The 72,089-nt window shown below is 38.9% G+C and overlaps 4 protein-coding genes across 4 annotated transcripts; 3 read left to right on the top strand and 1 right to left on the bottom strand.

Annotated features, from left to right (window-relative positions):
* Window positions 1-22,454: 22,454 nt before the first annotated feature.
* Window positions 22,455-26,716, top strand: LOC107763704 (dnaJ protein homolog). The gene is given in 8 exon segments (NM_001324811.1): window positions 22,455-22,647; window positions 24,364-24,529; window positions 24,654-24,795; window positions 25,346-25,622; window positions 25,714-25,761; window positions 25,763-25,771; window positions 25,774-25,912; window positions 26,079-26,716. Coding segments are annotated over 8 exon segments (1,254 nt in total). The 5' UTR covers window positions 22,455-22,497; the 3' UTR covers window positions 26,402-26,716.
* A 77-nt stretch (window positions 26,717-26,793) lies between these two features.
* On the bottom strand, window positions 26,794-31,858 carry LOC107763705 (putative receptor-like protein kinase At1g49730). The gene is made up of 7 exons (XM_016582197.2): window positions 31,676-31,858; window positions 30,779-31,037; window positions 29,308-29,360; window positions 29,131-29,198; window positions 27,728-27,817; window positions 27,519-27,585; window positions 26,794-27,440 (listed from the first exon to the last, which is right to left on the bottom strand). The coding sequence occupies exons 1-7, from the start codon at window positions 31,740-31,742 to the stop codon at window positions 27,124-27,126; spliced, it is 921 nt and encodes a 306-aa protein (XP_016437683.1). The 5' UTR covers window positions 31,743-31,858; the 3' UTR covers window positions 26,794-27,123.
* Window positions 31,859-36,384: 4,526 nt separating this feature from the next.
* Window positions 36,385-39,219, top strand: LOC142164042 (uncharacterized). The gene is made up of 4 exons (XM_075221207.1): window positions 36,385-36,556; window positions 36,922-37,364; window positions 37,434-38,137; window positions 39,081-39,219. The coding sequence occupies exons 1-4, from the start codon at window positions 36,385-36,387 to the stop codon at window positions 39,217-39,219; spliced, it is 1,458 nt and encodes a 485-aa protein (XP_075077308.1).
* Window positions 39,220-39,330: 111 nt separating this feature from the next.
* Window positions 39,331-39,954, top strand: LOC107763708 (uncharacterized). The gene is made up of 2 exons (XM_075221206.1): window positions 39,331-39,636; window positions 39,679-39,954. Exons 1-2 carry the CDS (start codon window positions 39,331-39,333, stop codon window positions 39,952-39,954), a joined length of 582 nt encoding a protein of 193 aa, XP_075077307.1.
* The last annotated feature ends 32,135 nt before the right edge of the window (window positions 39,955-72,089 follow it).

Raw genomic sequence — 72,089 nt, 5'->3', positions numbered from 1 at the left:
CTATGACATATACATCCCCTCTCCATTTCCTTTATCTTGTTTAAGGCTTCTATATCATGTATCTCCCACCCTATCCCTCCCTATTTGCTTCATTTAATTACGTTCTCGTACATTTTTATCAGTTAAACCGACTTCTTTCTTTTGTCATTCCTTTTTCTTTTCTTTCTCTTGTTCATATTATTTACTGTTTTACGCACTTTCATCGTGTAAATATCTGGTAACGTGTTACTCTTTTTTCATAAAGCATGCTTTCAGTATCATACTCCACTCGTGCTTATTATCAATATAGCAGCGCTTGATGGGTGTCCGCGCTTTCCTAAAAATACCATTTTAAATCGGAAAGGCTTATTAGCGGTAGACTAGTCGATCAGCGGTGCAGTCGACGGTCCCTTGCCTTTCTCTCTCAAGTTGCCCACTTGAGAGTACCAGTCTAGACCCTTCTAGAAACCACACTTTGATTTGAAATGTACATGCATCATGCTAAACCTAGTACGAATTGAGACGTCATTGACACATCAACCCGCTTAGATGAACCTTGTCCAAAGTCTAACGGGATTTCCATAATCCCAAAGGACACCATCATATTAAGTGCATTACTTGGAGAAAACGTGCCAACATATTGATTCATTATTGCGTAAATAGTTGAATATGGAGGGGGAAAGGTCTAACTTTTATTTGTTTCAGAAAATGAAGCAAGAAATCCCCATGATTGGTATGGTCCAGAATATCCTGCCTCTGCTAATTGACTGGTGGAACAACCTTTCACCCTGTGATAGAAACCATGTAAGAAGAATACTGGGTAACCTGTTATCTTTGCTGAATATTCAACCCAACAGGGGACTAATTGAGGCAGCCACCATGTTCTGGGATGAAAAGAGAGTTGTTTTCTGATTTAGAAATATAGAAATGACTCTTCTCCCGGAAAAAGTAGGGGGCTTCGCTAAGTTACCATGGGATAGTCCGGGTCTATTAGTGTTAGAAAATCGCACCCCACGCGATTTTCTGAAGATGTTGGGTTTTAAGAAGAATGACGAACTGGTCTGCCTGAAAAAATATACATCCCCTTTGAATTTCTATATAAGCAATATGGCCATAGAATATCATATCGCCTGCATCATGAGGAGCTAGTCATTACCTCTTTTGGATGGGTGCACCGCCAGGTCTATGTCTTCATAGTCAATTTCTTAGGTTTGTTGATCTTTTCAATGCAAGGGGGAAGAATTCACACTCGCTTAGCCATGGTCGCTAGGACCTTGATGGAGGGTATCGAGGGGAAGAAATACACTATCATCCCAATAATCTTAGCTGAGATGTACCGTTCTCTGTATCGGTGCAAGCATGGGTTCGGACACTTTGAGGCTTGTAATCTCTTACTACAAGTTTAGCTGCTAGAACACTTTCAGATGGGTGATTATCGCCAAGAGCTTCTACACAAGCCACTGAACGACTACATAGCCAGTCATCATCCAAAGAAGATGACATTCATTCCAGACAGGTTTGCAAATCTTGGAAATGTTATAAGCTGGGTGCATTTTTTCAGTAATCTGACAGACGAGCAAGTGCATTAGATATTTGAGTGGTTTCCTAATAGCGAGTTCATCATTATGTCCAAAGGAACCACTCACTTGGTACTGATCGGGCTGCGAGGCATCTACCTTTACACTCCTATAAGGGAAATGAGGCAAGCTGGGAGGAAACAAGTGATATCTCGAGTTTCCAACATAGTTCAATATAAAGCAGATTTCAAAGGAGATGTCATCATATTCAAGTTTGAAGCCCAACACATGTGGAACCAAAAGATCATCGTGGAGGAAGAGACTATTGATCCAAACAGGTATCACGTCAGTCATATGTACTAATATCTCTCATGGTTGGAAGACGACATAGCCGGGGAAATCAAATCAGGGGTCAATCTTAAAGATAGGATCATAGATGAGGTGGATGAGGCATATGTGAAGTACAAGAGGCTATGCAAAATAGTATTCAAACATGAAGCTAAGTATCTAGAACAATATAAGGTGGATATGGAGGTGATCAGAGAATGGAAGGAGATCGAAAATAAGTCGACAGAGAGGTTAGAACATCTAGAGAAAGGACTAATGGAGCTAGAGGGGAAGATGAGAAAGTGGCTTTGGGATTGTCAAGGCATGGATCCTGATGAATAAGGGAAGCTGGCAATGGCTTACTTGCTACTCGACATGCGTGATTTGGGAAATGTGATTGATGGAGTCAAGAGAGCCAAACATGGAGAAGGTCCTCCGGGGACCAAGTAGACTAGGAGATAATGTTCTTTACTGCTTTCTAGATTAGATTTCGATGTAATAAGTCCTAATGCCATTAGCCACTTTATAATTATTATTTTGATTTAGTGAAAGATTGATTTGGCTTATTTTCGCATTAATGGAATAAGGCAACGCTGGCATGAATTTTCTCCAAGTCTATGTGTCACTTTGGCCTACCTCAGGCACAATAAGGTCCCCAAATTAGGACGCGAATTATTGCATGCCCTCACGTGATACCTGCTTAAATATTGCAAACACTCTTTTACTTTGTCTCGCTGACTTGGTTACCTTTTCTTTTTCATTTTTTGATTACTCCCATTATCAAAGGTTGGTTCGTGCATTTTAGCATCATTAGCATACCACACCAGATCCAGATGTCCTCCAACTCCTCCTCCACCTAGCGACCCGAAAAGCAAAGGCAAAGAGAAGATGGACGATCTAAGTGGCAATAAAAAATACAATGCTACCATGGCAGAAAACGTTGAAACCTCAGATGGAAGAAGTACGCTGGGAAAAAATGAGTTGGTCTTACGTCTGGAACAGAAAATCTTAGAGTTGCAGGGTGAGCTTGATCAGGTCCAAAATCTCGCAAACCTCTACCTTACCCTAAATGTTCCTGACATCAACCAGCAAAACTCAACCACTCAGAACCAAACACCACCGCGAAGTACCCAAACCTAAAATCCACCACCTATAGCTCCATACATTCCACCCGCAACGTACCATTATCACAATCCCGCACCTCCTCAAAACCTTAACCCGCCACCAATGCAAACCCTTTAACACCACCACCATTATCCAACCCAGTATCTGCAAACCACCACTTATCACACCCCTCAAAATGCACCACAACTCATCCCTGATCTCTGTCAAACTTCGATCAATGATCACCCATATACCCAAGGTCCAGGAACTCACCAAGGCAACCTGGTATACGTGGAAACCGTACCTCATACCCCATACCCCACAACAACCCCTATACATACCTGAACGACCGAAAAAGACTTGCTCATCCGAAACATGGTAGAGGAACTCAAGAAACTGAGAGGGAGAGTCTAAAGTGTTGAAGGCGGAAATGGTGTTGAAGGTTTAAACTATGAAGACTTGTGTATCCAACCAGATGTAGAACTACCGGAGGGTTACAAACCTCCTAAGTTTGAGATGTTTGATGGCATCGGAGATCCTAAGGTGCATCTGAGAACTTACTGTGACAAGCTTGTGGGAGTGGATACGAATGAACAAATCCGCATGAACTGTTCATGCGAAGTCTTACAGTAGATGCATTATCTTGGTATATCAGCCAGAATCCGAAGAAATGGGAAAATTAGGTGAGCATGGTATCTGATTTCATGGATAGATTCAGGTTCAACATAGAGAATGCGTCAGGCATTTTCTATATCCAGAACCTCAAGAAGAAGCCGACAGAAACCTTCCGCGAGTATATTACTCGTTGGAGATCAGAGGCTGCCAAGGTGAGGCCACCACTTGAAGAAGAACAAATGAACAAGTTCTTTGTCAGAGATTAGGATCCACAGCATTACGAAAGATTGATGGTTATAGAGAATCATAAGTTCTCAGGCATCATCAAGTTAGGGGAAAGGATAGAAGAAGGGATCAAAAGCGGTATGGTGACCAACTTCGAGTTGCTGCAAGCCACCAACAAAGCCTTGCAATCAGGAGGTATCTCAAAGAAAAAAGAAGTGGGTGCCATGATGGTAGCCCAAGGCCCTAAGTCTCCCCTTACATACCAAACACCTCCACCCACATATCAACCCTCACCTCCAAAATACCAATACCCCGCCACCACCTACCATACCTATAACACCCAACCTGCATATTACCATTCACCTCCTCCCGCCCGCCAAAACTACCCAAAGCCGCAACTAAACTTTGACCGCAGAGCTCCCAAATAATACACCCCTATCGCTGAACCCATAGCCCAACTGTATGAGAGACTAAAGGCTGTTGATTACATCACCCACATTCCTGTTATTGCTATTAAAAACCCTTCCCAATGGGTTAACCCAACAAAACTTGTGCCTACCATTCAGGTATGAAGGGTCATACCATTGAGGAATGACGTATGTTGAAGGACAATTACATAATAACTCTCTTCCTGATCATAGGGGTGAGGGAGTGAATGTGATAGAAACCGATGAAGAATGGGATCAGGAGGGATCCATCGAACTTATTCGAGAAGGGGATGCTCCTAAAACATCTCCTGTCACCCTCTCGCCGGTTGTGGTGAAAACCCATTTACCATTTGAGGTTGAGGTAGCTACGCCCTTCACCGTGATGGTAGCTCCAACACCACCCTATAAGTTTGATTTTGTCCCATGGGATTATGTGGCGGAAGCAAAAAGAAAAGGAAAAGCCAAGATGGAAGAGACTGGTACTGCATAAGGAATGACTAAAACTGGCATAGTCTATACACCTGAGAATCTTGGAGAACAAGCAAATAGACCACATCTAAGCCACATGTCATGTAGACGGGCACTGATGATCTTTGGAGGATGGTATAAGCGAGGGAATACTCTATTGTTGATCACCTGAACAAGACTCCTGCCCATATATCCATCTTGTCATTGTTGCAAAATTCAGATGCCCACAAGAATACCATGATGGAGGTATTAAGTGAAGCTTATGTGCCCACCGGTATCACTAGTGGAGATTTGGCTAAAATGGTAGGGCAGGTACTAGAGAGTTATAAGATTACTTTCCACAAAGACGAGCTACCGCCAGAAGGGTTGAGTCACAACAAAGCATTGCACATCACTGTGAAATATGAAAACAAGTTCATTGCCAGGGTTCTGATAGATGGGGATTCGAGCTTGAACATATTCCCGCCGATTACTCTAAAAAGACTGGGTAAAGGCCTGCATGAGATACGGATGGGAAGCATGAATGTGAAGACGTTCAATAGATCTTAGAGAGCCACTATCAGAGAAATCAACCTTGATCTACAGATGGGCCCGACCTAGTTCGATGTCGAATTCCAAGTGCTAGACATATTCGCCACCTACAACTTGTTATTGGGACGACCATGGATACACACAGTTAGGGTAATCGCTTCTACTCTGCAGTAGGTTATGAAGTTCGAGTGGAATAATCAAGAGGTGATTATTCACGGAGATGGAAGTAACCCTATCTATACCAATCAAATTGTGCCAGCTATCGAGAACATGAGAAAATTGGGAGGAGAAACATGCCATCGCATTCGATAACTGGCACAATTTGATTGGTGTAGATAGGGTTACTTCCATCTCCATGAATAATCCCCTCTTGATTATTCCACTCGAACTTCTGAGAAAATTGGGAGGAGAAACATGCCATCGCATTGAGCGAGTAAAGCAATTTAGAAGGGTTAGTGGTGGAGCAATAAGATAGAGAGCATACTGATGTGGTTGGGGTATGAACCAGGCAAGGATCTTGGCTCAAAACTTCAAGGGATCACAGAAACAATACGACCACAATATCTTGGCACAACCTTTGGCCTCAGGTATGAATATATCGTGCAAGAATATCAGGATTGGATACCGTCGTGGCGTGCCGTTTACTATCCATTAGAACAACCCATACCACCGATGCACCAGACATTCTGCAAGATTGATGTAATTTGGGGATCTAAAGAAGATGAGGTTTAAGATGATATGAAGAAGATATTTCTGGACGAGGAATATATGGACTGCAGTGCGATCTTAGAGAGGGAGGAGGAGGAAGACCTTACTATTCAAAAAGTAGGAGAATGAGCTATTCTCAGGAATTAGAATTGTAACGACCCGACCGGCCGTTTGGCTTTCTAGGTCACCGTTCTCCTAATTAAGACTCCCAATATGCGATTTTACAGTTTTATAACTCATGGGGATGGTTGGTTCGGGTTTAGAAGGGCTCAGTTTGAAATCGGAACACTTAGTTCCTTAATAGTGGCCTATAACAGTCAAGTTTGACTTGAGTCAATGTTGTGAGTAAACGACCTCAGAACCAGGATTTGACGGTCCCAATAGGTTTGTATGATGCTTTTGGACTTGGGCGTGTGTTCGATTCGTGTTTCAGACGACCCGGGAGCGTTTCAGCGCTTAATATTGAAAGTTGGCGCGTTGAAGGTTCTTTAAGTTTGGTTTGGAGTAGACTTTGGTATTATCGGAGTTGGATTTTGATTCCGGAAGTGGGAATTGTTTTGTATGGTGATTTGTGACTTGCACACAAAATTTGGTGTCATTCCGTGTAGTCTAAGTATGATTCCGCGCGTTCGAAGTAAATTAAAGGCTTGAAGTTCATAAACTATTTTGATTTGGTTTTGGGGTGTGATTCTTAGTTTTGATGTTGTTTTACGCATTCCGAGGGTTCGAGCTAGTCTGTTTTATGTTTATGAACTTATTGGTATGGTTGGACGAGGCCCCGGGGGCCTCAGGTGCTATTCGGACGATGTATGGAACATGTTTGAACTTGGAAGGATAGCTGAAGCAGCAACGATCTGGTGCTTTCGCACATGCGAAGAATTGGCTATAGGTGCGGCACTGCAGAAGGTGCACGATCGCAGAAGTAGGTAAGATGAGTCTGCAGGTGCAGACATGGGGCCGCAGGTGCGCGATCGCAGAAGCGGCCTGAAGATGAAGGGGGCAGTGGCGCAGGCGCGAGGGATCGACTACATCTGCGAGCCCGCAGATGCGAAGAAGGTGTCACAGAAGGGAAATGAGGCCAGCAGGGGAGGACCGCATCTGCGATGCAATTTTCGCAAATGCGGAGCCGCAGAAGCTGAACCACTGGGGGGCAGAAGGCTGCATTTAAGTTGGGACTTAGGCTCATTTTTCTTCATTTCTCTCACTTGTCCATCAAAGTTAGAGCTCTTTGAGGAGAGATTTTCACCTAGCACTTGGAGGTAAGTAATTTCTATACAATGTGAGTTTAAATCATGCATTATGGGTAATTGTAACATAGAAATTGTGGAAATTATAAGTTTAGTGGAAAAACCTAGGTCTTTGATAAAAAATGGGATTAGACCCCAAAAACGATTATGGAATCGGGTAGAAATTATATATTTGGGTAAGTGAGGCTATGGGTAATATTTATCTTCAAAAATTCCCGAATCCGGGCAAGTGGGCACGTGGGCCCGGGGGCAAATTTTAGGAATTTTCCAATTTGGGTTGGGTTATAACTCTAGAAGCTAAATTATGAACTTTTGAGTATATATTGATTAATTTATATAATATTTGACTAGTTTCAGATTGTTCAGCAATGACTTGAGGCTTTTAGAGCGAATTTATGGACCGGAAAGTGAGCTTGAGGACGGGGTAAGTCTCTTGCTTAACCTTGTAAGAGGAAATTTACCCCATAGGTGTTTTAAATTACTATTTGCTACTAATTGTGGGTGCTACATACGCACGAAGTGACGAGAGTCCGTGCATAGCTACAATCATGCTTATGTCCGGGTAGTTTTAGGACTCTATCATGATTTATTATTTGCACTCTACTTGTTAATTTAAGTGTTTAAATTATATTGAAACTTGATAAAGGATTTGTAAAGACCTAACTTCATTTACTTTGAGTTTTTTTGGCAGGTCACTTGACCGTTGATAGAAATTTGTGCCTCCTTGTGTATTAGTCTCATAGTAGCCGTTAAATCGGAGTTCGTAAAGTATTCTCTCTTCTTGTGGAGAAGGCCGAACGCCTCAACAGTATAATAGATGCATCTATGGTTCGCGCCGGTCGACCCTCAGTAGTGTACACATTATTCTGGATCGGGTCGTACGACCTTGACATAAATCGTGTGTGGTAATTCTCGGAGTCCGATTACACTTGATATTACTTTCATGACTTGAGAAATTATAGTTTACTTGATGGGACATATTTGTTGAAGTTAATATGTGCTAAATGGGGATTTTAAATTGACTTCTAGTTAAAGAATCACTTATTTACTGTTTGTTATTGTGTTATTATTATTGATGTATTCCATGCCTATTTAGAATTTCTGTAGTTTATTTATTGGCCCATTGTAAGTATCGATGTCGATCCCTCGTCACTACTTCTTCGAGGTTAGACTAGATACTTACTGGGTATATGTTGTTTATGTACTCACGCTACACTTCTGCAGTAATTGTGCAGGATTTGAGGCAGGTGCATCTAGCAGTCATTCAGGCCCCTACCCCCGTTACTCCGAGGCATAGTGGTGAGCTGCTCTCTACGTCCGTTCTGCAGCACCCGCAGTCTCTCTTTTGTATTTATTTTATTTCTATCTTATTGTAGACAGTAGTGTAGGAGGTTTGTATATTCTACTAGTTGCTCATACACTTGTGACATCGGGTTTTGGGAATATTCTAGTAGAAACATCATAGGTTTGAGTATTAAATTCACTGTATTTACTGTCTTGTTTGTTTATGCTTTACTTTACTATAAATTCTTACTAATCATTCTCTTAATAAATAAAATCAACTACTTTGAAATTATTAAAAAGAACAACTACATGACTAGTTCATGCGTTGGCTTGCCTAGCAGCATTTCGTGATAGGATTGCTGCACCATCCCGGGCTCGCCGAGTACCTGGGTAGCCTTGGCAGAATTAGCATGAATTGTTTTAAAATTGTTTTTGGGCATTTAAGACATTTTTAATATTTTGTTTTGAAATAGTTACTCGAGACATCGAGTCGTACTTGTTGACAATTTTAAGTTTTATTAATGCATTATTGCTTTTCATTTATTTATTGTTATCTTTCTACATTCTTTTTCAGCATAATTATTACATATCCTGATGAACCTACGACTGTGACATGTAATGAGATAACGCAACATAAGGAACTCGCATAAGCATTCATATATCGATGTTAGAAGATGATATAATACCTGAGGAAATTGTCAAAGAGGTAGAGAATTTTGAGAACAAACCAAAGTCCAATTTGGAAGAAATTGAGGCAGTTAACTTATGGGATTCTGAAACAGTCAAAGAAACTCGCATAAGCATTCATATATCGATGTTAGAGAAGGAAGAGTATATAAGGTTTCTAAAGGAATATGAGGATATTTTTGAATGGTCCTACGATGACTTGACTAGGTTAAGCACATCCATAGTGATGCACGAGCTACCTACCAACCCTACATGTCCTCCGGTGAAACAGAAGCTCCGGAAATTCAAGCCAGATATGAGTCTGAAGATAAAGGAAGAGGTTACCAAGCAAATCAAAGCCAAGGTCCTTCGAGTGGTCGAGTACCCAGCCTAGCTAGCCAACATTGTGCCGGTTCTAAAGAAGGACGGGAAAGTCAAAGTGTGCGTTGACTATCGAGATCTGAACAGAGTAAGTCCTAAGGATGATTTCCCATTGCGCAACATACACATACTGATAGACAATTGCACCAAGCATGAACTCTAATCCTTTGTGGATTGCTTCGTAGGATACCACCAGATTTGGATGGACGAAGAGGACACTGAAAAGACAACCTTCATAACACCATGGGGGATATATTATTACAAAATGATGCCATTTCGTTTGAAGAACGCTGGGGCCACCTATATGAGGTCCATGACTAATCTTTTCCATGATATGATACACAAGGAAATAGAGGTGTACGTGGATGACATTATTATCAAGTCTAAGAGAAGTTTGGATCATATAACAGACACGAGGAAGTTTTTCGACCGGCTTCGAAAGTACAATCTGAAGCTAAATCCTGCAAAATGTGCTTTCGGAGTCCCTGCTGGGAAGTTGCTGGGTTTCATCGTCAGTCGCTGCGGTATTGAGCTAGACCCGTCAAAAATCAAAGTTATTCAAGACTTGCCACCGCCAAAGAACAAGAAGGATGTGATGAGTTTTCTAGGACACCTCAATTACATCAGCCATTTTATAGCACAGTCAACGGTGACATGTGAGTCGATCTTCAAAATGCTGAGGAAATATGATGCGACGAACTGGACCGAAGAATGTAAAAAGGCTTTCGCCAAAATCAAGGATGTTACACCATGTGCGTCCCAAGGTGATACATAATGAATATGAGACTTATTAATCATGATTTAAATTATTTTAAAGTCATAATATGGCTATATATGATATTTGGATAGAAAATATGAAGTTTGGGAAAAATCGGATTAAAGTTGCGGAAAAATCGACTAAGGATTTGCTCTGTAACATAGCTTTTTGAGAAATATATTTTGTGTTCCATATAAGGTCTTTTTGGTACATATTATATACCAAATTGAATGTATTGGAATTTAGTTTCCAATGAACTTAACCGTTCGTTCATACGACATCCTTATAAAAATATATAAGCGTCGGAAAATGGGCGAATGAGAGGGTGCCAAGCTAGCACCTTTTGACTTTTCAAAAGTTGATATATATGTCTTAACTCGTCTCTCTCTTCATTTATACATAGAACCTGACCAGAGAACACCATAAAACCCGTCCTTGAGCTCTCTAATAGTGCTTCAAATAATACTAACATCCCGGGTACGAAATCGAGAAACGATAACATCGGGACGATCCTTACGACGTAAGTATCGCTATATCGCCTCTCTTTTTCTTTGTAGTTTGAGTTTTGGAATATATTTAATAGTTAATAAAATGCCTAATTTCTGTATTTAAGTGTTTAAATATCAAGAAAGGTTGATAAATTCGTTTCCTAATAGTTAGACCTCAAGGGACGGTGATCGGAAACCGTGAGTTCGAGTTATTTAACTTGTAGTGGACTGTTTTGTGGGCTGTTTCGTGTTGCTTTTGGGCTGTCTATTGTACTGCTGATTTATGGAGTTTGGAAGGATAAAAGAGCGTGGAGAAACGTCACATGTGGTAGGGTAGTAGGTTGGTCGCTCGTTGTTATAGTTACAGGCTAATTGATAACTTGTTGATTGGGTATATTTGGGTTTTTTGTTGTATTGAAGGTCCTGAATTGTAATTAGGTTAGTTTTGAGTTGCTGATTGTATTGTGCTTGTATCTCGCCTATAGTAGGATTGAGGGAGCAGTGAAATCAGGGGAAATGCTGCCCGTTTTATTTTAGAATCGAGTTATCGTTTGAGATACGTAATATACTACCGCCATCTAAGTTGTACACATATTTCTTTGTTATAGGGTTGGCGCGCTAGTTGTCATAAGCTTGTTGTTGAGTTTCATTGATGACTTGAGGTATGTTAATGCTATTCCTTCTTTATTTTTGGCATGATCCAAATGATACAAATAAAACGAGCAAAATACGCAACTTTCATAAATGACTCTATTCATAGAAATACTAGGGTGTCTATATTCTTGATTCCCCATGTGAATTATTATTATATCCTTTGTTCACGGGTCTCAAAAAAATACGTATTTGATAAAGTTTGTCCGAAAGGCATATTGATTTTATGATATTCGAGAAATCTTATTAATGTATTTCTTATGCATTTCATGCATTTATACATGTACATTGACCCATGACCAGAAGGCATTATATACGCGTATATTATGTGTATATGGGATATGGAAAAAAGGTTACGACGTTATATACGCACCACCACATGATCAACTGGTATACGTTAATGATTTGCCCACAATGGCCGAGATGATTGATGGGATGCCCTTAGAGGCTTGATGATGTTATGTACACCTATACCTATGCATGATACGACATTTACACACACGTGCATGGCATTATAAATGTTTCAGAATTCATAAAGTTATTTAGACTCATAGGTGGAATTCTTTACTCCATGTTTCATCTATGTCTTTTGTGTACTGATTTTCATGCCTTACATACTCAGTACATTATTCATACTGACATTCCTTTTGCCTGGGGACGCTGCGTTTCATGCCCGCAGGTGTAGGTAAACAGGCTGACGATCCCCCCTTCTTAAGATCCTTGATCAGCGAGAGTTGGTGTGCTCCATTTGATCCGGAGCTGTTTTGAGTTTTGGTACGATGTGTTTGCATACATATATAGGTACGACGGGGTCCAATCTCGTCCTTTATACAATTGTACACTCTATTAGAGATCTGTAGACAATCATGTATAGTCTCTCTCTCTCTCTCTCTCTCTCTCTCTCTCTATATATATATATATATATATATATATATATATATATATATATATATATATATATATATATATATATATGTATATATGTCTTTTGGGCATGTTTTCTCACGTAGGTTGTTCATATGAATTAGTAGTTTATTTTCAGATGTTATGCATGACCTACACTTATTTCATGTTTATATCTTAGATGAATGCTTAGGGGTGTTCGATACGTAGAACTCGGGCACTCGTCACGGCCCATCGGTTTGGGTCGTTACAAAGGAGTACTTGTCTAAGCCGCCCGTGTTGGTCCCGCTAGAGCCAGGAATACCTTTGTTGTTGTACCTGTCTGTGTTGGATGGAGCCTTTGGTTACGTCCTGGGGCAACATGATGAAACCGGGAGAAAAGAGCAGGCGATATATTATCTGTGTAAGAAGTTCACACCTTACGAAGCCTGGTACTCTTTGTTGGAATGTACCTGTTATGCTTTGACATGTATAGCCCAGAAATTGAGACACTACTTCTGTGCATACACTATGTACCTCATATCCAGGATGGATCCACTGAAATACATCTTTTAGAAACCCATGCCTACGGGTAAGTTAGCAAAGTGGCATATATTTATAAGTGAGTTTGACATCATCTCTGTGACTCAGAAGGCAGTCAAAGAGCAAGCATTGGCCGATCACCTAGCGGAGAACCCCGTAGACGGGGAGTACAAACCATTGAAGACGTATTTTCCTGACGAGGAAGTATCATTTGTAGGGGAAGATATTGCCAAAATATATGACGGTTGGAGGATGTTTTTTGACGGAGCCGCAAACTTTAAAGGAGTGGGTATTAGAGCTATTTTAGTATCAGAAACTAGTCAACACTACCCGGTGTCGGCCAAGCTCAGGTTCCCATGCACTAAAAAGATAGCAGAATACTAGGCTTGCATCTTGGGACTCAGATTAGCCATCGACATTAATGTTCAAAAGTTGTTGGTAATTGGAGATTCAGATCTATTGGTACACCAAGTACTAGGAGAATGGGCTACTAAGAACACTAAAATATTGCCATACTTGCATTGTATGCAAGATTTAATCAAGAGGTTCACGAAGATAGAATTCAAACACGTGTCAAGAATTTAGAACGAGTTTGCAGATGCGCTGACTACCTTGTCTTCCATGATATAACATCCAGACAAGAATTTCATTGATCCTATCCCGATAGAGATTCGTAAGCAGCCAGCTTATTGTGCTCATGTTGAAGAAGAGTTTGATGGAAAGCCATGGTTTCACGATATCAAGGAGTATTTGGATAAATGAGAATATCCATAAAATGCTACACACACTCAGAAGAGCACACTTCAAAGACTGGCCAACCACTTCTTTCAGAGCGGAGGGATTCTGTATAGAAGGACTCCTGACTTGGGATTGCTGCCATATGTCGATACCAATGAGGCATCTAGATTTCTCGAAGAAATACACGTCAGAACCTACAGACCCCACATGAATGGGTTCGTTCTAGCCAAGAAGATATTGAGGACACGGTATTTTTGGATGACTATAGAGACATACTACATCAAGTATGTACAAAAGTTCCACCAATGCCAGGTACATACTGATGTAAACGAGTGCCACCCAACAAACTCAGTACAACGAGTTCACCCTGGCCATTCTCTACCTGAGGCATGGATGTCATCGGGCCAATTAAACCCGCTGATTCAAACAGACAGAGGTTCATTTTGGTGGCTATAGATTACTTTACAAAATGGGTCGAAGCCGCTTCCTATAAAGTTGTGACTAAAAAGGTCGTAGCAGATTTCGTTCGAGATCGTATTGTTTGTCGATTCAGAGTACCTGAGTCAATCATTACCGACAACTCCGCCAATCTCAATAGTGATATGATGAAAGCCATATGTGAAACATTTAAGATCAAGCACCAGAATTCTACAACATACAGTCCGCAGATGAATGGAGTTGTGTAAGCCGCCAACAAGAACATCAAGAAGATATTAAGGAGATGGTGGACAATTACAAGCAATGCCATGAGAAGATACCATTTGCTTTGCTCGGGTACCGCACCATAGTTCGTACGTCAACTAGAGCAACCCTATATCTACTGGTCTACAGTACTGAAGTTGTTATACCTGCCGAGGTAGAGATTCCTTCCCTAAGAATCATACAGGAGGCCGAGCTCAGCAATGTGGAATGGATACGGAGCTGGTATGAGCAACTGGATCTCATTGACAGTAAAAGGATGAACACAGTGACGATCAACTCTACCAGAATAGAATGACAAGGGCTTTCAACAAAAATGTTAAATCGAGGCAAATCATACCGGGGCAGTTGGTGTTAAAGCGGATCTTCCCGTACCAGGACGAAGCAAAAGGGAAATTATCACCTAACTGGCACGACCCTTACATGGTTCACCGAGTACCGACAGGAGGAGCGCTTATACTTGCAGAGATGTATGGAGAAATATGGCCAAAACCTATCAATTCGGATGCAGTCAAGAGATATTATGTTTGAGATTAGGTTTGCACTTTCTTTTGATGTAACCTGAACTACGCTTGACCCGATTCCCATTTAAGAGGGGATACATACGCAGTCCTGTGGGTTCGGTCACATCATAATAAAATCTTCATTCCCCTCTACGGCTAGGAACAAAGGCAAGATTTTGGGTTTTGTCAATCTCATTACGTCAAGGATCGCCAAGAAGTGTATTGCCGGAAGTATGTATTTAAACTAGGGCAGAATTTTGAGGAGGGTCCTCAAAATTCCTAGTTGAGAAGGTTTCAATGTCTCAAAACATGTCACAGTCTCTGATTTGACAAAATTATTTGTTTTATGCATCATCACATATTTTGAACAACTGCATTTTCCACAAATGATTTATCACAAATGCATTTTTTGCAGTAGCGAGAAGTTACCCAGGGTGACTTAAACAAGGCATCTAGACAAGGAGCAAAGGCAAAATGAGGAATCAAAGGCACGGACCAACCTTCCCTCCCAAAACTCACGATTTTTCTTTGGATGCAGGCATAACGGACATGACAAGCATGTCCACAAATACATAACAAGAATGCTATCTTCACTGACAGAAGTCACCAAGCACAAACGCGTCAAACTAAGGATCACTTTCCCTCTCACATTTCATTGTTGCTTTCTCTGCATAGAGCTAAACATTGCCTTCATTATTGCATAGGGCTAAGCATTGCCCTCATTCTTTGCATAGGGCTAAGCACTGCCCTCATCATTGTATGAGACTAAGCACTGTCTCCATCACATTGCATGAGGCTAAAAATTGCCTCCACTATTGCATAAGGCTAAACGCTGCCTTTCCTTGCATGAGACTAAGCACTGTCTCCATTACATTACACGAGGCTAGGCATTTCCCCATTATTGCATAAGGCTAAATGCGACCTTCCTTTGAATGAGACTAAGCACTGTCTCCATCACATTGCATGAGGCTAAGCATTGCCTCCTCTATTGCATAAGGCTAAACACTGCCTTTCTTTGCATGAGACTAAGCATTGTCTTCATTATATTGCATGAGGCTAAGCATTGCCTCCATTATTGTATAAGGCTAAATGTTGCCTTTCTTTGCATGAGACTAAGAACTGTCTCTGTTATATTTTCATAAAGCTAAGCACTGCCTCCACTAGTGCATAAGGCTAAACGCTGCCTTTCTCTGCATAGGGCTAAGCACTGCTCTCATCACATACAAGGCTAAGCGCTGCCTTATTTCGTTCTCGCATAAAACTAAGCATCACCACATTGCATGAGGCTACGAATTGCCTCCACTATTACATAAGGCTAAACGCTGCCTTTCCTTGCATGAGACTAAGCACTGTCTTCATTACATTGCACAAGGCTAGGCACTGTCCCATTATTGCATAAGGCTAAATGCTGCCTTCCCTTGCATGAGATTAAGCACTGTCTTCGTCACATTGCATGAGGCTAAGCATTGCCTCCTCTATTACATAAGGCTAAATGATGTCTTTCTTTACATGAGACTAAGCATTGTCTCCGTTACATTTTCATGAGGTTAAGCATTGCCTTCATTATTGCATAAGGCTAAACGTTGCCTTTCTTTGCATGAGACTAAGCACTGTCTCCGTTACATTTGCATGAGGCTAAGCACTGCCTCCTTCATTGCATAAGGCTAAACGTTGTCTTCCTATAGATAGGGATATGCACTGCCCTTATCACATACAAGACTAAGCGTTGCCTTATATCGTTCTCGCATAAAACTAAGCATCACCTATTCCCTCTATCAAATGATTGATATCATTGCATATTTGTATTTCATGGTCTGAACATCGCCACATTGTCCTAAGGCTTCATAGTCTGAAGGCATTATCCTCAGAGCCCGAAGACATTATGTCATGGCTTGAGGATCTCTCGAAACTGCATATCATTATTCAAAGACGTCATAGTCCGAGGGCACCATTCTCATGGCTCGAGGACACCATTTCATGGTCTGCGAATTCCTTATCATACTCTTCATGGCCCAGTACGTCATGGTCTAAGGACATCATCCTCATCATCCAAAGACAACTCTCATGGTCCGAAGGAAATTTGCATCATGTTTAAATTTCCGCAATAACCCTATATATCTGCATCCATCGTGATTAAGTTTTGCAGGTAGCTCGGGAGGTAACCGTTCTACAAACAGGAGCAATTCTCACTCCGATTTCTGTTCACAACGTTCACATCCTTTGATTCTCTTAAACGTAACCGATAATCAGCAATTGTTTACTCTTTGTCCCGTAACCGCCCAAACGTTTATCTTGAATATCAGTAATGTTCAAATTCACATTCATATCTCCACCCAAAATTATCCTTTACTCATGACAACATCCTATACAAAAAATCTTTCCTCGAATCATATGACCATCCTTATAACAACTCCATTGATTTCGTTCGCCGTTGGATCTAGAACTACAAACGGCCTTATTCCCGTAATACCAGGGATATGTAGGCAACTTAAGAACTAGGGTTCGGCCCCCATTTTTAAAAATACATCATCCTCATTCATTTCGGACAAAATTGATCATCATTTTCTTTATCCGACAATTCTTTCATCATTTTCGGGTAAAGATGGGCAGCTGTTGATACCCAATTTTACCCTCATATTTTATAAAATATCATTTTGTATTATTACCTAATTTACAAGAGTCATATAAGTATTTTTTTTAAAATAATTTTTCATAATTTTTAAATCTTTAAAATTGATTTTCTGGAATTTAAATTGTTCAAATATTTATTAATTATCCTTTCAAATTATTTTATGATGACTTAATCATCCAAATTTATTATTTACATCCACATATATGTTTTATAAGATTTTGCTTCATTTCATATAAGTGCTTAAATATTTTAATTGCCTTTTTTATAATTATGTTTGCATTTTTAAGGCTAGAATTGCATATTTTGCAATAATAGCCACATAAAATGATTTTTTATATTTTTATAATGTTAAGTAATTATTTTAAATTATTTCACGCAAAAATAACATTTATTATTATTTATTAATTATTTTTATAAATTATTTTACTGATTTAATTAGACATTTAAAATCTAGCCCCTAAAAACTCAATTTCGGACCCAAAACCTAGACCAATAGCCCCGAGCCCAAACCAAACTTGCCTTTTAATGAACCCGGTCGGTACCCATTTAAATGACCTGCCCCACTCCTTCCTTCTACCTCAACCGTTGATATCAGAGATCAATGGCCCACAAACCATCTCCCATCTTTAATTAACCAACCCCAAACCCTAACACACATTTCCCTCCAAACCGCCACCCCAAAAACTCTCAAATCTCCCCTTCTCTCTTATGAGAAACCCTAGCAGCCGCCTCCTTTATCCTCTCAAACTCCGAACCTAATATGGAATCTCCTCGTGATTTTCCTTCCATGTATGCTCGATCTCTTCGTTACTTACATGGTTGTGGTATCACCTAGTACTTACCTATTTTTGGCAAGTACCAGGTCTTGAATCAAGTACAATAATCTCCATATCTTCAAGATCTGGACGATGTTTCGTCTATATGCATCCATAGCAAGGTTATATGGGTCTGATTTAGTGAGATTCTCTGACTATTTTGTTCTTCATCTGGAACTAGGATTTACCCGATTTTTTCCTAAATTGATTCTAAATTGATTTGCATGCTTCTCTTTCCTTATTTGTGTTTGATTAACTATGTTTCCTTATTTGTTCGATCCATTGTTACTACTATATAAACCCCGTTCCCCGTTCCCCTTATAATTCTTAACAACGATTACTTAACTACTGTCCACTACTATTCTCTCACTCTCACTCATTCTATACTATTCTAAGACTTTTGATTTTGGTCGGCTGGAAGCTAAGGCCACCGGAATCCGTTCATTAGTCTCATCCAGTGCAAGCCAAGGCCACCGAAATCCATTCATTAGCCTCATCCAGTGCAAGCACTGCTCGGAGCCCACTTCAAAGCTCGTGTGAACTCTTGAAGCACCAGAGATTTGGGGTTTCATTGTTCTCCTGCAATCGCCGCTATTTTTGTGATTTTGAGTTTCTCATTCTTTGTTCGATTTGTTTGTAACTGGTTAGTACTTCATACCCTCGCAATCCTACTTCTTTCTGTTTGTGTTTATGTTATGTGCACTAGTGCTACTTGGATTTATTTGAGCTAATTTCAATATTATGCCACTTCTTATACAAGTCTGTTCGTCTTAATACCATTCTGCAGTGTCAATGACTTCAACTCTGTTCAAATCCTATTTTTTCCATAATTAGCTAAGTTGATTCATGACATTTGCTTGGTTCATAATTAAACCTGATTGATGCTTGTTTCACTTTGTTTTGATTTCTTGTACTAAAACCCTTAGGAAACTGTGTCCTTGCTCAGAATTGCTCTCTTCCTTTTGAATCCTTTATGCATAACTTGCTGTTTCTCTGCAAATCATGTGACAATACTGTCTAAATGCTTAGCCTAATATGTTCTCTTTCCACTGCTAGCTTTAATGCATGCCTATTATATGTGTCCAACTTGATTGATTTCTAATCATTATGTTTATGTATAGCGGGTTGCTTATACATGTTTCTTGTTATGAGTCTAGGCCTTAGATTCTTGTGAGGAACTAATTTATGCTCAGAATTTGTCCAAATAAACTACTTTTCTATCGAGTCCTTCATGTACAATCTGCTATTTTCTTAGAGTCAATTCATGAGGAACCTTTATGCTAATACTATCCCAACTAGGTCTCTTTGCTGTTTATAAACTCTAATGTCATGCTATCGCTATGTGCTCACTAATTGCTTAAGACTACTAGGAAGAATCTCATTATATTCAACTTATTCTTTAAAGATGGTCAACTGAGATAGTCCTAATATCTGTTTGACATGTTAGTTTGGAGTTAATGTGTCTTCCTACTATGATATCTTTGAACTTGGGAATCTTTGTGTTATACTCAGTATGATTAGGCTCCCTATTGATTGTTTGCTTGTCTGTTTGTTATGTGTAATTGTGATTCCCTGACTATAACTCTGTTTGACCTTCATAACTCAGATTCCTGAGTTTAAAATCCTTTTTAGGCTAATTATGGACCATCTATATTCTGAACTCATTTGGCATGTGCATCTTGTATATGTTTACCCTGTAACCCCAAATGACCTGTTTCCCCTAACTCTCTCTCAATGTGTTGTTCATGCTCAACATGATATCCCTTGCTAAGTGATTGAACCTGCTATATTAGTTTGCCATATCAAACTTACCATGTTGAAGCTAAGCCCTATTGATTCTCTTAGTTTTCATGTTCTTTTGTTTAATCAATCTTGTCACGTTTGCTTCTAAAATGTAAAATACACTTTCCTGTAAATTCTGCCATCTAGTCGCTGTTAGTAGGTCTTAGAATCCTTTAAGTGATTGCTATATGTGGTTTGTTAGTCTGTCTAGTTAAGTTGTTAATTCGCAATTGCTGGGTAAGTGAGACTCTATTTGGGCTTGATATGGGTCTAAGTGTGGGCCTGGGCTGTGCAATCGATACACTCCAATGTTTGAGCTGAGTTTGGGTCTGAGTCTGCTACTTGTCTGAGGAGCGAGTCTGTTGAAGGCCCAGACAGTGATGCATTATTTCTTCTTGGGACTGCTCTATTTGTTGGGCATGTAGTCATCTCGATTTTGTAATATATGAGATAGTTTCTTCTTTTATCTTTGGGCCTGTAATAATTTGTAAACAAACGATGGGGGAATTAGTGAAAGGGGGTTAGGTATCCTAATTCTTGCATAAATGGGTAGAAAACATGTCCATAGGATTTACTTGCCTTGCTTGCTATTTGCTTGATGTGCTACACATAGAAATCATGCCTATAGGAAATCACACACTTCACTTAACTTGTCTAATACATGTACACTATTCACATCATGTTGGTTTGAGTAAATGTTGTACCTGTTTCCATGTCTACTGCTGTGCACTATTAGATAACATATCTATAGGAATCAAACGCCAATAACTACTTGTTTAATTATTAGACAATATGCCTATAGGATGTAACAATACATGCCTTTGCTAATGCTCATCTAGATACCATGACTATAGGGCTTTAATTAATTAACTAATTGACCACTTCTGTTATTTTATTATACTGCTCGCCTAGACGACATGTCTATAGGAATAAGTATGATAAAATCAAGTTCAAATACCAACAGTTAGAAATCATGTCTATAAGATACGATTGCTCGCCTAGAAAGCATGTCTATAGAATCTGCCTGTGTGCATTTGTTGCTTATGTGTGGAGGCTAATTTGAGTCATTTATTGTCTTTACGTGTAGTCCTACATGTTTTGAATGTGTGCCTAGTTTTATTATTTTTGAGCACCCTAAGTAAAGTCTAGAATTACTCAAATAGTAGGTCCAAAGCCTCCTCGACTATAGACATGAGACGAGTAGCGCACACATAAGACACATTTTAGAATTGAATTAGAAAACTCTAAGTAAACAAATTCAATATAATAATTGGGTAGCAGGAGATGATAGTCTGTGCTCGCTGAATAATATGAGCAACCTCTACCCTAAGAGAGTTGCGAAGTTTTTAGTTATGTTGCACGGGGTGATCCTTTAGGCTAAAAAACTTAAGACCCCCCTCATTTATATGTTTATTGTTCGCACCGTGAATAATTAAGTTGTATCTTGTAACTTCTAAAGACTTGTACTGATTATTTATATATTTTAATTCTTATGCTATTTTCTTTACACTTGTTTATATTATAGTAGAACTTTTAAATTCCTTGTCTTCCCTCACTTATATGATCACATAGGACAATTATAATCCGATAATCTCACATAGCGTAAACTTTGGCCTGGACCCACAGCTGTGGACCTCAAAGAGTGCCTAACACCTTCTCTTTGAGTTAATTTGAGCCTTTACCCGATCTTTGGTGACGTAGACTAGTTAAACGGAGTTATTTGCAAATAGGTGCCTAAAGCATCTTAAAAACCGTTAGGTGATGACTCTTCTCTTTTAATACCCATTTAAAAGAGTTGTCATATATCGAAACCCGCATGAGAAAAGGGCACGACAACGATTGCACCAGCAAAACTGATAGAATAGTTTTATCGCCCAAACTTGTCCCAATGTGTCAAAACCCCTTAGGTCTCACTCTAAACCATTCAAACAAGTAATGAACAGTAATATCAATCAATATCCATTCTCAAAAAACAATTTGGATCACAACTGTCGAATTGTTACAACCACTTAAAAAAAACAATTTCATATTCCCAAAAATGAAAGCAAGAATAGAAACATAGGATGGTTAAGTTGCAGGGGAGTCATAAAAAATATAGGGGGTTTCAGTGTAATTTCCTTTAACTGTACGAGCGCGTTCTTATAATAATGTACAATTTTTTCCCCGTCCTCTTCTTTTTTTCGGAGAATGTACTAGGAAGCTGGTCTCCCAAAATGGAACAATCTAGAACCCCGATCCCCACCGTCAATTCTGTAATCCAACGGTTTACATTCCACCCACGCACACGCAAATACGCACCCACTGCCAAAAACGAAAATCATCATTGGAATTTTAATCGACAAGAGAATTCTAGAGGCTTCTCCATATTCACAACATCCTACGGCCAGTTTCCCATTCCGACCTTTATTAAGATTTAAATCTGAACCGTGTAATTAGTCTATATATACCCCTTTTGAAATATTCTTGGAGTAATTAGTTGGTTTTATTTATTGTTACAATACAAAGAAGTAAAGAAGGGGAAACGAAGATGTTTGGGAGAGGACCAAAGAAGAGTGATAATACGAGGTACTATGAAATATTGGGTGTGTCAAAGAATGCATCAGATGATGAAATCAAGAAAGCTTATAGAAAAGCTGCTATGAAGAATCACCCTGATAAGGGTGGTGACCCTGAAAAGGTACCCCTTTTTTCACCATCTCTAGCTGTTATATCGTTGTTTCATCCATTTTTTATGTGTTGTTGCTGCTTCTTGTTGTTGTTGTTGTTGTTGTTGTTATGCTGTTATATTTGCTTAAACTAGGAATTAGGATGGCTAAAGTTGGAATTTTTGGCTGTGTGAATGTTTTGAGTTGAGGTGCTTCTTAGAGTTTACGCATTCTCAATATTGTAGAAAATTTCTGTTTCTTTTTGATGATTTGATTATTTGCTTTTTATTTTGGGTGGTGGTGGAGTTGGTATGAGGTCGGCCTGGCTTAGTTGAAGCTGTAAAGATGGGTGCTTTTGCAACCCCCTGTTCTTTCTCAGTGGTAGTTTTAGGGGTATCACTGAAGCTGTTAAGAGTCATTTTTAAGAGAATTTTGTAACTTTGGAACAAATGATATTAAGTCGTATGTTCATGCGTGTCTGTGGACAAGTTTATGTATGAACCTCTTAAGTCAAACGGGTTTGGGTGGAAACTCGAGTCAATGTGTTTTACTCTCAGAATGGTATGTTGGACTTACCTATTCCCAAGTTGTTGGTTTTCTATGCTACAGACCGGTAATTCCGCAAATGTCCAAACCCCTTCGATTCACGCCTAACTAATCCGGATTCCATCCATACTTGGCACACAAGCCTCAAATGACCAAATGAACATGTTCCAATTTATCCGATATCAACAAAGTCAAATCCCGGTCAAACTTAGAAATTTTCCAAACCTAGTTTTCCTAGTTGACAATTGAGTTGCTCTGACACGTCAGTTTAGGTGCCACACCCGTGTCACACGACACTAGTATGAATGTGGCATGGGATCTGTACCGGATTTGGTCAAATAAGTTTGGGTACTTTGACGAGGGACGGAAAAATTAGAGACGAGATATAATTTGATTCCCGAAATTAGAATCAAAACTAGGGTAAATTTGAAGAAAATAGCATACCTTATTTAGGAAATCAATCCTTTACTTATCTACGACTTACAACAACAACAACAATAACAACCCAGTATAATCCCATTAATGAGGTATGAGAAGGGTAGTGTGTACGCAGACCTTACCCCTACCCTGGGTTAGAGAGGCTGTTTCCTCGGCTCCTTTCCTTCAAGAACTCCCCACCTTGCTCTTGGGGTGACTCGAACTCACAACCTCTTAGTTGGAAGTGGAGGGTGCTCACCACTAGAGCAACCTACTCTTGTGACACGGGTGTGGCAATCCTCACTTTACAAGCTATATATAAGTATTCCACAAACAACAACAACAACAATAACCCAGTATAATTCCACTAGTGGGGTCTGGGGAGGGTAGTGCGTACGCAGACTTTACCCCTACCCTGGGGTAGAGAGACTGTTTCCGATAGACCCTCGGCTCCCTTCTTCCAAGAACTACTCACCTTGCTCTTGGGGTGACTCGAACTCACAACCTTTTGGTTGGAAGTGGAGGGTGCTTATCACTAGAGCAACCCACTCTTTGTCATAAGTATTCCACAAAAAAATTCATAATTTAGAGATATTTTTATTTTTTTGAATTATTTTTAGCTGGATCCCCGCACCCGTACCCGTACTAGGATCCGTATCCCCAAATCTTAGAATTTACATCTCGAACGCACCGGTGTCGGACACCCACACCTGTGTCCGAGCAACTTAGGTTGACAGTGTGAATATGATCTGAATCATCTGATAGAAGTTGTTCTTTTCCTGCAGTTTAAGGAGCTTGCTCAAGCTTATGAGGTGTTGAGTGACTCACAGAAGCGTGAGATTTATGATCAGTATGGAGAAGATGCATTAAAAGAAGGAATGGGTGGCGGCGGCGGAATGCATGATCCATTTGACATCTTTGAATCTTTCTTTGGTGGCAATCCATTTGGAGGTTAGATCTCGTGGCGTTTATTTGATGCTTGTTAAATATGTCATCAAGTTCTCTTGCTGAATTTAGTTTCTGCATCTTTCGTGTCTTGGAAAGTTAAATAACACAAAGTGTTGTCGCTGAGCAGGTGGTGGTAGCAGCAGAGGAAGAAGACAGAGAAGGGGTGAGGATGTAGTGCATCCACTGAAGGTCTCTCTCGAGGACCTTTACAGTGGGATAACCAAAAAACTCTCCCTTTCGCGCAATGTCATTTGCTCCAAGTGCAGTGGGTCAGTATTTGTTGTTTGTCACTCTTACTCTTTCACTTTTATTTTATATGACAGTGTTAGACTCGTATTGTCTTTAGTACAAAAGAAAGTTTTTGGTATATATACATTTCATAACTATAATAACATGTCATTCATGAGGGGAAGCCTTGGTAAAGTTTCTGCCATGTGATCAGGAGGTCACGGGTTTTGAGGTTGGGAATAGCCTCCTGCAGGAATGCAGGAGCCCTTCCCCGGGCCCCGCACATAGTGAGAGCTTAGTGCACAAGGCTGCCCCTTTAATAACATGTCATTAAGGGTAAAATATATTATTGGAATTTGTAGTTGTAAATATGTTAAGACATTCATGACTATAAAAGGATGTTGTTTAGGGTTAAATTGGAAGGTTAAGGTTAAAGGGTCTTCAAATATCTAAAAGTGTCATTTCTTTTGGAATAGACTAAAAAAAGGATCCAAAGAAGTGTCATGAGAAATGAAAAGAGGTAAATCTTTTCACAAATTTGAGTTTATAAATCATTACTTATGTTGTATTGGTTTGTTTCTGTAACTGCAGGAAAGGATCGAAGTCTGGTGCTTCAATGAAGTGTTCTGGTTGTAAAGGTAGTGGTATGAAGGTTTCAATTAGACAACTTGGCCCTTCAATGATCCAGCAAATGCAGCACGCTTGTAATGAATGCAAGGGTACTGGAGAGACTATTGACGATAAGGATCGGTGCCCTCGGTGCAAAGGTGAAAAAGTGGTTCAGGAGAAGAAAGTCCTTGAAGTTCATGTTGAGAAAGGCATGCAAAATGGACAGAAAATTACATTCCCTGGAGAGGCTGATGAAGCGGTAAGATGATCTATTTTCTCTCTTTTATTTGTATATGTCAATCTTAACCGAAGCCTAAGGTAGTTACTTACTTGGTTATATATTGTTGCAGCCTGATACAATTACTGGAGATATAGTTTTTGTGCTCCAGCAGAAAGACCACCCGAGGTTCAAGAGAAAGGGCGATGATCTGTTTGTAGATCACACATTGAGTCTAACTGAGGCTTTATGCGGCTTCCAGTTCATAATGACACACTTGGATGGCAGACAACTCCTCATAAAATCAAATCCCGGGGAAGTTGTTAAACCTGGTTAGTATCACTTTGATTTTTGCCTAGGAATTTCGACATGATACGTAGATATACATGTGAAAAACCAGTAACGAAGCCATTAAGTTTAAATCTTGAATCTGCCTTTTGCTTGTTCGAAATATTCTTATTGACGTTGGTTCTTCGTTCTTGGTTCCGACTACTGCAGATCAATTCAAGGCAATCAATGATGAGGGAACGCCAATGTATCAGAGGCCATTTATGAGGGGCAAATTGTACATTCGTTTCGTCGTTGAATTCCCAGATTCATTGAACACAGAACAGGTGAAGGCTCTGGAGGCAATCTTACCACCAAGACCTCAGTCACAGTACACAGACATGGAATTGGATGAGTGTGAGGAGACTTCTTTACATGATGTGAATATTGAGGAGGAAATGAGAAGGAAACAGGCAGCTCAACAAGAGGCATATGATGAGGATGATGAGATGCATGGTGGTGGAGGACAGAGAGTACAATGTGCACAGCAGTAACATGTTTCTATAAAGAGGTTTTTGTGAAATAGCAGATAATAAGATATACTGGACGGCAAGAAATAACCAGCTTGAACTTTGGTTCTTGCTTGGTTTATTGTATCTGTTTCTTTTGTTGTTTTGGAAAAGCAATGTACTCTGCTAGTCGCTTTATTGAAATAGAAATGTATTATATTTCCTTCATCCTATTGGACGTTATCTAATTTATTGAGTTGATCTCATTGCATAATGTCTTAACATCAATGAGAAATCTTAACCTGTTTTGCCAGAGGGTCGTTGAATGCCTTGAGAGAATTAATTTATTCATTTATTTAACTTTGAATCTTGGACAGTTTAACTAGTTATTTAGTTAGATGGAATTCAATCTAATACTTTGCAGGCAAAAGAAAAGGGAAAAAGAAATAAACTCACATCTGATTTTGCACAAGGTATGCACAATGTGTCTTGTTTCTGCTTCTACAAACTGACAAAATAGACTTACGTGCAACTGAAGGTGGCTAAAGAGTGCTTATGGGACTAATGAATTCTAGATAATCCCCAAGACTAATTACAGAAAAAATCTAGTGTGTAGTGTACTTACAGAAGCAATGATCTACAATGCTAATTTTAACAAATTGAGAAATAAAAATGAGGGGATTCGTCCAAGTTTTTCAGCTACTTGAGGCAGGAGACCAATGTAATCCAATCTCTTATTAGTATTGGTAATCACAGTAAATATCCAGTCATTGGGGAACTCCTTGGCTGATGCCCAGTTTCTTTTGTAGAAACCACAAAATTTGAGGTGTTTTTATTGTTGGCTTATGAATGGATTGGACACACATCTTTGCAACTGCCAAAAGAGCTTTGAGCTCTCTGAAATCATAGCTGTCTCCTAGATCCGGATCTATCATCTGGTGAATGGACCTTCTCCGGAGACGAGAATCTTGGACCCACTGAACTAAGTCAACGCCTCCGTCCTCTGAGGATTGACCCGTGACTAACTCAAGAATCAATAAACCAAGCTGGTAGATTGTATGTTTGCAGATCTCATCTCTACATTCTGCAAGATAAGCAATGCAAGAACTGAAGAGAGGCTATGGCCTGTATACTCTGAGGGTGATACCAGAAAGCATCATACCTTTCGAGCATTTAGATTTCGGTGGTGGAATGTTGCTCTCAGAAGAAAGAAGGCTAACATCACAGAGCTGTAACAAGGAATCATACATACTATCATTGTTTTGACGACTGTTGACTAATTTAACAAAAGATGATGCAGGTCTGAAGTGGACATCAAATGTGACAATGAAGCAATTCTACTATACATAGGCTTAAGTTTGCAACTCTTACTTTAGCTGTAAAGTTCTCGTCCAGCATGATGGTACTTGAACTGATTGAAACATGGTACATAGGCGGATCACAAAAGAAATGGAGATATTCCTACATTGGGATTGAAACAACCATCAGTTATTTAACAATTCTGCATATATTATGGCATATATATAAATAGATTTGTGTCCATTCTTATGGCATATATTACATTGTATTACTCTGAACTAAGAAACGATCACAGGTGTGACTCCTGCAATTTCATCTAGGTTGCAACAGAAACATGCAGTTCTTGTACGATCATAATAAATATTGGGTATACTCTATATTGGTGTATGCTCCAGACCTCCTGAAGGGAGCTGAGTGGCTACACCCATTTGAGATCTTCAATGCATCATGGAATGTAAACTAAGACTATCTTGTCAACTGCAAGGACATATGAGTGTTAAGTTCAAGATTCTTTTTTTTTAACTGAGAAATCCCTGTGTTAGCTGACGCATGGTTCACAACTCGGTGGATAATGAATCGGCCATCTACCTTTCTCTACTTAAATACCAGATTGTTCGCAACAAATTTGAACTCGTGACTTGCGCCTAACCATGCATACTACAAGACTACAGAAAATCATCTCTTTTATGACTGAATCATGGGGAAGTTTTTCTCCCCATCAGTACAAGACTACAGGAACTTATGTCTTCAATAACTAATTAATATGTCTGTGCTGCTAAATGTTCTCCAAAGACCACATTTTTTTACAAGAGGTGCCGTCTTATGCAGATCTCTAATATCCAGGTCATTTGAAAGTTCAGTTTTTCAGGAAACAGCTTTGGAAGACAGAAGTTTCAGTTTTTTGGTAACATGGAAAGTTAGCTTTCCCGTCCCCTGTTCCAAAATCCATAAGACGGGTTAGGTACAACCTTGAAGAATCTTGAGCATGTACTTAAACCAACATTTTTCAAATGACATCAGGAAAAGTATACAACATGTGCAAAAGACTACTCGGAATTTAAGCCGCTGGCATCAAATACTAGGAGCACAAAGTTTGCAGCCTAGGTAGGTCATGACTTGCAGCTTAGGCCTCCTCTACTCCGATTCACTCCCCCCTCACCACCCGCACCACGAGAAAAACTTTTTTAATGACCAAATATTACTAGTGGTAACAGAAGGGAGGACTGTTCATCACTACTTCAACAAAAGGTGAATCTGAAACCAAATAGGTGAGAAAATGTATATAATGCTAGAATAGTTCTCCATACTGGTTACCCAGAGTCTATATTTAATACTGTTGAGGCTGTGCTAAAGGGTTTGGCTGTTTGAGTTAGTCTACCAATAACTACATCTTCAATATGGTAATTCAAAAATGTAAAAAGCATAATATGGAAATAATCAGCATAAGTACATGATATGCAGCTTCAGGAACATACCACAGCAGCAGCAATGCCAACGGCTATCTGCAACCTTATTCTCCAGTTCAATGGAGTCTTCAGAGGATCTGCAAGGACCACATTTAGTTAGAGGCATATCCATCAAACTCAACACGAAATGGCAGAAGAAAAAGAAAAACGATTTTTTTTTTTGAAGGCTTCTCCTTAAAAAATTACCAGAGAGGTGTTCCTTCAGACTTCCTTTTTCCATATCTTCAAACACTAAAAACCTGAAAGTAGACAAGATCTGCTATCAAAGAAGGGAGAAAAAGCCAAAAGAATAAAAGAAAAGAAAAACGAAAAGGCAACAAATAAAAAAAAAGAGAAAAGGAAACTCTGCACCCAGAAACTGTAGGGAGTAAGGAATATCCACTGCAATCAGCAATAAAACTCTCTGATGATATTTTAATTTTAATTGTATTATGTGACGGGATGTAGCTAAGTTACATGCGATATCCATACTATACAATTGCATAGGTTGATTAGGTTCATTTGTGGAAACAAGAAATGATGACCTCATGATGTAGTAACGAAGAAGGAATATTGAATTTGACATGAGATCATTTCATCTAGAGCTGGAATATCATCGCTCCTGGAAGTCAATATTTTGCAATGATTTTCAAGCTAACTAAATCTTTGCATAAATTGATTTATCAAAATAATCGATGATAAGAAAATATCAAGCAAAGGCCAGATTTCTGTGAACTATACACACAAAAGAATCCAATTCAAGGTTCAATTTTTTTTCCCTTTCTATTCGATTCTCTCACATTCCTAAAACAGTATGTTATGTGGCATGAATGCATTTACACAGAAAAGTTCTCTGCAGAAATCCTAGATCAGATTCTCATCAGAACTATCACAAATACTTTCATGCTCTTGGCTAAAAAAAGGTTTGCACGTGAGGAGCGTGTTGAAGATGTAAAAGAAATATACTAAAGTTTCTCGTCTCTAACAGTTTGGTGGTTCGTACAATTCAACAAACTGGAAAAGTAAATAATATAGGATACGTGTTACATTTGGAAAATTACAATGAACACATTGAGAAGTTCTAACTGGGGGTTACTCATAACATAAATTCGTACAGGTTTGTTAAAGAACTGTTTAAAATGAAGCACTATCACAGTAAATAAAGGCATCAGGCTTAAATATTTTAACTTAACGGAAACCAGGGGAAACAAAACTTATCAGAAACTACAAAGAGCTTCAGAAGAAAATTGAGATACCGTGCATATCAAGGGGAAGAATGTCATGCAATTCAGGAAGAAACACAGCAATAAAGAACAAATTTTCCAAATATGGGTGCTCTTGAGTCACAGGTAAGTGTTTGAAAGTAATAAAGTTTAGTATGTCCAACTACTTGCACTTCTTGAGAGAAATACGATGACTACCATCATCAGCAGCTAAGTTAGATGTTCAGAGAATATGATCGGTACATATTTATTTTCTCCAGATAGGGGGAAAAACTAATAATCCGGTTTTACAATATACTATAGTACCCACATTATATTGTGATCATAATTTGATCAAGAAACAATCAACCCATTCCTTCTCCCACTCTATCTCAAAGTTAGATTAATAATCAGCAAGACACGGGACCCTTTCCACAATTCACAAACATAATCAAGCCAAAGCTAAGGAAATTAACCTCTTAGGGCCACTAGAGAATCCATTAAGTGCAGCAACATGTCGATGATGCAAGCGACCGAGTATCTGTACCTCCCTGTAGAAGGCAGTATCATCCTGATCTTCAGCAGCTCGGACTTCTTTCACTATTGCAGCACGGCCATTTCGAAATTTGGCTCTGTAAGCAACTCTTTTGGAAGAGATATAAACAACTCTCCTAAAACAATCAGTTGCTTTCTTTATGTCTTTATAAGAAAAATGTTTCACCAAGGATATTGGACCTGAAATTGATTAAAAATTCATAAACAAAAAATCCCATGATTTTCAAGGCTAACTTTATGTCTAGCAGTAGATACCATAAAAAAACTTAATAATATTAGTAAAATATTAATGCCTTTTAGTTCAAAGTTCAAACAGTCAAGTAAAACTTTCTTTTTCTTCTTGTTCTTGTTTTCCCTTCCTTTTAGCTTCTTTCTATCACCAATTGGCAATATCAGTATAAAGGGGGGGAAAAAGAAAAAATATAAATAAAAATCACTAACAATGCTGCTACCAACACTTCTCCAGTCAGAACAAAAGAGAAGTCAAAATCTTTATAATTCACAAAGTTACAATTTTCTTTAATTCACATCAATTTCAACTTCAGTTTCATAACAAAACTGCAGCTGATACTCCTTCAGCCAGCAGAAAATGACAAGTAAAGATCACTTACTATCAATTCACAAAATTACAACTTTACTGAAAACCCACTTCAAAATTTAACTTCAGGGTAATTATAAAACAAAATTTTCAATAAACTACCACACAATTACACATAATCTTAGACGCAAGAACTACCACAACACAATTTGACTAAACCAACTAAAGTTAAAATTGAAGAAATGAAACTTTTCACATAATTTCGGCCAGTTGGACTTGCCTGAATGAGATCTGAAATGAACCAAAGCAAGAATAAGAAGCCTGATCTTGAAGATCAAAGCTTCCATTGACAGATACTGCAGAAGAAGGACAAGAAAAAGAAGGAGCTTTTAATAATACTAGTAGGAGTGGAAAGTGGGTCAGTTAACTGATTATGACCCATTGTTGCTTCTGACTTTAAAAATCGAACATATGCCTCCCCTTTGCTTTAATAAATTTGGGAACTTTAACTGTCCTTTTCGTTTTACTTTTGCTCTGTTAGGTAAACATTGCTATTATTGTTAACAGTTGGAGAATAGAATAAGAATATATATCTGATTTTCTGTTATAGTATATGATTTGGAAGGAATGAAAGAAAGGGTGCTAACGGTTAAACATTAACGGCAGTTGTGAGGTCGTTAGGGTGGTGGGGTCCACGGTGTGAAGGGTAATATAGTAAATTGGAAATTGGGTTTGCAACCCGTAGTGTGTGATTAAGTAGGCGTTTGGACATAAAAATTGTAAAATTCCAAAAAATGATGAAATTTTTTTTCAAGTGAAAATAATATTTGAAATTTAGAGTTGTGTTTGGACATAAATTTCAGTTTGGGTTGTTTTTGAAGTTTTATGAGTAAAAATTTTGAAAAATAGTTTTTTGGAGTTTTTCAAATTTTCGAAAATTTTCAAAATGCATCTTCAAGTGAAAATTGGAAATTTTATGAATAAACACTGATTTCGAAAAAAAATAATTTTTTTTTGGAAAAAAGGAATTTTTTTTAATGTCCAAACATGCTCTTAATGTAAGTTTGATCAGCGCATGATAGGGTAAAACTAATGTGCGCAGGGGTCAAAAAATGCCTAGAGGACGACCGACGAAGGCAAACAAAATCGCTGCTAAGAATGCGGCGGAGTTGCTGAAAGAAGTCATAGGTGTAGGAACTTCAATCCATCTAAATAAGTCCCCTACTCTAGCATTGTATGTAGGGAAGAGTCAAAATGGTCAAACTCCAGTGACCACACCTGTACCTGTATACAATCAGCAGACGCCGATGGGAGTAACAACCGCTACAAATTCAAATAGAAAGGCGCTGATGGACGTAACACCAACGAATCAAACAATTATGAAGGAATGGCCTAAGGAAGCAAATTTGGGGAAATTGCATAGATCTGGGAATAAGGTTGAGGCTGACGGCGATGAGCAGAAACAAAGGGAGATGGATGCAGAGCAACCAATAGAGGTACCAAAAACCTGGGCAACACCATTCAATGAGAAAAGATTTGCTGCCAGAGGTATGAAATTGAAATATATTGCACCAATTATTGTAGAGGGTGAATTGGTAGCTCAATTACAACAAGAGGAGATTGACAGAGAAACAGAAAAAATGGAAACATGCACTAATTTTGTATATAGTTGGGAATTCACCTACTATTGCAGCAGTGGAGAGGTTTATTGCAAGTAAGTGGAAATATATTGCAAAGCCCAAAGTTTACTATCACAACGAAGGCTTCTTCCTGGTAAAATTTGGGAGTATAGCTGATAGAGATGAGGTTCTTTTCTCTGGTCCTCACACAATGAATAATAGACCAGTTATTGTTAAGATTTGGGAGGCTGATTTTGATTTCAACAAGGAGGTGCTCTGAATGACCCCCCTGTGGATTAAGATGCCCAATCTCCCACTTAGTTGCTGGAGTATGGATTCATTAAGCAGGATAGGTAGTTTGCTGGAACGTCCAGTTTATGCAGATGAATGCACTACAAATATTGATAGGGTCTCCTATGCAAGGATGCTTATTGAAATGGATGTTACAAAGCCTTTACCAGAATCCATTAAAGCAAGAGATCCTATGGGGAAGATCTTTGATCAAGAGATAAAGTATGATTGGAAACCTGTCTATTGTCCATCTTGCTTACAAAGTGGATATAGATGCCAAGATGATGGGCAAACAAAAGCCACTCCACCTGATCAAGGGATGTCGGGGAAGCAGAAGACTATGTGGCTAAAGAAAAAGGATGATATCCAGGATCAGCCTCAAAACAACCAACTTGCTCGAGGGAGAGATCAGCAGGTAGGAATGCTTGTACAATGAACAAGCAGGTGCAGGTCCAGAATGATACAGCTAAAAATAAGGCTGGCAAGTGAGCCGGTCCAGGTCCGGGACCGCGGGCCAAACAGGCTAAATGGGTCAGGACAGTATGGGCTGGTTTTAGTGGGTCTGGGCCGGTCTCGTGGGCCGGCCCTATGCTTTGGGCCCGCCAGGCCCGGGATTATTTGGCCCGCCAGGGACCGGGACCGGACCGGTCCCTTAGCGGGCCAAACGGTCCCAGCGGCTATATTTTTAATTTTTTTTAAATATAGCCGTTGGGCTGTCAAAAATAGTCGTTGGCTATTTATAAAATAGTTATTTAATCCCCCCAACTTTGTTTTAATCCCAAACTTTTTATAACTATACTTTTTCCTATTTTCAACTATAAATACCCCCTCATTCTTTCATTTTTCTTACAAAATCTTCAATCTATCACAATCTCTCTCTAATTTTCTTCTATAATTGCTACTATTGCTTACTTTGTTGTTACAATTCGTGAAACAATTGTGAAGTTGATGAATTGAAGTCTTCAACGATAATCAATTTTCAACAAGTTGTTCGTCAATTCGGTAAACTCGTTTCAACTCTTAAGTTTTAATATTATAGTTTTGTTTGTTTTATTTATTTTCTATTACTTTATTAATTAAGATGGCTTCCTTAAAAAAACAATTTTGGTAAAAATAAGGAAAAATCCAAGAGTGACGAATCTAGTGCTCAATCTGTTCCTCCTCCACTAACCTGGGCTCCCCGAACCAAACTCCATATCCGTCCTACACCTGCTATTCTTGATAGCGATAATAGTTTATTACAATTTACTGAAAGTCAATTTTGCCATAATATTTGAGCTGGTGAACAATTAGACCATGAATTAATGAATGCTCTTTATTCTAATCCAACTATTGATGAAAATGATGACGAGGAAATAGATTTTGATGAAACTCAACCGGATGATGATACACCAACTAGTCCTGCTCCTGATGTTAACCCAACTAGTGATAACCCTGCTAATCCAAATGATGTCCCATCTGATACTCCTGTTACTACCCCTACTTTTTCTAGACAACCTAGCAAACAGACGAAAACATCTCCCGTTTGGCCATTTTTTACTCAACTAATTCCAGAAAATAAGGCTAAGTGTAAAATTTGTGGCACGAAGTTAGTTTTTAAATATTTTGGATCGAGGGGGAGGGAGGGAGGGAACTTTGGCTAGACACATATTGAAACACCCTAAAGATAAAGTGAAATATCTTCGTCTGAAAGCTTTGGCCGAGGGGAAAAGTCTACCTACTCCTAGTCAGGTTGACCCTAGTACCAGTTCAAATCAATTTCAACCGGGAATTAACACTGTTACCGGTAGTATTTTATATTATGATCCAAAAAAAGATCGGGAAGAATTGGCAAAAATGGTAACTGTTATGTGTTTACCCTATAGTTTTCCTTCTGACCTTAACTTTGTGCATTATATTAGAAATAATTTTAATCCTACTTATAAAGGTATTCCTCGCACAACCGTAAAGAGCGATATTTATAAATATAAATATGAATATGAACAATATTTGCGCTATTTATTTACTAATATAAATTGTCGTATTGCTATTACAACTGATATTGGTAGAAGTGGTAACGACTGTGATTACCTTACTGTTACCGGTCATTGGATTGATGAGGATTGGATAATGCAAAAGCGCATTATTTCTTATAGAATAATTAATTCACGTCACACAGGGCAGTTTATTGCTAGCACAGTTACAGATATTTGTAGATATTTTTGCATTAGTGATAAAATAATATCAATTTCAATGGATAATGCTACTAGTAATACAAATGCTATAGCCTTGCTTACCACAACGCTAAATCCTGCATTTTGTGACATTTTTCATTTTAGATATATTTGTCATATTTACCATTTAATTGTGGGTGATGGTATGAGAATTTTAAATATTAAAATTGAAAAGGTTAAAATGGCTCTTAACTGCCTTTTTTATTCAAACCGTAGAAGTAGACTTAGAAAAAATTTTAAAAGATGCGATGAATTTGGCCTAAGAGAAAGAAAGGTTCCTAAACCTTGTCCAACTAGATGGAATTACATGTATGAAAGTTTGGTTATTGCATATGAATATAGAAAACCCATAAACTCAACATTTAATGCACATGTAAGTGATGATGATGAGCACCTTACAAATGAGGATTGGGCTAATGTTAAAATACTTGTAGATTTTTTAGAAAAAATTTATATTGCTACAAATAAATTTTCTGGGCAATATCATCCTACTATTTCTAACTGTTTAGTTTATATTGAAGAACTTATAAATTTGTTTGCTCATTTTTCAGAGGGTGGGAAAATTTATAAACTTGCTATTGATTCTATAAGAAAAAAGTTTTAAAAATATTTTTTCCCTATTCCCCCTAATTTTTTTTAAAAATCCGTTGGGCCCACTTAGCCCGCAGGCCAGGACCGTTAAGCCTGGGACCAAACGGTCCCGGGCCGGTCCCTACAAAAAGACCATTTAGCCAGGGATCGTTTAGCCCGTTTAATTTGGGACCGGCCCGGGACCGGGGCTGGGACCGTTTGGACCGGACCACTTAGCACGTTTAGGCCCGGGACCGACCCACTTGCCACCCTTAGCTAAAAACAAACAACATCAGATGCAAGAGGATCATTGGATAGAGGTCAGAGACAAATCAACAAGTCGAAGTGGTCAGAATACCTCCAAAAATGGCAATCTGGCAGTAACAAATGCATTCAGCTCTCTAGGATTACCAAGTACACAACATCAATCTCAGGTGGATGAAGGGACTGGAGGAGCTCGTGGACAATGTAGTTATTTGGGCCTAGAGGATAAACCCCCTGACTCGGAATGTTGAAGCTCATTACATGGAATGTCAGAGGCCTGAATAAAGTATATAAGCAGGCGGAGTTAGTAAAGTTTCTGAAGCACAATAAGGTAGGATTGGTTACAATACTAGAACATAGGGTACAAGGAAAATATGCTGAACAGATAATTAAAAGGGTAGCCCCAGGTTGGCATTGGTGTTCAAATTATGATGCAAATGGAAGGGGTAGAATATGGATATTATGGAATTCAAATGAAATTGTATTTACTAAAATATATACACACCCACAGCTTGTTCATGGGGATGTGAGGATATGTGCTTTGAATGTGGGGTTTTAACTAACTGTAGTTTATGGTTTGCACAGTGTGGCTGCTAGAAGGCCACTATGGGATGAGTTAGCATCTATTGCTCGAATACAACATGAGGCCTGGGTTACCATGGGAGATTATAATACTATAAGGCACTATGATGACAGAATTAAGGAAAATCCTGTGCAGGAATATGAGGTTGCTGACTTTAAGAGATTTATGGTGGACACTAATATGGTGGAGCTTAAAACTACTGGAAGAAGATATAAATGGACTAATAACCATGTTCTTAGCAAGATTGATTGGGCTCTTGTAAATAGTGAATGGATGACTACTTGGACACATGTGGAAGCTACAACCTTAGATCCTTATTTCTCATATCATAATCCTATAGCTATAGAAATTGGAGGGAGAGGATTCAAAGGGGCTAGGCCATTCAGATTCTTCAATCATTTGGCGCAGCACCCTTATTTTCTCTTATTGGTGAATAGCCAGTGGAATTGTGTACATCAAGTGCGGGGGATGGAAGCAATTTGGTGTAAACTGAAATAGGTCAAGCATAAGCTAAAGGCACTAAACTGTAGAGAGTTTTCAAAAGCAACTAAAAAGGTGGAATATTACAGGAAGAAGCTGGCTGAAATACAACATGAAGCAAGAGATCCCCAGAAGCAGGTAGAACTAGCCGAGAAGGAGAAGGAATTGAAACAACAACTAGAAAAGTGGGTGCTAACTGAGGAAATCATTCTTAAGCAAAAATCAAGAGTGAAATATCTACAACTAGGGGATACTAACATTGCCTATTTCTATGCTCGCATGAAGAACATGACTGCTTATAACCAAATAAGAAGACTCAATACTATAGATGGTAATATAGCACAAACTGAGAAAGAAGTGGAGATAGAAGTTATCAAATATCAAAATCTGCTTGGGTCTGCAGCAGATATATTACCAACAGTTCAACTGGATGTACTTGATGAAGGACATAAGCTGACCAGAGATCAACAACTGAAATTGATAGAACCAATCTCAAGAGAGGAGGTATACAATGCAGTTGAGGACATTTATGAACAGAAGGCTCCTGGATGTGATGGTTTCAACTCACATTTCTTCAAGAAAAGTTGGCAGGTAGTAGGGGAAGAAATCATCTCTGCTGTTATGGATTTCTTTCACACAGGCAACATGTTTAAGCCTATTAACTGCACATCAGTAACACTTGTGCCTAAGGTGAAGAACCCTCTAACAATAAAAGAGTTTAGGTTCATTTCTTGTTGTACTGTGCTATATAAAATCATTTCGAAGATTCTCACTAAGAGACTACAACTGGTAATGCCTACTTTGATTGACCAAAACCAAGCAGCCTTTGTGCCAGGCAGAATCATAAGTGATAATATCATTTAAAGCCATGAACTCATAAAGGGGTATGGAAGTAAATGTATTTCCCCTAGATGTATGATTAAAATAGACATGCAGAAGGCGTATGACTCTGTGGAATGGATCTATATTGAGCAATTGTTGCACGGGCTGCACTTTCCTGTTAAATTTACCAATTGGATTATGAGCTGTTTACGGACAATCTCTTATTCAATCATTATTAATGGCAAGCCTAGTAGGCCATTTGTTGCCAAGAGAAGTCTAAGGCAAGGGGACCCTATGTCACCTTACATGTTTGTAATTATGATGGAATACCTGAGTAGGTTTCTGAAGCAATTGACAAAGAATCCTGCCTTCAAATTCCATCCCAAGTGTGCTAGGACCAAGATTACTCAGCCAGGATTTGCGGATGATCTTATGATGTTTTGCAAGGGTGATAAATAATATGTACAATTATTATACAACTACTTCAAGACCTTTTCTGAGGCATCGAGACTTATTGCAAATCCAACCAAAAGCTCAATGTATTGCGGAGGAGTCAATCTAGTCTTACAACAATAATTATTAGATGTACTTGGATTTCCCAAAGGTGAGCTTCCCTTCAGGTACTTAGGGGGTGCCTTTAAGCTCTAAGAGGCTGGCTATTACTCAGTGCCAACCCCTGTTAGAGAAAATGCTTGGCAGAATCACGGGGTGGACAACCAAGTTTCTATCCTACACTGGAAGAGTTATGCTGATCAATAGTGTATTATTCTCTATACAAACATTTTGGTCACAAGTGTTTATACTGCCTAAGAAGATTATAAATGAAATTGTGGCAACTTGCAGAAAATTCTTATGGAGTGGTGGGGCAAATGAGTCGAATAAGGCACTGATTGCATGGGAAACTCTTTGTTATCCCAAAGCTGCAGGAGGTGTAAATTTCATTGATGTTGAGTTATGGAATAAAGCTGCAATTTGTAAGTAGCTGTGGAATGTTTGCAAGAAGAAGGACAAACTGTGGGTGAGATGGGTACATGCCTATTATGGGGGAACGAGTTACATCTGGGAGGCCAAGTGCAATCAAGCATATTAGATAATGCAGAAAATCTTGAAAGCACACAAATATGTCATACAGGCTGGAATGAGTATGGATGAGATGATTAGCATGGATCAATTCTTTATCAACAACATTTATTGCAAGCTGAGGGGTAATGTGCCAAAGGTGGCCTGGAGAAGGCTGACTTGCAACAATCAGAGTGCCCCTAAATGGAACTTCATACTTCTACTCACGGTTCATGGTAGATTATATACAAGGGACAAACTAAAGAGATGGGGAGTGATACACGATGCAACATGTCCTATGTGTGGAGCGGCTGAGGAAAGTATATCCCATTTGTTCTATGTATGTACGCTATCTACTGAAGTGTGGCAAAAACTGTTATAGTGGCAAGGTCTATATAGGCAGCCTATGGAATGGGCTGCAGAAGTACAATGGGCTATATCACAGCATAATGGAAAGAGTGCATCTGCTGAAATTTACAAGATGGCTATTGCTGGCAGTGTATATCAACTATGGCATGAAAGGAATCTCAGAGTATTTCAGCACAGACAAAGATTAGCGGGGGAGATAGTTAGAGTGATTATACAAGAGATATTCTATAGAGGAAGCATGAAGCTGTCACTGAGGAAGAAGCTGCAAAGTCTAAATTTCTACCCATGAGACTACATAGAATAGTTAGTACAGAAATGTATGAAAATTAGATAGCTAATCGGCAAGTCACTGAAGGTTGGGACTATGTTTAGCCTAGTTGACAAGTGGTAGTTTGTTTTTTCTTTTCTTGAGCTGTACATATGCTTTTTGGTAAATAAAGTTTATAGTTACCAAAAAAAAAAATGTAAGTTTGATCTTTATTACTAATTGGTGACCTCATTTTGTCATATATTTTCTCGCCTTGAGTTAGTGTGTCACACCTCACACTTGAACTTCCAATCCTTTTACAGTCAAACTTCTCTACAACAACGTCATTTGTTTCAAAAGTTTTTAGTTGCTATAGTGAAATGCTGTTATAGAAGACATATATTATAACATAATATATTATTCAGTTTCGAGAATAACTCGACTTTTATAGTAAATGACTATTATATAAAGATGATGTTATAGAGATGTCTCACTATATAATATTTCTGTTGAAGACAGCTTACACAATTTTTGTGTCACTATGAAGATCATTACTCCTTCCGGTCCATGATAAATGATTATTTTACCTTTTTGTTTTGGTCCAAAATAAGTGTCCATCATAATAAAGAAGGAATTAATTTTATTTTTTCAAAATTACCCTTATTTATATATTCCAATGTGTCAAGGTAAAAATTAATTAAGATTAATTTAGTGAGTATATTTTTTTTTTAGGAGTTTGTATTTCCTTAATGGGTATGCCAAAGGTAAAATGGTCACTTATTATGGACCGGAAGGAGTAGAATAATAAGCAACCAATAAATAATTAAGGGTATGTTTGGAATGAAGGAAAATGTTTTCCTTGAAAAATAAGTAGGTTTCTACTTATTTTTTTGGCGTTTGGTTACGTAGCAAAAAATATTTTTGGAAATAATATCATTTAGTAAAGCACTATATAAGATGAAATGGGTAAAGTCGGGGGAGGGTGGTAGGTCGGGGTCTAAGGACTGGACTGACGGTGGCGAGGTTAGGGAGGGTGGGGTTGGAGGGGGTGGGGGGATATGGGTGATGGAGGTGGGGAATAGGATAGAGAAGATTGAAAAAGAGTTTTGAAAAATATTTTTCCTCCTTTTGGTAGGAAAGTCATTCCATGACAAACATACCCTAAATGAAAAATATTTTAAACCATATTAAGCAATCAATTGATGAAGCATGTCAAAAAATTTCAGCAAGGGGATAATTGTACATGCGATGTGTTAGCATTTAAATTGGAAGTTTGGAGACAAACGCTGGTATCTAAAGGTTTCAAGTTGAGTAGGTCGAAAACTGAGTACTTGGAGTACAAGTTCAGTGAGGGGATGCATGAAAAAGAAGTGAAAGTGAGGATTGGTACTCAGGTCATCCCTAGAAGAGAAAATTTCAAATATCTTGGGTCTATTATTCAAGGCAACGGGGAGATTGACTAGAATGTTACTCATCGTATTGGAGCGGGGATGATGAGATGGAGGCTCGCATCGGGGGTTTTGTGTGATAATAATATGCCACCTGGACTTAAGGAAAAGTTCTATAGAGTGGTGGTTAGACCGACTATGTTGTATGGAGCTGAGTGTTTGCCTGTCAAGAAGTCCCATGTCCAAAAGATGAAAGTAGCTAAATTGAGGATGTTGAGATGGATGTGAGGGCATACTAGGAAAGACAGGATTAGGAATGAAGCTATTAGGGACAAGGTAGGTGTGGCATCTATGGAGGATAAGTTGCGGGAATCAAGGCTGAAATGGTTCGGGCATGTGAGGAGGAGAGACATGGATGCTCCGGTGAGGAGGTGTGAGAGGTTGTCCATGGCGGGTATGAGGAAGGGAAGGGGTATGACTAAGAAGTATTAGGGAGAGGTAACTAGGCAAGACATGTCATTGCTTCAGCTTATCGAGTACATGACCCACGATAAGAAGGTATGAAGGTCAATGATTAGGGTTGTAGGTTGACAGATAGTAGTGTGTTCCTCCTAGGCCATTCAATAGTACTAGGACTATTTTTGTAATTTCCTACTTACGGTTCTTTATTACGCATGTTGCGGCATTCACACACGTTACTATGTTACATTGTTGCTAACATTCTTTGCTACTTGGTGCTTTATTTTTATTGTTTCTTGAACCGAGGGTCTATCGAAAATAGCTTCTCTATTTTTATGAGGTAGGGGTAAGGTTTGCGTATACACTACCCTCCCCAGACCCTATTTATGGGATCAAACTGGGTTTTTTATTATTGTTGTTGTTGTTGTTGATGTGTTACCATTTATCTTCTTTCGAGATAAGCTTTGCATTGGTGAAGTGTTAAAAGTAACAAGATCACACTCGTTATTTACACTAAGAGAGTTGCTTAATAACCACACTAATTTGTCCCAATTATGGCCACACTTGCAAAATGACTACCATGTCCTTATTCCAATTTCTCCCAACAATTTTTCCTCCAACACACAATATTAAATATAGTAACTTCTTTCTATTCCCAAACATTGAGCAACATGAAATCATTCATGTTCACATACAGAGAAAGGTGAAAAGTCTTTACATTCATTGTGTATTTTATGTATATAGCAAATTATGATATTATAAGATCTTGAAGAGCTGATCACATAAACGACTATAATCCTTCCCTTTTTTCTTCCATAACCTAAACATGAATTCAAACCAAGAAAATTTGGGGGTGCAAGAAAATATGAATCCAAATGAACAAAATACAAATACAACAACTATGAATATGAACCAAGATAGTAGGTTTGATCGAGTTAGGGATGAGTTGTACAGATCTTTACGGATGGCAGCATACGACAATTTATTGAATGGATACAAATGGGTCGATGTTAATTCACATGGCATTTTCAACAATGTTGTGCATTTAGATGATGACGACGAAGAAGCCAATAGAGAATATTATGGAGAAGCTGAGGATGATGAGGAGTAATTTATAGGAAATGAGTTATAAGAATATGATGTTGATCGGGAAATAAAGAATGATTTCACTGAAGAGGATGCAGCTGTAGGTCCAATCTCCAGAATGCGATATAGAGATAAAAATTCTTTGTTTATATTCTATAAAGAACATGCACGATTGAAAGGATTCTCTATCGTCAAAAGAAATTTCAACAAGAAGGGTGGTGACACTATCAGGTACATAAATTACTGTTGTGATAGGGCTAGGATTCGCAAAACAAAGTTTACCACTAAGAGTAACAATTTTAAAGCTAGGCTCACTGCTGTTTTGGATGATTCTTGTTGTTGGCGCGTCTCTAAGGTCATTAATGATCACAATCATGATTTGCTCCCTGCCATATCACGGCTGATGGCTGTACATAGGTCCATTAGTGATTCTTTGAAAAGGTATCTTGTAGCTCACGATCGATCTGACATTAGACCCTCCAAGAATATTGGACTTGCTGAGGTTCAACGTGGTGGACTGCAAAATTTTGGGTTGCACTCCAAAAGATTGTAAACATTTTATTTTAAAGAGTAGGAATTTTGAAATGCAAGAAGGGGACGCACATTCATTGCTCAATTTGTTTCGTGAAATGTAGGTAAAGGATAGTGAGTTTTTCTATTCAATAGACATAGATAATGTTGGTGGGCTGCGAAATATGGTACGGGTACATTCACACTATAAGGCGGCGTGTGAGCAATTCTATGATGTGGTGTGCTTCGATACAACGTACCTTGTGAATCGCTATAATATGCCATGCACTATATTTGTTGGCATCAATCACTATAGGCAGTTCATCCTACTGGATGTGCTCTAGTCTCATGAAGATATCGATAGTTACAAATTGGTTATTAGAACTTGGCTTGAAGCCATGGAAAATGTTCATCCAGATGCTATCATAACTGACCAATGTCTGAGCATTCAACCAGCCATTGATGTAGTGATGCCACATATAATACATAGGTATTGTATTTGGCATATATTTTTGAAGTTGCCTCTTTACTTAAGTGGTGTTCGTCCTTCTAAAATTGCACGTGGAGAATTTAAATCCATGGTACGTAATAGCATTACTGTTGAAGTTTTTGAGAGAAAATGGACAGAATATATTGCAAAGTATAATTTGCATACAAGGAATTGGTTCAACAAGCTTTACTCTGAGAAGGAAAAATGAGTTCCTGTGTACCTTGGTCTGTATTTTTGGGCTGGTATGCTATCTATGCAAAGAAGTGAGGGGATGCATGCATTCTTTGATGGATATATTACCCGTCAAAGCACTCTTAGGATGTTTGTTCACTAGTTCGAGTTAGCTATAAGAGATAAGCATGAGAAAGAGTTGGAAGCAGAATACAGGTCAAAAGTCTTTCAAATTGTATGTGAGTCATTGTTCAAGTGGGAGGAACATGTAATTCAGTGTTATATACGTATAATGTATGAATTTTTCAAGATACAATTAAGAAAATTATATCATTGTGAAGTCAACAACTCTGGCGATCATCAAGTTGTCCCTAGTATTGAAATATTCATCGTTAGTGATTATTCAGTTGTGCAAAAAAATGGTGAAAATCCATTAGAGTACACAGTTGAATATACACTTATCGACGATTATTTTAGTTGTAGCTGCAAATGGTTCGATTCTAGAGGGATTCTTTGTTGCCATATACTCAAGATCTTGTCGTACAAGAAGATTGATAAAATTGATGAAAGGTATATACTAACAAGGTAGAGAAGAGATGTTATGTAACGACTCGATCGGTTATTTTGCTTTCTAGATCCTCGTTCCCCTAAATAAGACTTTTCATATGTTCTTTTTCTATTTTATGACTTACGGGGATGCTTAGTTCGGGTTTGGAAGAGTTGAGATTGAAATTGGAATACTTAGTTCCTTAATATTGGCTTAAAATGGTTAAGTTTGACTTGAGTCAATATTTTAAGTAAACGACCTCGAAATTAGAATTTGACGGTCCCAAAGGTTCGTATGATGATTTTGGATTTGGACATATGTCCGGATCAGGTTTTGGATGACCTGGGAGCGTTTCTGCGCTTAATATTTAAAGTTGGCGTACTGAAGGTTTTCAAGGGTTTTAAATTTGGTTTGAAGTTGGTTTTGGTTTTATCAAGGTCTGTTTGGAATTTCGAGCCTGAGAATAGTTCCGTATGATTATTTATGACTTGTACACAAAATGTGGTGTAATTCCGAGTAGTCTAACTATGATTCGGCGCGTTCGGAGTAAGTTGGAAGAACTTGAAGTTCATAAGTTGATTTGACTTGGTTTGGGGTGCAATTCTTAGTTTTGATGTTGTTTTACGTGTTCCGAGGGATTGAGCGAGTGTGTCACATAATTTTGAACTTTTTGGTATGTTTGGGCGAGGCCCTGGAGGCCTCGGGTACTATTCGGACGATGTGCGGAACATGGTTGAGCTTGGAAGGAGGGCTGAAGCAGTAGGGGTTCTGGTGCGATGGCACCTGCGAAGAATCTGCCGCAGGTGTGAGCTCGTAGAAGCGAGCTATTGACTGTAGAATCTGCATGCGTGAACTGGCCAGTGGTCATAGAAGCGGAGCAGGAACTGCACCTGCGAACTCGCAGGTGCGAGGAAGTCGATCCCAGAAGCGGAAGGGGACCAACTAGCCTGGGTTCGTAGGTGAGACGCATTCGCTGCAGAAGTGGGCTCGCAGAAGCGAGGTTTCACCCGTAGATGCGAGAATGGCAGACCTAGGCATGGATTGCACCTGCGATGATTTTTTCTGCAGAAGCGGAGCCGCAGGTGTGACAGTGCGATCGCAGGTGCGAAAACCCCTGAAGGTAGTGAGGTCCATTTAATGTCGGGACTTAAGGCTATTATGGTTCATTTTTTCACTTCTTGGACGATTTTAGAGCTCTTTGAAGAGGGATTTTCACCTAGAACTTTGAGGTAAGTAATTTCTAAATAAGATGAGTTTAATACATGCATTTTGGGTAGATTCTTAACACATAAATTGTAGAAATTGTGGGTTAAGTTGAAAAACCTATATTTTGATAAAAATGGGATTTAACCACGAAATTGATTATGAAATTGGGTGAAAATTATATATTTGAATTTGTAAGGTTATGGGTAACAATTATCTTTGAAAATTTTCGGAATCCGGGCACGTAGGCCCGGGGTAAATTTTAGTTATCTTCTAATTTGGGTTGGGTAATTACTCTAATAGTTAAATTATAAACTTGCGAGTGTATATTGATTAATTTATATAATATTTGGCTAGTTTCGGGTTGTTTGGCACCAAGTTGAGGACTTAGAGCGGATTTGTGGACTGGTAGTGAGCTTTGAGACGAGGTAAGTCTCTTGCCTAACCTTGTAAGAGGGAACTCATCCCCTTAGGTGTATCTTGTTATGTATTACTTATGTGGGGAGCTACGTACACACTAGGTGATGAGAGTCCGTGCGTAGGTATATTCCATGATATGTCCGGTTAGTCTTAGATCCATATCATGCCTTAATTATACTATTGTGTTTATTATGCATATTAATTGTTTTGAATAGAGCCGAGGATAGGTATTTTAAAGTTACAAATTTTAAATTTAGATTTCTTATTTTTGGGAAGAATTGAGGAAATGTATAACAACTCTGAGAAATCCATGCCATCTCGCGTCGGAAGTACTTCCACGAGCGAGGTAAACTTCTCTACTCTCATGGGAGCAGGTCGTTTGCCTCGGAAGTATAATAGATGCATCTATAGTTTGTGCCGTTTGACCCTCGGCAATGCACATAATATTTTGGATCGGTCCATACGACCTCGGTATAAATCGTGTGTGATAATACTCGAAGCTCGATTACACTTGATATTATTTTATGGCTTGAGAGGTTATAATTTATTTAATGACCAAAATTGATTTGAAACGAGTAAGTGTTAGTTGGAGACTTTGGAATTTACTATCAGTTAAAGAATCATTTATTCACTACTTGCTATTGTATTATTATTATTATTATTATTATTATTATTATTATTATTATTATTATTATTATTATTATTATTATTATTATTATTATTATTATTATTATTATTATTATTATTATTATTATTATTATTATTATTATTATTATTATTATTATTATTATTATTATTATTATTATTATTATTATTATTATTATTATTATTATTATTATTATTATTATTATTATTATTATTATTATTATTATTATTATTATTATTATTATTATTATTATTATTATTATTATTATTATTATTATTATTATTATTATTATTATTATTATTATTATTATTATTATTATTATTATTATTATTATTATTATTATTATTATTATTATTATTATTATTATTATTATTATTATTATTATTATTATTATTATTATTATTATTATTATTATTATTATTATTATTATTATTATTATTATTATTATTATTATTATTATTATTATTATTATTATTATTATTATTATTATTATTATTATTATTATTATTATTATTATTATTATTATTATTATTATTATTATTATTATTATTATTATTATTATTATTATTATTATTATTATTATTATTATTATTATTATTATTATTATTATTATTATTATTATTATTATTATTATTATTATTATTATTATTATTATTATTATTATTATTATTATTATTATTATTATTATTATTATTATTATTATTATTATTATTATTATTATTATTATTATTATTATTATTATTATTATTATTATTATTATTATTATTATTATTATTATTATTATTATTATTATTATTATTATTATTATTATTATTATTATTATTATTATTATTATTATTATTATTATTATTATTATTATTATTATTATTATTATTATTATTATTATTATTATTATTATTATTATTATTATTATTATTATTATTATTATTATTATTATTATTATTATTATTATTATTATTATTATTATTATTATTATTATTATTATTATTATTATTATTATTATTATTATTATTATTATTATTATTATTATTATTATTATTATTATTATTATTATTATTATTATTATTATTATTATTATTATTATTATTATTATTATTATTATTATTATTATTATTATTATTATTATTATTATTATTATTATTATTATTATTATTATTATTATTATTATTATTATTATTATTATTATTATTATTATTATTATTATTATTATTATTATTATTATTATTATTATTATTATTATTATTATTATTATTATTATTATTATTATTATTATTATTATTATTATTATTATTATTATTATTATTATTATTATTATTATTATTATTATTATTATTATTATTATTATTATTATTATTATTATTATTATTATTATTAGTGGTAAGCTGCTCTCTAAGTCCGTTCTGCAACACCTGCAGTCTCTCTCTTTTGTATTTACTTTCTGTGTATCTCATTTTCAGACAATAGCTTAGGTATTTTGTATATTCTACTAGTTGCTCAAACACTTATAACGCCGGGTCTTGGGAGCATGCTAGTAGACACTTTATGATTTTTGGGTATCTATTTCATCATATTTGCTCTTTTATTAGTTTACGCTTTACTTTATTAAATTTTCCACTTTTAATTTACATAATAAATAAAAAAATCAATTACTTTGAAATTATTAAAACGAATAAATACATGGCTAGTTCACCGTTGGCTAGCCTAGCGGCGACGTTGGGCGCCATCACGGTCTGTAGGGAAGATTGGGTCATGACATGTTATTCGGCCACACTTGAATCAATTCTATCAAGTTGGTTACCCAAACATGACTCCTAAGTACAAGACATACAAGAGCATATTGAAGTATTTTGACATGGCTTGTGATATTGCATTGAGCACCAATGTGAAGGTTCATTATGTTAAGCATAATTTGAAGCTAATGGTGCATGATCTTCAAAACTTGGACGCCAACATGATCGTGCCAAACCCCAACCTAGATGACTTAGATAAAACTCAAGGTACAGTTTTACGAGATCCCTAGTACACTCATTCACGTGGCAGGCCGCATTTGAACCGATATAGAGAAACTTTTAATTTACAAGTTCACAACAACATGGTGGCTTTGGAGCTAGTTATGGCGGAGGAACTAATGTTAGAGGAGGTGGAAGGGGTGGTGGCAGGATTGGTGGCAGTGGTAGTGGCAATCGTGGTGGTAGAGGTAGTGGTAGGAGCGGTGGACGTAGGGGTAGGGGTAACGAGCAAGGCAGAGGTACAAGTATTGAGCATGATGGTTCTTTAACTAGGAATGAGATATAATTTTGCAATTACATTTGATTTATTACTTAAAAATATCATTTTTTCTTATTGTGTTTCTTTGATTTTAATTGCAGCAAATTGAAGCTACACTATCACAAGGAATCTTATTTTATCTCAATGCCGAACCGAACTTGTAACTATAATATTTGATGAAGAATATTGCCGAAACTTGGAGTTCTTAATAGGACTAATTGCATTGTTGTTTTATTTGGTCCAGGATTTTTTATTTTTGAAGAAATTTTGCTTGTTTTGTAGAAACTTTGTTGTTTAATGATTTGTGAAACTTATGCATTTGCTTAGTTTATTTTAACAGTTCAATCAAAATGAATTCTCCAACGTTTATGCCTTATGGATGGCATATTAGCTTCTACATAATTATTGCTATCTCTTCCCATGGCTTTGACTTAGTATAACGACCCGACCGGTCATTTTAAAAGTGCTAGCCCTGAACCCCTATTTATTGCTCCCTCTATTTCATTCTGTGGTTACGTGACTTTTCGGGATGGTTGGTTTTTGGTTTCGGAGTGAAATGGGGCACATAGTCCCTAAAAATAGAAGTTTAAGTCGTAGGAGTTGACCGTAGTTCGAATTGTGTGAAGACGACCCCAGAATAGAGTTTTGACAGTTCCAATAGCCCCGTATAGTAATTTTAGTCTCAGAAGCATGTCCGAATGTTGATTTGGAGGTCCGTAGGTCATTTCAGCATTATCGGCGAAAGTTGGATGATTTTTGGAAAGTTTGACCGGGCGTTGACTTTTTGATATCGGGGTCAGATTCCAATTCCGAAAGTGGGAGTAGGTCCGTAATGTCAATTACGACTTGTGTACAAAATTTGAGGTCAATCGGACTTGATTTGATAGGTTTCGACATCGGATATAGAAGTTAGTAGTTCTAAAGTTCTTTAGGCTTGAATAGATGCGCAATTCGTGCTTTTAGCGTTGTTTGATGTGATTTGAAGGAACGACTAAGTTCGTACGATATTTTAGGACTTGTTGGTATATTTGGACGGGGTCCCGGGTATGATTCAGATTGAATCTGGAACAAATTTTGGACTTGTGCTGTTGCTGAAGTTCCAGCCTTCTAGTGTCATCGCACCTGTGGAGGCCACAGGTGCGGACTCGCACATGCGAAGAGTTGATCGCAGAAGCAAAGTGTGGCCTGCCCATCTGGGACCGCAGGTGAGGTTAGAGTTTCGCAGAAGCGGGCTCACACGTGCGATTGAGGTAGCACTGAAGCGGAAAGGCTAGCCAAGCCTGGGGTTGCAGAAGCGGAGCCCCTTCCGTAGGAGCAAGAGCGTAGATGAGCATTTTGGTTAGCAGAAGCGGAGGCTGCTGCGCTAAGTGAGAACCGCACTTGCGATGGAAATTTTGCAGGTGCGGCGCTGCATATGCGGCTGTGGGTTCGCAGATGCAAAATTGTTGGGCTGCAAAGGGCTAAGTTCGAGGGTTTGATTTCATTAGCCATTTTTGGACCTAGAGAGCTCGAATTGAGGCAAAACTTTGGGGAATTTTCAGAGGAAACATTTGGGGTAAGGATTTTTGACTCGTTTTTGATTAATTCCCATGAATCTATTGTTGTTTTTATCATTTAATTAGTGTTTTTAGTTGAAAATTTGGGGAAAAAGTGAAAACACTTTCTAGGCTAAAAATTAGGAATTTGAAAGGCGATTTGAGGTCGGATTTGAGTAATTCTTGTATGGTTGGACTCGTTATCGAATGAGTGTTCGAATTTTATAATTTTGGTCAGGTTCCGAGACGTGGACCCGTGTCGACTTTTTGGAGCAATTTTTTAATTCTTTGCTAAAGTCGTAGTTTCATTATTAAAATTAGTTTCCTATAGTAAATTTATAGTATGGAATTGTTTTTTCTAGATTCGAGCTGATCGAAGTTGGAAAATCGAGGGAAAGGCCTTCTTATCGGTTGATTGGGCGAGGTTTACGGTAAGTGACTTGTCTAACCTTGTGTGGAGGAAATTCCCTTAGGATTTGGTATTGTTGTGACAATTTGTGATATGTGAGGGCCGTGTACGCGAGGTGACAAATGCGTACACACGCCAAATCTTGAAAGTTTGATTTTATCTAAGTAGTTTCCTTTCTATGCCTTAACTGAGTTATTTAACATGTACAGTCATCATGTTTAGCCTAATTTCACCCGTCTGCTTATCTTATCTCTTATTTGTATTTTATACTACAAGCTTAGTTTAATTACATGCTTTCTCAATTCCATGTTCCTTATTTCACTGTGGGATTCTTTACTTGAAATTGCTATCCTTGAAATATCATTATTTTTGTTGTTATTTTTTTGTTCCCGTGATTAGTGTTGAGGTGATTATTTGGTTGTTATTGTTACACGAGGTTTCTACCGTGCGGTTGTTATTATTGCATGAGGTTTTTGCCGTGCCGTTGTGATTAATGATATGCATGCGGTGGTATAAGATCTGGGTGTTGAAACTCATGCGTTGAGATAAGGTGGGCTTGATACGCATGGCTAGTAGGGGAACTACTAGAAGTCATGCAGTGTGATAAGGTTGGATAAAACGCGGGATGTTATTTCAGGAAAATAATTTTTAAAACAAAATATAAAGGTTCCCGCGGTGATATAAGGAAAGGATTGTGAGATATTTACTTTAGGGACTACGAGGCGGTACCTCGGGAGTGCCCTCTGTCGATTTCCTCTATCTGCTGTATTGTTTTTGTTGTTCCTTAACTTGTAAGATTTTTTCTTCCCTTTCATGTTGTATTTGTCTTCCTTTGATTCCGTATTATTACCTTCCGTAAATTATCATTGTTTCACTTCTCTGTCAGTTTATTATATTATTATATCTTCTGCCTTGTTTCTTATTATTTCCAGTAGAGCCTGACCTGACCTCGTCACTACTCTACCGAGGTTAAGCTTGGCAATTACTGGGTACCGTTGTGGTGTACTCATACTATGCTTCTACACATCTTTTTCTGCTGATCCAGGTACTACCTACTAGACCAGGTATCAGTGAGTTAGTCCGTACGTGGAGACTTCAAGGTACATCTGCCAGCGTCCGCAGACCTCGGAGTCCCTCCCTACCTTTATTATGTTGTTTCCTTATCCTCATTAGACTCTGATGTATAGGGATATTTAGCATTTCTCTTTAGAGCTTATGACTTATATCTACCATGTTTTGGGAGTTGTTCATACTTGAGTTGCAGTTTTATTTATTACAGTTGTTGAAGTTTTGAGTTTTAGCTTAATATTTCAGTTATTTTGCATATTTGTTAGGCTTACCTAGTTATAGAGACTAGGTTCCATCACGACATCCTACGAAGGAAAATTGGGGTCGTGACACTTAGTTGTATTCTAACTTCAATACTTGAAATAAGGTTGTTCTAACAAAGTGTAACGACCCGGCCGGTCATTTTGAGAGTATTAGCCCCAAACCCCTATTTATTGCTCCCTCTATTTCAGTTTTTGGTTATGTGACTTGACAGGAGGTTTGGTTTTTGGTTTCGAAGTGAAATGAGACACATAGTCCCTAAGTTAGAAGTTTAAGTTCTAGGAGTTGACCGTAGTTTGAATTGTGTTAAGACGACTACAAAATGGAGTTTCGACTATCTTAATAGCTTCGTAGGGTAATCTTGGTCTTAGGAGCGTGTCCTGATGTAGATTTGGAGGTCCGTAGGTTATTTCGGCATCAATTGACAAATTTGGAAAGGTGGATGATTTTTGAAAAGTTTGACCGGGAGTGGACGTTTGATATCAGGGTCGGATCCTGATTCCGAAAGTTGGAGTAGGTCCGTAATGTCAATTATGACTTGTGTACAAAACTTGAGGTCAATTGGACGTGATTTAATAGTTTTCGGCATCGAGTATAGAAGTTAGAAGTTTCAAAGTTTATTAGGCTTGAATCGATGTGCAATTCGTGTTTTTAGTGTTGTTTGATGTGATTTAAAGGCCTGACTATGTTCATATGATTTTTTATGACTTGTTGGTATATTGGGACGGGGTCCCGGAGGCCCCGGGTGTGATTCGGATTGAAAACGAAACAATTTAAGACTTGTGAAATCTGCTGAATGCTGGGCTGTTTGGTGTTTTCGCACCTGCAGAGGATTTGACCCCAAGTGCAGGCTCACAAAAGAAAACTCTTGGTCGCAGAAGAGCGTTTGGTCATGCCCGGCAGTGGTCGCAGAACCGGGTAGCATTCCGCGGAAGCGCTTTCGCTTCTGTGATGGAAGAGGCGCAAAAGCGCTAGTGGTCGCATGTGTGATCCCATTCCCGTCGAAGCGGTTCCGCAGATGCGGGCCCTTATCCGTAGAAGCGGAAGCCCTAGACTTTAGTGTTTTCTGCACTTGTAATGGTTTTTCTGTAGGTGCGGTGTCGCAGAAGCGATTCTTGGTCCGCATATGGGATTTCGCTGGGCAGAAAAGGTCTAAGTTCGAGGGTTTAATTTCATTATTCTCGAGAGCTCGGTTTGTGGCGATATTTCGATGGTTTTGCAGCGAAATCATTTGGGTAAGGATTCTTAACTCATTTTGATTAATTCCCACGAATCCATTGTTGTTTTCTTCATTTAATTAGTGTTTCTAGTTGGAAATTTTTAGAAAAACTGGGAAAACTTCTTAGGCTAAAATTTGGGGACTTGAAAGGCAATTTGAGTAATTATTGTATGGTTGGACTTGATATCGAATGGGTGTTCTGATTTCATAATTTTGGTCGGGTTCCGAGACGTGGGCCCGTGTCGACTTTTTTGAGCGATTTTTTAATTCTTTGCTAAAGTCGTAGTTTCATTATTTAAATTAGTTTCTTATAGTTATATTTATAGTATGTAATTGTTTTGGCTATATTCGAGCCAATCAGAGTTTAAATCGAGGGAAAGGCCTTCTTATTGATTGATTGAGTGATGTTTGAGGTATGTGACTTGTCTAACCTTGTGTGGGGGAAATTCCCCTTAGGATTTGGTACTGTTATGGTAAATTAAAATATGTGAAGGCCGTGTACGTGAGGTGACGATAGTATACTCGGGCTAAATGTTGAAAATCCAGTTTTTGCTAAGTAGTTCCTTTTTATTCCCTTTATTGAGTTACTCTAGCACGTGTAGTCATCATGTTTAGCCTAATGTCACATGTCTACGTGTCTTATCTCTGACTTGCAATTTGTGCAACATGCTTAGTTGAATTACCTGCTTCCTTTGATTTCTTATTCATTCTTTAACTGTAGGATTCCTTGCTGTGATTTCATTGTTCCATTTGTTATGTGTTGTTTTCATGCTTTTGTTGAGATAACTGGTTAGTTGTTGCACGAGGTTTTTTATGTGTGAAGCCGTGCGGTTATCATTGTTTGCACGAGGTTTCTGCCGTGCTGTTGTGAGATATTTACTTTTGAGACTACGAGGCGGTACCTCGGGAGCGCCCCTATTATTTACCTCTGCTTGTTGTTGTTGTTGTTGTTGTTGTTGTTGTTATTGTTGTTGTTGTTGTTGTTGTTGTTTTCTTAACTTGTAAGATTCTAGTTTCCTTACGCGTTATAGCTGTCTTCTTGAATTTAAGGTTGTTATCTTCTGTGAATTTCTATTGTTACACTTCTCTAACATCTAATTACATTATTATATCTTCTACCTCATTTTTCCTATTATTCTAGTAGGGCCCTGACCTGACCTCGTCACTTCTCTACCGAGGTTAGGCTTGGCACTGACTGGGTACCGTTGTGGTGTAGTCATACTACTCTTATGTACATCCTTTTGTGCAGATCCAGGTTCTTCCTACTAGACTAGATATTAGTGAGCTAGCCCGTGTGTGAAGACTTCAAGGTATATCTGCCAGCGTCCGCCGACCTCGGAGTCCCCCTCTATTCTTAATATGTTGTCTTCCTTATTCTCTTTAGACTCTGATGTATAGAGATATTTAGCATTTCTTTTTAGAGCTTGCGACTTATTTCTACCGGGTTTTGGGAGTAGTAACTATTTTGAATAGCAGTTTTTATTTATTTCAGATGATGAGGTTTGAGTTTTAACTTTATTTTTAGTTATTCTGCATAGTTGTTAGGCTTACCTAGTCTTAGAGACTAGGTGCCGTCATGACATCCTACGGATGGAAATTGGGGTCGTGACAAGTTGGTATCAGAGTACTAGGTTTATAGGTGTTATAAGTCACAAGCAGGTTTAGTAGAGTCTCACGAATCGGTACGAAAACGGCTGTGCTTATCTTCAGGAGGCTATGGAATTGTTAGGAAAAGCTTTACTTCTTTGATTCCTTGTCGTGCGAAAGTTTTGACTTCAATTTCTAAATTTCTGTCTTTCTATTCTCTCACAGATGGTGAGGACACGTACAAGTGGATCAGATGACCAAATACCCACGCCCCCCTGCTAGAGCCGCGAGAGGCCGGGGCTAGGGTAGAGGCCGAGGACATCCACGTGGTACAGCCAGAGCACCCACACGAGCTGCCACAATGGAGCCACCAGTAGCTCCAGTTGGAGGGCAGGCACCTGAGATGCCTGTTACTGCACCATCCCTCCAGGAGACTCTCACCCAGTTTCTGAACATGTTCAACACCTTGGCTTAGGCAGGATTGATACCACTTGCTCCTGCCACATCTCAGGCCAGGGGAGGAGTATAGACTCCTGCCACCCGTACCCCAGAGCAGCGGGTCCAGGTCGATCAGGTTCCGGAGGTCATACATATGCAGCCGATAGCTTTAGTTCAACCCGAGGTTAGGGCAGCAGTTTCGGAGGAGGAGAAACTCAGGCTCGAGAGGTATAAGAAGTACGACCCTCCTACTTTTAGTGGCTTGGAATCAGAGGATGCCTAGGGTTTTCTTGAGGAGTGCCACTGTATCCTCCATACTATGGGTGTTTTGGAGTCTTGTGGGGTTTCTTTCACTACGTTCCATCTTATAGGAGTGACCTATCAGTGGCGGTGAGCATATAAATTGGGTATTCCGGCCAAGGTAGCTTCACTCACTTGGACTCAGTTCTCAGATTTGTTATTGAGGGAGTATGTCCCCCAGAGTCTCAGAGATGAATGACGCGCAGTGTTTGAGCAGTTGCACCAGGGTTCTATGACCATGTCAGAGTATACAGTCCGGTTCAGAGATTTGGCCAGGCATGCACCAGCCTTGGTTGCTGCTGTCAGGGAGTGGGTTCGTCGATTTATTGAGGAGCTCAACCCTAGTATCAGATTTAGCATGGCCCGAGAGTTGGAGATGGATATCACATACCAGTAGGTAGTGAGTATTTCTAGGAGATTGGAGGGTATGTTGACTTGGGAGAGAGATGAGAGGGAGGCCAAGAGGTCTCGAGAGTCTGGCACTTTTAGTGGTACTCGTTCCCCAGCTGCAGCTCGTCAGGGTAAGGGTTATGTGGGTTGCCCTGTTCATTCAGTACTTCTATCCGCCAGCAGTATTCCGGCCACTCCTAGGCCCCTGGCTCATTATTATGCACCGCCATAGTGCACCTCCTGCACGGGGTGTTTTCAGCAGTCAGTCCAGTCGATCAGGCCTCAGTCACAATAGCCATGTCCGCTGAGAGCTTGTTTTAAGTGTGGTGGCACTCGTCATATGGTGAGGGATTGCCTCAGACTCAAGAGAGGTGCACCTCCACAGACCACTCAAGCACCGCGTGCTCCATCGGGTCCTCAGGATATGATTATTGCATGAGCTACCACTCCACCTGCTGAGCCAACTCGAGGTGGAGGTCAGACGGGTAGAGGTCGCCCTAGAGGGGGAGGCCAGACCAGATGTTATGCCCTTCCTACTAGGACAGAGATAGTTGCATCCGACTTTGTCATCACAGGTATTGTTCCTGTCTGCCATAGAGATGTATCAGTCTTATTTGATCGAGGCTCCACTTATTCCTACGTGTTATCTTATTTTGATCCATATTTTGGGGTATCCCATGATTATTTGAGTTCTCCTGTCTATATGTCTACACCCGTGGGTGATTCTATTATTGTTGACTGTGTGTATCAGACGTGTTTGGTTGTTCTTAGTTATTTTGAGACCAGAGCGTATTTATTGTTGCTAAGTATGGTGGATTTTGATGTTATTTTGGACATGGATTGGTTGTCTCCCTATCACGCTATCCTTGATTATCAAGCCAAGACGGTGACGTTGGCTATGCCAGGTCTACCACGGCTAGAGTGGAGAGGTACCGTAGATTATGTTCCTACCAGGGTTGTCTCATTTATAAAGGCTCAGTAGATGGTTGAGAAGGGGTGTGATACATATTTGGCATATGTGAGGGATGTTAGTGCTGATACTCCTACCGTCAAGTTAGTTCCGATAGTGAGGAACTATCCAGACATATTTGCGGTAGATCTTCCGGGCATGCCGCCCGATAGAGATATTGACTTTGGTATTGATTTGTTACCGGGCACTCAGCCAATTTCTATTTCACCCTATCATATGACCCCAGCAGATTTGAAAGAGTTAAAGGAAACGTTGCAAGAGTTGCTTGATAAGGGATTCATTTGGCCCAGTGTGTCTCCTTGGGGTGCTCCAGTCTTATTTGTAAAGAAGAAGGATGGTTTTATGCGGATGTGTATTGATTATCGCCAGTTGAACAACGTTACAGTAAAGAACAAGTATCCATTGCCACGTATTGATGACCTATTTGATCAGCTTCATGGTGCTAGAGTGTTCTCTAAGATCGACTTGCGTTTGGACTATCATCAGTTGAAGATTCGGGAGCCATATATCCCGAAGACTGCTTTCAGGACTCAGTATGATCATTACGAGTTCGTTGTGATGTCTTTTGGGCTGACCAACGCCCCAGTAACATTCATGCACTTGATGAATAGTGTATTTTAGCCCTATCTTGACTCGTTCATCATTGTATTTATTGATGACATTCTGGTGTACTCCCTGAGCCGGGAGGATCATGAGAAGCACCTGTGGACTGTGCTTCAGACCATGAGAGAAATGAAGTTATATGCGAAATTTTCAAAGTGTGAATTCTGGCTAGATTCAGTGGCATTCTTGGGTCATGTAGTATCGAGTGAGGGGATCAAGGTAGATCCGAAAAGGATTGAGGCGGTGCTGAGTTGGACCAGACCGTGCTCATCTATGGAGATCCGGAGTTTTCTTGGCCTGGCGGGGTATTACCACCGATTTGTAGAGGGTTTCTCGTCTATTGTAGCACATATGGTCAGACTGGCCCAAAAGGGTGCTCCGTTCAGGTGGACCGAGGAGTGTGAGTAGAGCTTTCAAAAGCTCAAGACTGCTTTGACGATAGCCTTAGTGTTGGTATTGCCTACTGGTTTGGGGTCCTATACAGTGTATTGTGACACATCGCGCATTGGCCTTGGCATGGTGTTGATGCAGGACGATAGAGTGATTGCCTACGAGTCTAGACAACTGAAGGTGCATGAGAAGAACTATCCTATCCACGACCTCGAGTTAGCAACTATTGTTCATGCCTTGAAGATCTGGAAGCACTATTTGTATGGTGTCCCTTGTGAGGTCTACACCGATCACCAGAGTCTACAACATCTGTTTAAATAGAAGGATCTTAACTTGCAGTAATGGAGATGGTTGTAGCTGCTTAAGGATTATGACATCACCATTCTCTATCATCCCGGGAAGGCCAAAATAGTGGCCGATGCCTTGAGTCGCAAGGCGGAGAGTTTGGGTAGTTTAACATATCTACCGGTAGCAAAGAGGCCTTTAGCCTTGGATGTTCAGGCCTTGGCCAATTAGTTGGTTAGATTGGATGTTTTCGAGCCGAGTCGAGTTTTGGCTTGTGTAGTTTCTCAGTTTTCTCTTTATGATCGTATTAGAGAGCGTCAGTATGATGACCACCATCTGCTTGTCCTTAAGGACACAGTTCAGCACGCGATGCCAATGAGGTCACTATTGGAGATGATTGTGTATTATGGATGCAGGGCATGCTATGTGTGCCCAATGTATATGGTTTGTATGAGTTGATTCTCCAGGGGGCTCACAGTTCGCGGTACTCCATTCATCACCCAGTTGTCGCCAAGATGTATCAGGACATGAGACAGCATTATTGGTGGATTAGAATGAAGAAGGACATAGTGGAGTATGTAGCTCAGTGCCTAAATTGTCAGCAAGTGAAGTATGAGCATCAACAGCCAGGGGGATTGCTTCAGAAGCTAGAGATTCTGGAGTGGAAATGGGAGCGGATCACTATGGATTTTGTTGTTGGGCTCCCGGAGACTCAGAGGAAGTCCGATGCACTTTGGGTAATTGTTGATAGATTGACCAAGTTAGCTCATTTCATTCCTGTGGGTACTACTTACTCTTCGGAGCAGCTAGCTCAGGTTTACATTCGTGAGATTGTCAGGCTTCACGGCATGTCGGTATCTATTATCTCTGACCTGGGCACGCAGTTTAAATCACAGGTATGGATATCCGTACAGCATGAGTTGGGTACTCGGGTGGAGTTAAGTACAACATTTCACCCTCAGATGGACGGACAGTCCGAGCGCACTATTTAGATATTGGAGGATATGCTTCGTGCGTGTGTGATGGATTTTGGGGGTTCTTGGGATCAATTCTTGCCACTTGCAGAGTTTGCCTACAACAACAGTTATCAGTCGAGCATTCAGATGGCCCCGTATGAGGCTTTGTATGGTAGGCGGTGTCGCTCTCCAATGGGTTGGTTTGAGCCGGGCGAGGCAAGGCTATTGGGTATAGACCTGGTTCAAGATGCTTTGGAAAAGGTTAAATTGATTCAAGATTGACTTCGTACAGGCCAATCCAGGCAGAAGAGTTATGCGGATCGAAAGATTTGCGACGTTGCATTCATGGTTGGGGAGCAGGTCTTGCTTCGGGTTTAACACATGAAGGGTGTTATGAGGTTCAGAAAGATGGGCAAGTTGAGCCCTAGATATATCGGGCCTTTTGAGATTCTTGAGAGGGTGGGGAGGTGGCTTACAGACTTGCACTACCACCTAGTCTCTCTGCAGTTCATCCAGTGTTCCATGTTTCCATGCTCCGAAAGTATCACGACGATCCGTCTCATATGTTAGACTTCAGCACAATTCAGTTGGATAATGATCTATCTTACATCGAGGAGCCGGTTGCCATTTTGGACATGAAGGTTCGAAAGTTGAGGCCAAAGAACATGATATGAGCAGCCGTTATCCTCATATTTTCACCACTTCAGGTATGTCTCTATACTTGTTCGAGGATGAACGTTTGTTTTAAGAGGGGGAGGATGTAACGACCCGACCGGTCATTTTGAGAGTATTTTCCCGGAAACCCTATTTATTGCTCCCTCTATTTCATTCTGTGGTTGCGTGACTTGTCAGGAGGTTTGTTTTTTTGTTTCGGAGTGAAATGGGATACATAGTCCCTAAATTAGAAGTTTAAGTTCTAGGAATTGACCGTAGTTTGAATTGTGTTAAGATGACTACGGAATGGAGTTTTGACGGTTCCAATAGCTTCGTAGGGTGATCTTGGTCTTAGGCGTGTGTCCGGATGTTGATTTGGAGGTCCGTAGGTCATTTTGGCGTCAATTGACGAAATTGGAAAGTTGGATGATTTTTTGGAAAGTTTGACTCGGAGTGGACTTTTGATATCGGGGTCGGATCCCGATTCCTAAAGTAGGAGTAGGTCCGTAATGCCAATTATGACTTGTGTACAAAATTTGAGGTCAATCGGACATGATTTGATAGGTTTTGGCATCGAATGTAGAAGTTAGAAGTTCCAAAGTTCATTAGGCTTGAATCGATGTGCAATTTGTATTTTTAGCATTTTTTGATGTGATTTGAAGGCTTGAATAAGTTCGTATGATGTTTTAGGACTTGTTTGTATATTCGGATGGGATTCCGGAGGCCCCGGGTGTGATTCGGATTGAAAACGGAACAATTTGAGACTTGTGAAATCTGTTGGATGCTGGGTTGTTCTGGTGTTTTCTCACCTGTGGAGGATTTGACTACAGGTGAGGGCTCGCAAAAGCGAGCTCTTGGTCGCAAGAGCGCGTTTGGTCATGCCCGACAGTGGTCGTAGAAGCGGGCAACACGTAGAATTGCTTTCGCTTCTGCGATGGTAGGGGCGCAGAAGCGCCAGTGGTTGCAGGTGCGATCCCATTCCCGCAGAAGCGGTTCTACAGATGCGGGCCCTTATCCGCAGAAGCAGAAGCCTTGGACTTGAGTGTTTTCTGCATCTGCGATGGTTTTTCCATAGATGCGGCGTCGCAAAAGCGATTCTTGGTCTGCAGATGCGGTTTCGCTGCGCAGAAAAGGGCTAAGTTCGAGGGTTTGATTTCAATATCCATTTTTGGACCTAGAGAGCTCGGTTTGTGGCGATGTTTCGAGGGTTTTGCAAGGAAATCATTTGGGTAAGGATTCTTAACTCATTTTGGATTAATTCCCATAAATCTATTATTGTTTTCTTCGTTTAATTAGTGTTTCTAGTTGGAAATTTGGAGAAGAATTGAGAAAACTTCTTAGGCTAAAATTTGGGGATTTGAAAGGTGATTTGATGCCGGATCAAATCACCTTTCAAATCCCCAAATTTTAGCCGAAGAACTCGATATCGAATAGGTGTTCTAAGTTTATAGTTCTGGTTGGGTTCTGAGACGTGGTCCCGGGTTGACTTTTTTGAGCGATTTTTCAATTCTTTGCTAAAGTCGTCATTATTTAAATTAGTTATATTTATATTTAAATTAGTGATTTCTTATAGTTATATTTATAGTATGTAATTATTTTGGCTAGATTCGAGCCGATCATAGTTGGAATCGAGGGAAAGGACTTCTTATTAATTGATTGAGCGAGGTTTGAGGTAAATGACTTGTCTAACCTTGTATTGGGGAAATTCCCTTAGGATTTGGTACTGTTATGGCAAATTGCAATACGTGAATGCCGTGTACGCGAGGTGACGAGTGCGTACTCAGACTAAATTTTGAAAATCAAGTTTTTACTGAGTAGTTCCTTTTTATTCCCTTAATTGAGTTACTCTTAGCATGTGTAGTCATCATGTTTAGCCTAATGTCACATGTCTATGTGTCTTATCTCTTACTTGCAATTTATGCAACATGCTTAGTTTAATTACCTGCTTCCTTTGATTTCGTATTCATTCTTTAACTGTAGGATTCCTTGCTATAATTTCATTGTTCCATTTGTTATGTATTGTTTTCGGGATTTTTGTTGAGATAATTGATTGGTTGTGGCACAAGGTTTCTGCCGTGCGGAGTGTTATTGTGGCATGAGGTTTCTACCGTAAGGAGTGTTATTGTGGCACGAGGTTTCTGCCGTGCGGAGTGTTATTGTGGCACGAGGTTTCTGCCTTGCGATTTTCATTGTTTGCACGAGGTTTCTGCCGTGCCGTTGTGAGATATTTACTTTTGGGACTACGAGGCAGTACCTCGGGAGCACCCTGGTTGTTTACCTCTATTTGCTGTATTGTTGTTATTGTTGTTGTTTTCTTAACTTGTAAGAATCTTGTTTCCTTACGTGTTGTAGTTGTCTTTTTGAATTCCTGGTTGTTATCTTCTGTGAATTTTTATTGATACACTTCTCTATCATCTAATTACATTATTATATCTTCTACCTCATTTTTTCTATTATTTCCAGTAGGGCCCTAACCTGATCTTGTCACTACTCTACCGAGGTTAGGCTTAGCACTTACTAGGTACCGTTGTCGTGTACTCATACTACTCTTCTGCACATCTTTTTCTGCAAATCTAGGTTTTTCCTACCAGACCAGATATCAATGAGCTAGTCCGTGTGTGGAACCTTCAAGGTATATCTGCCAGCGTCCGCAGACCTCGGAGTCCCTCTTTATCCTTATTATGTTGTATTCCTTATTCTCTTTAGACTCTGATGTATAGGGATATTTAGAATTTCTCTTTAGAGCTTGTGACTTATTTCTACCAGGTTTTGGGAGTTGTAACTATTTTGAATCATTATTTTTATTTATTTCAGATGATGAGGTTTGAGTTTCACTTTTATATTCAGTTATTCCGCATAGTTGTTAGGCTTACCTAGTCTTAGAGATTAGGTGCCGTCACGATATCCTACGGAGGGATATTGGTTTCGCATATTGTTAGGCTTACCTAGTTTTTTAGACTAGGTGCCATCACGACATCATATAAAGGTGATTTGGGGTCGTGACAGATGTAGATTAAGAAGTTATTTGCGATGAAGAAACGATCTTGAAGTTCATAATACTTCATAACGCGAGTACGCTACCTTCTCTTTGTCACTTTGGGTTAATGCAAGTACGCATCCAGCTACTCTAGTAACAGAGTAAATAATACAGTTAGTTATTAATAGAGTAAAAAAAATGAAATCATATATATATATATATATATATATATATATATATATATATATATATATATATATATATATATATATATATATATATATATTCATCACATATAATTAATATTTAGCGCATCCTATACATCACAGAAGTACTTGTAGACTAGCTGGTTGATCAATTCACTATGTGTTTCCCTTAACCTTTGCTGCTTGGGTTCGAAATCCCGATAGTAGCATTTTCTTTTTTATTTTCCTTTTACTATTTTGAATTCAACATTCTATAAAGGTATTAGAGTATTTGTAATATTGATAACAACCAAAAGTACTGATAGACGTTATGGTTGATCAACTCTTTAAGTTCTTTTCCGTACATATGCTGCCCAGGTTCGAAACCCAGCTGCAACATTGTTTTGTTCCAAGTTAGTAGTCAATTATTTTACTTTATTTTATTTATTTTCTTGAAAATTATTTATACTTCCTTAAGTTTTTATTTTAATATAATGTGAATTAATTATGTATCTGTGTATCTAACGATATGTGTTTATGCGTGTCAATATCTATTATGTATAATAAGTTTTTGCGTTTTAGTTCTCATTAATAAAATTACCTTATTATTTTTCATATTAATACCAAATATAAATAATGATTCGATAATACTAAAGATTGATAAGTTATCATAATTATTAAGCTTTCATAGGGTATATGACTATAACTTTATTGCACGACATTATTCGATTGCTATTAACTAAGGGTCGATACATTTGACCTTAATGAATGGAATTATATATTGGCTATTATATAAAGAGACAATACCCTTAAATCAGAATGATTTAATTAATATAGGGCATATGACTACAACCTTATTGCATGACATTCTTCGGTTGCTATTAACTAGGGGTCGATACATATGACCTTAATGAATGAAATTATATATTGACTATTATATAAACGGTCAATACCCTTAAATCACAATGATGTAATTAATATAGCGTTTATGACTATAACCTTATTGCATGACATTCTTCGGTTACTATTAACTAGGGGCTACTACATATGAACTTACGCTAGTGGCATAAGGCCATCAAACTTATGCCTTAATGAATTGAATTATATGTTTGCTATATGTAACGGTCAATAGCATTAAATACCAAAGATGTAATATATGGCATATTTTCGTATTTGCCTAAGATCACGAATATGAAAAACTTGATAGTTTATAAGTGCTACAGTATATTATAAAACAGTAGTGCAAATTGAACTTCTATATTAACAAGAAAAAGTTAAGAAATACTACATTGTACCCAATTTGACAGCAATTGTGTAACATTTTAGTCTTACAATACCCTTTTTACATTGCCAAGCATAAATTGAAATACAATGCATGTACAACACTGTAGAAATGCAGATTAATACAAAAGGTACAAAATGTAGATTTTTGCATAGAAGAATTTAGCTGAAACAAGAATGCTAAAGAAGATATGTTCAAGTCATAAACTTCATAAATAATGAAACCAGCTGTTGGGTCCTTTTGAAGCATATATGTCAACTAGTGTGCTTTTAAGTTACATTTACATAAAAAACTGCAATTGCTCTCTTTCAGAATGTCAAAAATTAAACAACATTATGGAACATGATACCAAAAAGACCAATATGACTATCATTATACCAGCAAAACTTGTGAGTAAACTGATACTATGTGTACTATGTGAACTGACACCTACGCTACAATAATACTATTACACAATCTAGACGTAGAATACGCATTCTACACTAACAAAAAACTTTCGTGCTCTCATAGTTTCAAGAACCCTATGCTCTACTAAATATAAATAAACTTCAGTTTTCAATTATGTTAAGGTTCCCATGATTAGGTATTTGCTTGGAAGTTCCCCAGCACATGGTACAAGGTGCATTATTTTCTTCCTGAAAATGAAAATGGTGATCATCGAAATATAGATCATACTGGTATCTAAGAATAATAAACATGCAGACTAATAGTCTGTTTGGCCAAGATTTCTTTTGGACCAAAAGTTCTTTTTTTGGCCAAGCTTTTAGAATGAAAAAAAAGTGCTTTTGAGGAGAAATAGAATCAGATTTTGAGAAGCAGAAAAAATGTAGCTTCTCTTCAAAAGCACTTTTCTGAGAAGCACTACTCAAAAGCTTGGCCAAACACTAATTACTGCTCAAAAGTGTTTTTCAAATTAATTGGCCAAAAACAATCCGATTCTCACCAAAAGTACTTTTTTGAAAAACACTTTTGAAAAAAGCATTTTTTTTGAAAAATACTTATCAAAATAAGCAGATTTTAGAAGTTTGACCAAACAGGCTATAAGATAGTTTCAAACCTAGCTTGTCATGTCGATGTCCATAATGTAGATGAAACCGCAGCAATACTGGCACGAAAAGAGAAATAGTAAGGTAAGGAATCGTTAATTAGGAAATTTAAAAAATTCTTAAGGCAAAGAGTTGTGAAGGAAATAACAACAGTTGGTATCAATGTTGTTAGGACATTTACATGAACTCACCAAGAACCTACTTACCTATTCAACAAACGAGACAATGAAAATTAGCCATTTAATTCATAAAAGACAATACTAGAGGAGCAAGAAGCAAAAAGTAGAAATGCCACATTCCACTATCCACACGAATTCTTCCAACTCTGTATTTAAGTTAACAGCAGAAAAGAAATCCACATTTTACATGTAACATCTTTTTATTAATTCAATCTTAGCTGAGAAACTATCCATTAAATAGTCTCTGTATGAATCATCACTCTTCCAAGACATCATGTTAATCACCACTGAACTTTACATAAAAGTCTCTCACATTGCATTTAAGTGTTGCAGTGCAAGCAAAGCAATGACTGAATCTGATAGCAACCATAATAACAAAGCCACTTGATTCTAATGAATAGAACTATAAACTCTTACCTAAAGGAAATATGGATAGAGAAAGGAAGTCAGCATTACCTAGAGTGATGATTTGATCTGGTTCTTTGGCATATGAGACCGCTAGAACTAAATGGAGCAAGTCGGGGCTGATGTTAACAGGAACCAATCTTGTAGGATTTGCAGCAGGTTCTGCACCAATTGGTAAAGCTAACCGTGGAGCCTGTGGTCCACCACCAATTCAGTAGATTGACAAGTCATTAGATGTTATGATCCGGCCGGTCGTTTTGAGTGTTTTAGTCCCGATCCCCTATTTATTGCATCCTCTATGCTATATCGTGGTTATGTAACTTGCCGGAGTGTTTGGTTTTGATTTCAGGTGAGTTTCGGAGTGAAATGGGACACATAGTCCCTAAGTTGGAGGTTTAAGTTGTAGAAGTTGACCGTAATTTGACTTGTATGAAGATGACTCCAGAATAAAATTTTGATGATTTTAATAGCTCCGTATGGTAATTTTGGTCTTAGGAGCATGTTCGGATGTTGATTTGGAGGTCCGTAGGTCGTTTCTGTATGAATTGACGAAAGTTGGAAAATGCAAGATTTTGAAAAATTTGACCGGGAGTTGACTTTATTGATATCTGGGTCAGATCCCGATTCTGGAAGTAAGAATAGGTCCGTAATATTATTTATGACTTGTGTGCAAAATTTGGAGTCAATCGGAGTTGTTTTGGTATGAATCAACATTGGTTTCAGAATTCGGAAGTTCATAGTTGCATAGGCTTGAATTTGGGTTACGATTCATATTATCAATGTTGTTTGATGTAATGTTTGTCCTCGAGTAGGTCCTATATGTATTTTAAAACTTGTTGGTATATTCGGACGGGGTCCTGGGGGTCCCGGGTGTAGTTCGAATCGAATTCGGACCAACTTTAGACTTAGCTTCATTGCTGAAGTCTCAGGCCTGCTGGTGTCATCGCACATGTGGAGGGTTTGATCGCAAGTGTGGAATCGCTAGTGCTGAAGGTGAAGCGCAGAAGCGAAATGAGAGCCCAGGGCTGGGCTTGCAGGTGCGGACACCTGGGCGCAGGTGCGCATCCGCAGGCGCGACCATTTCCTCTGCAGTACCAATTATCATTAGTATAATTTCACGTGTTGTATTTGTCTTATTTCTTACAATCTATTTGCTCTACATGTTTAGTTGAAGCTCATATTTTTTTTATTCCGTATTCATTATTTAATTATTGAACTCTTTACTTGAAGTTATCGTGCTTGGAGATATCTGGTTGTTGAAATTGGTATTGAGTTACAAAGGCCGCAATTCATATTGAGGTAAAGTGTTAAGTTGTGAAATATCATTCTATTGAGTTATTCACTTTCGGTTGTTATTATTGAGACTTTGTGTACATTGTGGTTGAGCCGTGAGCTCCTTATTGTAAAATTCCGTTATTGTTTGGTTTCTCTGGCAAGTTGTGATATTGGGCACTTGAGGTGCGATTTGTGATACGTTGTGATATTGATACGCATGCGGTGGTATAAGGTTTTGGGGTTGAAATGCATTCGGTGAGATAAGGTGGGCTCGATACGCGTGGCAAGTAGGGGAACTACTAGAAGTCATGCAGTATGATAAGGTGGGCTAAAACGCGGGATGCTATTTCGGAAAAATAATTTTCAAAACTAAATGTAAAGGCTCCCGCGGTGATATAAGTAAAGATTGGGAGTTATTCTTGTGATTTGGGACTATGAGGCGGTACCTCGGTAGTGACCCTTGTTGATATTTCTCTATTTGCTATACTTGTCTTTGGTTGTTTGTTTCCTTAATACGCCAATCCTTGTTTCCTTCCGTGATGTATTTTCTGCCTTGATTCTGTGCAGTTAGCTTTTGGTATACTCCTTACTTGTTTCATTTCCATTGTCTTTATTATTATATTGTTAAATCTTTTGTCATGTTTCTTATTATGTCCAGTAGGGCCTTGACCTGACCTCGTCACTACTCTATCGAGGTTAGGCTTGGCACTTACTGAGTACGATTGTGGTGCACTCATGCTACGCTTCTATACATATTTTTGTGCAGATCCAGGTACTTCCTATCAGTCCCGGCACTAGTGAGTTGAGTTCGCATTTGGAGACTTTAAGGTACACCTACCCGCGCCCGCAGGCCTCGGAGTCCCCTTTTATCCATTTCTATAATTTTCCTTCTTTACTAAATACAATTGTATAAGGATGACTTTGATATTTTCATAGAGCTTGTGACTTATATTACGCCGGATTTTGGGCTATTATATATACACAGAGTTGAGGAGGGTTTTTCTTTATATATGTTGTTGAGTTTTGAGATTTTTAAATTATTGTTTCAGTCACTTCAGCATGTTTTTTAGGTTTACCTAGTCTTAGAGACTAGGTGCCGTCACAATATTCTACGGAGGCAAATTGGAGTCGTGATAAGTTGATATCAGAGCTCTAGATTCATAGGTGTTACGAGTCACAAACATGTTTAGTAGAGTCTCGCGGATCGGTATGAAGACGTTTGTACTTATCTTCGGGAGGCTATGTAATTGTTAGGAAAAGCTTCACTTCTTTGACTCCTTATCGTGCGAATTTGTTGACTTCGGGTTCTAAATTTCTATCTTTCTATTCTTTCACAGATGATGAGGACACCTACAACTTGATTAGATGATTAAACACCCGCGCCCCCTACTAGAGCCACGAGAGGCTGGAGCTGGGGTAGAGGCCGAGGTCGGGCATGTGGTGTAGCCAGAGCACCGGCCCGAGCCACTACAGAGGAGCCACCAGTAGCTCTAGTTGGAGGACAGACATTTGATGCGCCTATTACTACTCCAACACTTCAGGAGACTCTCGCCCAGTATTTGAGCATGTTTGGCACTCTAGCTCAGGCAGGGTTGATCCCACTTTCTCCTGCCACATCTCAGGCCGGGGGAGGAGCGCAAATGCCCACCGCCCATACCTCAGAGCAGCGGGTCTAGGTTGACCAGGTCCCAAAGGTCATACCAGTGCAGCCGGTCGCCCCAGTTCACCCCGAGGTTAGAGAAGCAACTTCTGAGGGGGAGCAGCTCAGGCTCGAGAGGTACAAAAAGTACCACCCTCCTACTTTCAGCGGTTTGGCGTAAGAGGATGTCTAGGGTTTTCTTGAGGAGTGCCACCGTATCCTCCGTACTATTGGTATTGTGGAGTCTAGTGGGGTTGCTTTTACTACGTTAGCTTATCAGTGGTGGCGAGCGTATGAGTTGGACGGCCGAGGTAGTTTCACTCACTTGGGCCCAGTTCTCAGATATGTTCTTGAGGGAGTTTGTTCCCTAGAGTCTTAGGGATGCATGGCGCGCAGAGTTTGGGTAGTTATCAGAGTATACAGTCCGGTTAAGTGATTTGTCTAGGCATGCACAACTTTGGTTGCTACTATCAGAGAGCGAGTTCGTTTTATCAAGGGGCTTAACCCTGGTATCAGATTCAGCATGGCCCGAGAGTTGGCGATGGACATCCCATATCAGCAGGTAGTAGAGACCACTAGGAGGATAGAAGGTATGTAGGCCCAGGAGAGAGAGGAGAGGGAGGCCAAGAGGCCTCGAGATTCTGGCACATATAGTGGTGCCCGTACCCAGTTGTAACCCGTCATGGTAGGGGCTATGTGAGCCACCATGTTCATTCAGCACTTCCAGCTTCCAGTGATATTTCAGCCACTCCCAGGCCTCAGAGTCCCCCATTATGCACCACCATTGTCTAGTGCACCTCCTGGACGGGGAGTTTTCAGCGGCCAGTCTAGCCGACCAGACCCGAGCCAGCCCTAGTAGCCACGCCCTACTAGAGCATATTTTGACTGTGGTGACACTCGTCATATGGTGAGGGATTGTCCCAGACTCAAGAGGGGTGCACCTCCACAGACTACTCAGGCACCACGTATTCCACAAGGTCCTCAGACTTCTCAGGCCATGGTTACCGCACCAGTTTCCACTCCACCTGCACAACTAGCTCGAGGTGGAGTTCGAGAAGGTAGAGGTTGCCCTAGAGGGGGAGGCCAGGTCAGATACTATGCTCTTCCTGCTAGGATGGAGGCAGTTGCATCCGACTCAGTTATCACAGGTATTGTTCGAGCTTGTATAGAGATGCATCAATCTTATTTGATCCAGGCTCCACTTATTCCTATGTATCATCTTACTTTGCTCCATATTTGGGTGTATCCCATGATTCTTTAAGCTCTCCTGTCTATGTGTCCACACCTATGGGATATTTTATTATTGTTGACCGTGTGTATCTGTCGTATTTAGTTGTTCTTAGTGGTTTTGAGACCCCGCTCTATTGTTGCTCAGTATGGTAGATTTTGATATTATTTTGGGCATGGACTGGTTGTCGCCCTATCATGCTATTCTTGATTGTCATGCCAAGACGGTGATGTTGGCTATGCCAGGTTTCCCACGGTTGGAGTGGAGGGGTGCTTTAGATTACGTTCCTAGAAGGGTTATCTCATTTCTAAAGGCTCATCGGATGGTTGAGAAGGGGTGTAATGCGTATCTAGCCTTCATGAGAGATGTTAGTGTTGATACTCCTGTCGTGGAGTCAGTTTCGATAGTGAGGGATTATCCAGATGTATTTCTGGCGGATCTTCCGGGCATGCCGCCCGACAGGGACATCGATTTTGGTATTGATTTGTTACTGGGCACTCAACCCATTTCTATTCCACCATATCGTATGGCCCCAACAGAGTTGAAAGAGTTAAAGGAACATTTGCAAGAGTTTCTTGAAAAGGGTTTCATTCGGCCTAGTGTATCGCCTTGGGGTGCTCCCGTCTTGTTTGTAAAGAAGAAGGATGGTTCTATGCGCATATGTATTGATTATTGGTAGTTGAACAAGGTTACAGTGAAGAACATGTATCTATTGCCACGCATTGATGACCTATTTGATCAGTTACAGGGTGTCGAAGTGTTCTCAAAGATTGATTAGAGGTCAGACTATCATCAGTTGAAGATTCGGGTGCCAGATATCCCGAAGACTGCTTTCAGGACTCGGTATGGTCATTATGAGTTCCTTGAGATGTTATTTGGGCTGACCAATGCCCATCAACATTCATGTACTTGATGAACAATCTATTTTAGCCCTATCTTGACTCATTTGTCATTGTGTTTATTGACGACATTCCGGTGTACTCTCGGAGCCGAGAGGGTCATGAGCACCACCTGAGGACTGTGCTCCAGACCTTGAGAGAAAAGAAATTATATGCAAAATTTCAAAGTATGAATTCTTACTTGATTCAGTGGCATTTCTCGGTCATGTAATGTCGAGTGAGGGAATTAAGGTGGACCCGAAGAAGATTGAAGTAGTGCAGAGTTGGCCCATACCATCTTCAGCTACTAAGATCCGGAGTTTCCTTGGTTTGGCAGGGTATTACCATAGATTCGTAGAGGGTTTCTCATCTATTGTTGTACCTATGACCAGATTGACCTAGAAGGGTGCTCCGTTCAGGTAGACTGAGGAGTATGAGGAGAGCTTTCAAAAGCTCAAGATAGCTTTGACTATAGCCCCAGTGTTGGTGTTGCCTACGGGCTCGGGGTCTTATATCGTGTAATGTGATGCGTCGCGTATTGGTCTCGGCGTGATATTGATGTAGGCGTAGGGTGATTGCCTACGCATATAGACAACTAAAGGTGCATAATAAGAACTATCCTATCCACGATCTTGAGTTAGCAGCTATTGTTTATTCCCTGAAGATTTGGCAGCACTATTTGTATGGTGTCCATTGTGAGGTCTATACTGACCACCAGAGTCTGCAACATCTGTTCAAATAGAAGGATCTTAACTTGCATCAGTGGAGGTGGTTAGAGTTTCTTAATGACTATGGTATCACTATTTTGTATTATCCCGGGAAGGCCAATA

The sequence above is a fragment of the Nicotiana tabacum genome, chromosome 9 (assembly GCF_000715075.1).
Source record: "Nicotiana tabacum cultivar K326 chromosome 9, ASM71507v2, whole genome shotgun sequence".
Lineage (NCBI taxonomy): Eukaryota > Viridiplantae > Streptophyta > Magnoliopsida > Solanales > Solanaceae > Nicotiana > Nicotiana tabacum.
Note: the sequence above shows the minus strand (reverse complement) of the source record. Positions and strands in the feature narration are given on the sequence as shown.

Excerpts from the sequence above, each read along its gene's own strand:
- LOC107763705 (XM_016582197.2), bottom strand. The coding sequence starts at position 31,742 with ATGGAAGCTTTGATCTTCAAGATCAGGCTTCTTATTCTTGCTTTGGTT. Across the intron at positions 29,361-30,778 it reads TTCTCTAGTGGCCCTAAGAG|GTTTTTAGTGTTTGAAGATA; the intron begins GTTAATTTCCTT and ends GTCTACTTTCAG. Across the intron at positions 27,818-29,130 it reads TTGGCATTGCTGCTGCTGTG|GAATATCTCCATTTCTTTTG; the intron begins GTATGTTCCTGA and ends ATCCCAATGTAG.
- LOC142164042 (XM_075221207.1), top strand. The coding sequence starts at position 36,385 with ATGCAAGAGGATCATTGGATAGAGGTCAGAGACAAATCAACAAGTCGA. Across the intron at positions 36,557-36,921 it reads TGGAGGAGCTCGTGGACAAT|TTTATGGTTTGCACAGTGTG; the intron begins GTAGTTATTTGG and ends AACTAACTGTAG. Across the intron at positions 38,138-39,080 it reads CTAACAATAAAAGAGTTTAG|AAAATTCTTATGGAGTGGTG; the intron begins GTTCATTTCTTG and ends GGCAACTTGCAG.
- LOC107763708 (XM_075221206.1), top strand. The coding sequence starts at position 39,331 with ATGCAGAAAATCTTGAAAGCACACAAATATGTCATACAGGCTGGAATG. Across the intron at positions 39,637-39,678 it reads GTATATCCCATTTGTTCTAT|TGGCAAGGTCTATATAGGCA; the intron begins GTATGTACGCTA and ends AAACTGTTATAG.